The sequence below is a fragment of the Telopea speciosissima genome, chromosome 5 (genome assembly GCF_018873765.1).
Source record: "Telopea speciosissima isolate NSW1024214 ecotype Mountain lineage chromosome 5, Tspe_v1, whole genome shotgun sequence".
NCBI lineage: Eukaryota > Viridiplantae > Streptophyta > Magnoliopsida > Proteales > Proteaceae > Telopea > Telopea speciosissima.
The window spans coordinates 45342002-45402949 of record NC_057920.1 but is presented as its reverse complement, the minus strand read 5'-3'; the positions used below and the strand labels follow the sequence as shown (position 1 = coordinate 45402949).

Genomic DNA, 60948 nt, shown 5'->3' with positions numbered 1-60948 from the left:
TGCTTCATGTATGGTTTCCTAACCATGCCTTTGTTTGGTCTTTTTCATGTGTGTAGGTTGACCATGACACCAAGAAGAGGTGCAAGGAATCAACCTCCCCCTCAGGTCTATGATGCCCACTGGTTTCAATTCGAGGAATGCTAGGATTTGTGGGACTATTTTAAGGATGCCAAGGTCATAACGGAAAAGCGGGTTGTTACCGATGAATTCCAATCTTTCCGTGTAGCACAACAATTCGCTTGACTTAGGTGGTCGAAAGTTCTTGAGCTCGAACACGAGTACTACTCACTATTGGTGCGATACTTTTACGCCAATTTCCACATGTTGGACTATGATGATGTGGGGTGCCAAGTCACTACACAGTTCAATGGGGGTGAATATAGCTTTTACCATCGCCGACCTTGTGGAGATCCTTGAGATTCCTCCAGAAGGTTCTACTAAATATGGTCCCCCAAAGATAGAGTACACTAACATCATGTCTCTTGAGCAGTATGCTACTGGATCCTTTTGCGCCTGGTTCAGCTGAATGTGCTACCTATCAGTGGGCACAAGGATCAGGTAAACTTTTAAGCCTTCAAGTTTCCATGTATTTATACTTTGCTTTGAGTAGTACTAAAATACATGATTCCTAATGTTTGATTATTTCCTTTACAACTGTTGAACATACAAAGTTATTGCGCCTACTGTCTTACACCAAGTGCCCTTTGTGTCTTCCCAACATCATTATCTAGACTATGGTGTACTGGGTGGATCACCCCTGAGGAGGGAAATCTGCCCTATGCCAAACTGATCACCAAGTTGCTGCTTCACTTTTAAGTGCCATTGGATGATGGGTGGAGAAGAACACGTGACACCCTCTTTGACAAGTCAACACTAAGAAAAATGAAAATGACTGGATGAGAGGATAGTCTAAAGCTTCCACTTGACAGAGTACCAGTAGTTAGAAAGGCTGATGAGAAGGTGGGGAAACAATCTGGAGATGACGGAGGCCATGATGGTGATCCTGGAGGGGAGGAAGGTTCGAATGATGATGACAACCATGGGAATGCAAGAGATGGTGGAATGATGGCATAGCTATTGTCCCACCTACTGCTACTACTACTACTACTACTACTACTACCTCACCTACTCAGAGTATCCGACAGAGGACTGCTCCTTCTACCTTACAGGCGACCGGTGCTTCTACTGCGCATGCAGTTGGGACTTTACTGCTACAGTAAGGCTTACCCGCTTCACCACCTCGAGAGGATCCTCAGTCGAGTCCATCCAGATGAGATTATATGATGAAACGTCTCTCCATCATGGAACAAAGAATGGAAGAACACTACACAGTCTTGAAGACTCAAATAGATGAGTACTTCGTTATCCTGCATTCGATTGTTGATTCAGAATTTGCTGAGATTGAGGAGAGAATGGACGGTATAGAAGATCATCTTATTATAGAAAGTATTCGATGAGGATTAAGGTCTCGAACCATGGAGAAGGGCAATGAAAAGAAGAAACAAACGATTTTTATTTTATTTTCTTTGTATGTTATGCTCTTTTTAATCATTGGGTTAGTTTCTAGTTGTATGACAACAAGAAGTAAGGAAAAAATCAAGACGCACTTTTTCTTTCATTATTATATGAATATAAGGGTTTTATTATCAATGAAAAATAGCACCTTCCTATCTATCACACATCCCTACTTGTCTCTATTATTATCGTATGTTATTAGGCGATACCTATTATTGATTAAATTATGGTGAGTCAGATCATCAGTGAACTTGGCAAAGCAAAAATCACTCTGATACCATATTATCACACCTCATTCCCTACACTTAGGGACGTGTGACTGGAATACCCCTTGTATTCCTCACCAACACCAGGATCTACACTTTGTAGTGCCATGAAGACTGACCCAATAATATAACCTTAATCAGAGTATCAACGGAAGCATAATAACATAAACATAAATATCAGAGTATGGAAGCTAATAGGGTGATATCATATAAGTAGGTTGAATCTTATTCCAACATCACAAAGTTTGTCAAACTGTACTAAATAGATATAACTGCAGATCCATCAAAGGATATAAGTGCAATTAATTATAACCCAAAAATCAAAATAATGTCCAAAGTTCAATGGGCTTCAAGCCCTAATCTCTACGGTGCTCCGTAGGCATAGGCATCACAAGTGCAGTCCGAGTTATGCCCCTCCTTGTTGGGAGCAACCAAAACATCTAATCCATCATTGTACTAGTAAACGAGTCTACCTCAACTAGGTCCACGAAACCTGCATCCACATCTAAAAAGAGAGGATCTTCGACGAATGAGCTTTACCAAGCCCAATGAACAATTAGATCATGCAAGCATACATAGATAATCATGAATGCACAATCTACCAGGATGCAAACAAAAATGATAGATGAATCCCACAACGTCCTATACCACCAGGACAATTCGTGCATCAAATCCAGTTTACAGTCATGCAAAGAATGTATAAAGAGTTCATTTTAGTATTCTCCATCTAACAATCAAAATGCATATCCTTGGGGTAAAGTTCTACTATAATACCCTTGGTTGTACCTCCGGTATAACCCCCGGGTTATCCGTAATCCTCCGATATAACCTTAGCTCTCACCCGATTTTAGTACCTACTCAGGGCTCTCCAGACACTGATTTATTGAGAATGGCACCCTAATCCATCGAAAGTTACCACCGGTTAACCAACACCTTACCTTATGTTGTTAAGGGATGTAGCACTAGAGAAGTATGATTCGAACCATATTGTCAGGATCCATTCTTGGAACCACATGTTCCAACGCTTGGTCCAGAGGGTTTGGGTTATGCTCCTCGGTTAGAAAGAGAAGGAATGCGTCTTCTTAAAGGTTATGATTAATCAAGGGATGGGGTCATACAATCAAGTGAAATGGAATCGCCACCTAGGATTAGGGCCTAGGACCCATTGGTGTAGCCCTGTGAAGGGCTACAGGACTTTGTTTGGTCTGGTCAGAGATTCGGGGTAAGTAGTCAGGTTATGAGGAAGGTGTTAGTTACCCACCTCGCCCTGAAAAACCAGTCTTTCTACTAGGAGCTGATTTTTGAATATTCTCCCTTTATAAATGTCTTATTCCCGCATGTATAACTAAAATGATATATAAACTGCTTAAAGTTAAACTAATTTAAATTAACTATTGTACGCTACACAAGAGTAATTTAAAAGTCTACATTGTTACGAAATTAAAATGCAATGAAAGAGATGTGTACCTGTATACTTTAAAACAATATAATTATACGGGATGGATCGCATCCCCCAGCTCAGGTGGAGGCAAAAGACTGACTTTGCCCTTCGTCGAACAGAGTAACGGCTTACGGATGTCGGGTAATAGGACTTAGGATAGAGTAATGGCATCGAAAAATCTTTGGAAAGTAATCACCCAGATGTCGGGAAGAGTAACGACTCACAAGTATCGGGCACTAGAACCTCGGATAGAGTAACAATGTCGAAAAGCTTTGGAAAGTAATCTCCCGGAATTTGGGCAAAGTAACGGCTCATAAGTGATGGGCACTAGGACCTCGGACAGAATAACGACATCGCAAAGCTTCAAAAACTAGGCATTAGGATGTCAGATAGGGTAACTAGGTCATGGGAGACTTTGGGGGTTTGGGCAGAAATGGGTTAGGGAAGGCGGATTCTAGGGACCCAGACTTTGGATAGAGGGATGAGGCTCGAAGGCTTGAAATCGGACTGGGAAAATGCCCCGAAATAAGGAAACTAGGAAAAAAGGAAAAACTGGAGCTCTGGGGGTGCCCCCTCTCCCAACACTTGGACTTGTTGAAATGAGGAGTGAAGGGGGTAGTTATAGGCAAAAATCACATTAGGTGGCGCCGCAGTGAAATCTGCGGCACCGTCGAACAAAAAATTCATAATTTGGGATCCCCGCAGCGCTACCGTGCAAGGCACGACACCGCAAGGTCATTTTCCCTGCAAGGTGTGGTGCCACGGACGCATGCAGCATTACCGTGCGGGGCCACAATGTAGGGCCGCAGTTTCACGTAGGGTTAAGGTTTCATGAGGGGCTGCCGTGTGAGGCCGCGGCTTCGAGTGGGGTCGCACTAGGCTTGTTAGGCATTTTTGGGCCGCGGTTTCACGTGGGGCTATGGTTTCATGCGAGGCCGCGGCTTCGGGCTAGGCCGCACCAGGCTTGTTAGGCATTTTTGGGCCGTGCGTGCCTTCGAGGTGGAACAGGGGTTGTTGGGTTACTCTGAAGAAAAATGGGTTTAGAGGGCATTGCCAGTCTTTCACGTCCGGTTATCGTCATCGTTGAGGGGTGACGATATCAACGTCTACACATATGCATTTAAATAAATAAATGAAAGTGCATGCATACGAATAGGCTAGAGGTCGAGTCCATAGTACCGAAATAACGGTCAGCCCGGCTATCCTCTCGTCCCCTCTAGTTTACACAAACACATACAAGGGTACGATGGATGTGATACAGAATAAGGTCAAACCAGTCACAAATACGTTGATTAACTCATAGCGAGCCCATGTCCGACGCCCACTCACGACACTTGGATCTCAACTCTAACATTCATCTCATAAACATCGCATATCCAACACATAACCATCATTCACATCCACAATTCATTGCATAATCATCATAACATCGCATCTCATATTCATGTCTCAACACATAACCAATGTCCACATTCACGATAACAGTTCAAGTATAATTGTAAATCCCTAAGCAACTAGCATTCAACATGGTAGATGTCTTAGCATGTCTCACCTGTTTTGGCATTCAATAAGAAATAAAAGCCATCTAACATTCATAGTGAAGATAGTATCTAAACATGTAAAACATGGAATATGCATAAATGACATCCACAAACAATGAAAGAAACACTCTAAAATTAAGTTCAGGTATCTAATCCACTCACCTTATTTTTCAAACCAGTGATTCTAACCAAAATCCAACTCCTATGTGTTCTTGTATGACCTCTCCAAACGGTTGTAGTTGCCTATTTAATATGTTTAGAAGGTGTTACTAGCTATAGAAAATCCTCATTAAATAATTTATAACCCCTACTTAATTATCCTCAAAGTAGGCAAGGCCACCGGAGTAAATTCAGTTCCACTAAAGCTATCAATGCACAACAACCAGATTTGGATCCACTTTTGAGAGTCTTCCCCTATGATTAGATCAAATGTTTCTTCATAGAAAATGTATCCCTTTAAGTCTTGTTTACAACGTATTTTGATCACATCATTTTCTTATGTATCGATCGAGTTATGGTCGAAACAGTGGGCAGAGGTCAAACCCTAAAACAATAGCATTTGTCCCTGTAGACTGTGTCTGCGGATGATGGACCCATCATCCGCAGGCATCGACTGTAGTAGCTAGTTTTGCTATTTTTCAGCAAAACTCAAGGGTTGTCGGTGGTATAAATGCTTGGGAGCTTCAAGGCTTCAATTGGACGTATATCCTAGCCTTCTAGGGTCACTAATTAGTATAGGAACCCAACCCAATCAGGGTATAATCATTGATTGAAGTTTCCAATAAAAAATCCCCAAATTTCAAGGTGCTTTGATGGGGCTTTATGGTGGATAGGTCAAGGGGTTGGGGATCAATCAATTGTGGTCAATAATTGGTGCTTCTACCATCCAATTGAAGGCCTATAATTAGTAGATTAAGAAGCCCATGATTTGAACATTAATTGAGTAACTACCATCTAAGATCTATAAGTAATTGAATGGAATTCAAGAAGATTGGGTAGCTTACAACGGAAACTAGCTAGAACAGCAAGAGAGGTGATTTCTAAGCTAGAAATGGATCAATTTACTCCTCTCCCACGAGCTCCAAGGTAGAGGATGAGCTCTCAATCAGATGGAATGGAGAATGAGCTCAAGAAGGGTAGCAATGGAGGTCTGAACAAGAAGAGGTGAGTTCTCTTCTTCCTTTCTTGCTCTCCACGTTTTCCCCTTCTCTCAGGTGTTGGAAATGGCAGATATGAGGAGGAGGCTGGGGTTTCACCTAATTTGGCTAAGGATTCAAGGGCTTGTTTGGTTGGGGCTTGGTTTAAGGCTTGGAAGGTGACTAAAACACTTTAGAGTCTAAATAGGTCTTGGGTCAATCATCCTAGAGGTTAGGTTAGATTAATTAGGTCATAAGCAACCTAAAATAACTTGGGGTTGAGCCCTAGGCTTGAGCATGAGTGAATCAAGAGCAGAATTATAATTCTGGGCTAAATTACCCTCTGTGGACGATGCTTGCGGATGATGTACTGCATCGTCCATAGGTTGCCCAGGCATCATCTGCTGATTTGAACTCCAAATGCAGTGGGGTTTTCTTCAGGATCTTTGTACATGCAAGGGAACTTTGCCTAGATGGTTTATATGACCCAATTACACATGTTGAAAAGTATAACTCATTCAAATAAATTATGGACAGATTCACCCTTTAGACTCTATACTGTGGTACCTTGTGGTGTAAAGTTGCAGTAAAAGTCCTTGGATATGCTAGGCCAAAATCGACTTCTCCTGAGAAGAAGGCTGTTGTGGAGGAGACCTGTCGCCGTTGGAATATCTGTCAGTAAAAGCCGTCCGAGTATAAGGATTCTTCAAACTTTCCTCAACATGATACTCCACTTAAACTACCTACTATAAACTACTTACTCTCATAGTAGGTAGTTTACTGGCTTGGCACATGCCTCACTGTGAAGGTCTTCCCAATGAATCATGCTTGGCCTAGATCAGCTGTTCTTAAGGTCTGCGTCTAACAGTTAAAGTCAAATTTTACCGCTTTGAATGCAATTATGAACATTCGGTGTACACAGTAAGAGGCTTCACATTGAGTTTGAATCGTGTTTTTCCAATATCGCGTGTCCATAGAGCTTCTGCCTTTAGGGCGATGCCACGTAACCCACTTCCTAGGGAACCGAAGAGACCTCTTGGGAACGAAGGGTTACCTGATCTCATGCATCCATTTGGAACAGATCTTGACCATTGATTTCCCTTTATAAGGGGTATGCCTTCTCCATTTTAATTGCTAACTGTTGTTGCATAGTCATCATTCTGCTTTGTTTTTTAATCTGGAGGTCATGCTTCTCTGGAGAGACCTTTCTTCTCTTCTTCTTGACCCAACTTCGAACTTGGAGTCTTGCCCATGCAGCCTTACTGCTACAACTTGATGCTGGTGTGGTTGACATCCCAAGGGTTATCTCCCTTTTGGTGCAAATTTTAAGAGCATTCTTTGAACAAAGGTGTTATCACAGGGGGCAATCTTCGAACAACGTATCACCTCGTTGATTGCAAATTGCTCCATGACCCTTCTCCCCAAGTGGCAGTCGCATGGCCAAGGTGATACATGCGTTTTGAAGGTGATATTTGCATCTTTGAGCCACCTTACTGGATCACGAAGGAGGACCAGATGAGTATAGAGGTTGGCTCCTTTTTCTTCTCGTGGCCATTCTTATCAGCTTCAAGTAGAGTAGGAATCTTTGTTTGACCTGAGGGTGACTCTGATGGGTTGCAAGATGCTCAAAGGATTCCTTAATCCTATAGACCAAATTCTATGACCTAGGGTTTGGTCTTTTATGGCTCTTTTCCCAATGATGGTCAAATAAGCCTCTCATTCGGCTCTCTTTATTACGGTGGATGGTTTCTACAGCCAACAGACCTCATGAACAGCTGAAGTCGCTTCCCATCACCTGTCTTCCAACAAATTGGAGGCTCATCTCTTATGGCCTTTCTAGGGTTAGGGATCTGCAAAATCCGTTATGCAATTTGTTCTATAATGGGCGCTTTGTTGGTTGATGCTCCCTACTCCGAGGTGCTAGACTACACCACTATCACTCGCCAAGCCTTTGTTGTGAGGAAGTGGATCTACAAAATCTGTTATGATGGTAAGTTTAGGAGATGTTGAAACTTTGTTCTTTTATCTTCCTTCTGTAATGATGGGTTTATCCTTTACTATAATAAAAGACATGGTTGACGTAATAGATTGGATTTTGCTGCTTCACTTCTTCTATCATACCCCTATCCCAAAAAAGATAAAATACAATAAAATGGTATGACTAAGATGACACGTGTCATCCTCTAACACTACCAAGATCACAATGCAGTGTCCCAAATCACAGTCTAAACTAATATAAGCATCAACATATGTATATTAGAATGCGGAAGGTAAAGAAATATTACATTTTTCTAGAATGAGTCCAACGTTGTGGAAGCGTCTAATAGTGGTTACAGCATGTTCAATTGGCTAGGTGATACATAATAAAGTTTAAAACAATTTATTCGACTGAGCTTAACATAACTACTCAAAAAAATATATGTGCAACAGTGAAATGTTTATACAAAGGCACAAGGCCCTAAGAGAAACAAAAAGGGATCAAGTCCCAACTCAGGGTGCCCCGTAGGCACAGTCATTCTTATCACAGCCTCCAATTCCTCAGTTTCAATAGAAACATAGTCCGAAGGATGAACCTTAAGACTCGCAAAATAACCATCATCTGCATTAACATCTAAAACGAGTGTATACAAGGGGGTAAGCTCCACTGAGCCCAATGAGTCACTAAGCATATACTATTGTAACAACTCGGGAGACATCATGGGTCACTTAAATTATCACCATTGTGAAACCTCAATTGTTACCATGGGGCCCGCGCCAGCCATAGCCCCATACCACCCAGAGGCAGACCCCAATGACCAGTGGTCATCCCTGATCTGGCCTCACTCTCCCACAGGCAATAGGGAGCCCTAATCACCCAACACCTAAACCCCTGTTGGTAAGGATAGTAGCATAAGCAACGAAAACCTAACCGCAATAATACTACACGAATCCTATCGTGTCGAGAGGTATTCTGGGTGCATCAATGTCTCATTCCATCTAGTACCCGGATACCAACACGACGCGATGCATACAGACCAATATGACATGCATTAGCAATTTAAATCATGGGATCCCAATGCTAGTGTGACCCGACACCAAACCCAGCATAAATAATAGATTCTAAAATCACATCACATAATCATCACAATTCAATAAGCAATTTATCAGATGCAAGCATGCAGCATGCATATTAGATGATGTAATTATACATTATAATATACATATATGGGGCGCTGTTCTCTGTGCCACAGTGCAGGCTGCGCCCAGACACATGGGAGTGGGGAAATGACCACCCTGCCCCCTGAGTGGCAGGCCCATATGCCTGGGCGCAGTCTGTGCTGTGGCACAGAAAACATTCTCCCTATATATATTTATACAAACCCAAGAATCAACCCAAACCCACTCACCAATAGTTCGCGTATCATTTGTAGTGTTCGTTATCGATCGATGTATTACACGTTCCCCGTAGTAGGTTTGTAGCCTAAAAGTGCGTGAACAATAGTGTTAGGAAGTATAGGAAGGATCTATGAAGGGTCCCCAAGGTTTAAGTTCATAAAACAGTAAAAGAGTATGAACGGATTTTAGAACGTAACTCACTCATGTGGGTCCGTTGGTAAATCCGTTCTCAGTAAAACAACATAGTGTCGAACGGATTCTTGAATGTAACTCACTCATATGGGTCCATTGGTAAATCCGTTCTCAGTAAAACAACACAGTGTCGAACGGATTCTCAAACGTAACTCAATCCTGTGGGTCCGTTGGTAAATCTGTTCAGGCAAAAACTTTAAAAAGTGACATTTTGTACTGAATGGATCCTCGAACAGACTCCCGATAACTGGGTCTGGTCGTGAATCCGTTCGGAGCAAAATAGAGGTTTTTACAAGTCTTTACCTGCCTAACCCATTCTTTATAGATTTTATAGTTTTAGGGCTTAGGGGAGGGTACCTTAAGGTCTCCTAGGGCCACATTATTAACATCAACTCATTGGTCTTAGGGGGCTCAAGGGATTGAATTCCCCATGATCAAAATTTTAGTTTTTTTTTGGATAATGAACCCTATGACAGCAATGAGGTTGCAAGGGGGTTTCTTGAGGTTTTAAATAGAAATCACAACCATAATATTGGGTCCAACATCCTACCAAGGTCATACCTTGGGTTCCAAGTGGAACCCTAGGTTTGAGGTCACCACGGTAAACAGATTCAATTCTAACCTTTGCTGTCAAAACGCAATTGGAGGACCTTCCACTCAAATTTGGTCAGGGTTTCTTCATATGAAATGAATCCCTAGAAGTCTAGTTTACAATGCAACTTGAATTGTATTGATACGATGTGTAGAGACCAAGTTATGGTCAAAATAGTGAGCAAAGGTCAAGCAGTCAGTAACAAATGGATCTACGAATGGATCCACTTAAGTGGGTTTGGTTGTGAGTCCGTTCGCAGACTGATCACGGGTTTTCAGCCCATAATTCATCCAAATCGATCCCCAAGGCCATTAATGGCTCCAAGGGCTTCTAGGAGTAGTTTTTAAGGTTCATTAAGGTCCTATTAACCCTAATGGCATAATGGATTAAGGCACCTATGGTCCATACTCGATCACCCAACCCAAACTTGAGTTTTTCCCCATTACTCCTAGGTTCCTAAGTTAAGGTCTCATCGATGGGGTTGGGTCTTGAATGAGGGATAAAATGGAGTTATCACAGGCTTTAGCTACCTCTAAATGGCAGCATTTAAGCCATTAAACCATGGTCTCTTACCTAGGTAGATGGAATATTATGATCGTAGGTAGAAATCCTAAAAAACAAAACAAAGTAAGAAAATGGAGAGGGAGAGATGAGGTTGGATGAGAGGCTATGTATTCTCATCATCAAGGTATCAAGGTTAGCCATTAATCGTCCCAACATAGGTAGCTGGAGCAATCAATACATGCTCAGCCGATCCATTCCTAAGTCAAACAAAAATGGAAAAAAGAGAGAGAAAGAGAGGTGGGAGAAGAATACTCACCAGGTAAGAGTGAATGGAGCTGATGCAGTCTCTCCTCTTCACTTCTCCTTCTTCTTCTTCTCTTCTTCTTCTCTCCTTCTTCTCCTTCTCCTTCCCTTCTTCTTCTTTTCTTCTTCACGATTTGGTTTGGATGATAAATTAAAAGGACCAAAGAGCTCACCCTTTTTATAATTAAAAAGGGCCTTAGGGCCTGTTTGGCTAAGGTTTTCAAATGTCCAAAATACTTTAAATTTTATTTTAAACATGGTTTAGGCCTTGTGGGCCCACCAACTTGACTAAACAAGGTGAGGGAAAGATGGGGGTAAGGTCCACCACGCCCGGGAACACCCACACAATGTTTGAGATGCGGGATAAGTGGGTCCCATAAGGTTTCCTTCATAAAAGGACTTAACAGCATGAATGGACTTTCTAACGGACTCATCAGCAGTAGTCGTAAATCCATTCCTGTTGAAAGTGCTAAACAAGAACAGTAAAGTCTCCGGGCCTTGACCCACAATTTAAGGATTTCAAGGGGGTATGTATACATAACTTTTAGGGTTAAAAGTTTACCTTTGAGTGGTCTCATTGCTCACCAAAATGGGGTTCCCATCCTTTAGTTTGAACTTTCCCCTTGACTGTCACGGCCCAAGGTCATAGGTGTTGACAGTTGGTAGAGTCGCAATGCCAACCAATGAAAATTCAATTTAGCCAAAAAATTAGGGTGTATTTTGGGCACGGGTATAACATCTTCTCTTACTAGGGCTGCACTGACTGTGGCCGAGGATGGGGCCAAATAGACCTGTAGCTCTTCATTTAGCTCAGGTCGGACCAGAAGAGTTGGGTTCTCGAGATATGTCTTTAATGCTTCGAACATTTTTTGGAACTCCTCAGTCTAGGCAAAGTCTTTTGGTCTTCTCACGTTGTTGAGGGTCTTGTAGAAAGGTAAGCATTTGTCACTAGCTCGAGACACAAGTCGGCTCAACACAACTATTCTCCCAGACAACTGTTGCACTTCCCTTATGGTTTGGGGTGGCTCTATTTCTTGGATCATCGTAATCTTCGAGGGGTTGGCCTCAATGCCTCGCTTTGAAACCATGAATCCTAAAAACTTTCCCGAGATTATGTGGAACACACATTTTTCAGGGTTCAGCTTCATCTGATTTCTCTCAATACTTGAAAGGCTTCGTACAGGTCAGCAACATGGCGTTTAGCTCGGGTGCTCTTGACGAGCATGTCGTCAATGTATACCTCCATATTTCCCCTAATCTGATCTATAAACATCCGGTTTACCACCCTTTGGTACATGGCTCCAACACTTTTCAGACTAAATGGCATGACCTTGTAGCAATACTTCCCCTAATCTGTGCGGAACGTTGTGCTCACCTCATTCTCTGCTTTCATTTTAATCTAATTGTAGCCAGAGTAAGCGTCCATGAAGCTCAGCATCTTGTAGATTGTGGTTGCATCTACGAGGAGGTCGATTCGAGGTAGGGGTAGCTATCTTTGGGACATATCTTGTTCAGGTCAGTATAATCCACACACATGCGCCATCTCCCAATCGACTTAGGAACCATCACCACGTTGGCAAGCCAGGTCGAAAAGTCAACCTCTCTTATAAAGTTTGATTGCTTCAACTTTTCTACCTCTTCATTGATTGCAACATACCTTTTAGGGGCAAAGTTCCTCTTCTTCTATTGAACTAGCTTTTGGGTTGGATCTACGCACAACTTGTTGCACCCGTACCCAAAATACACCCTAATTTTCTAGGTCAAATTGAACTTTTACTGATGGGTGATGCCGCGATGTCAATGGTCAATACCTGTGACCTTAGACTATAACAGTCAAAGGGGAAAGCTCGAACACAAGGATGGTGTTCACACCTTGATGGGCGATTGGACCACACCATGGGTAAGCCTTGAACCCTAAATTTTGGTATTGCATATCCCCTTCGAAGTCCTGGAAGTGTGGGTCAAAGCCCCACAACTTTCTTTGTGTTGTTAGCTCTTATAGCAGCAATGGAGTCACAAACGACTCACAAGACTGGTTCTGTTTGTGGATCCGTTCGTGCTATTTCTTGCCCTTTTATTGTTTTCTCAGGTGGGACCCATGACGTAGTGTCCCGAACACAATGACTAGGCTTTTGAATGAGATAGACCCCTACCCTTACCCTCACTTGAATTGTTGGGCCATGAAAGTGGGCCCATAAGACTTAACTAAAATAAATAATGGTTTCTTTTATTTAGTTGAGCCAAACAAGCCCTAAACTAAAATACATTTTTTTAGGACCTTAGGCTAAGCCAAACATATCCTAACTAACTGGACCTAAAGGGGGCTTGGGACCTTAGCCAAACAGGCCCTAAGGCCCAACTTGAATTAAAGGGATTATTAGCCTTGGGGGACCTAGGCAAACAAGCCCTAAGGCCCATTTCTTTTATAAAAGGAGGGCTTAGCTCTAGATTTCCCATTTCTCCCCCTCCAAGCCAAATCATGGAGGAGAAGAAGAAAGGAAGAGGAATGGGAGGGGGAAGGAAGAAAAGGAAGGGGAAGCAAGAGGGGTCTTGCTGTCCTACCTCCACTCCTCTTGCTGTCCGGACAAAGATAGAAGAAAAGAAGAAAAAGGGAGGAAGAGAAGGTAGATCTTCAAGGTTGGTTGGAGCTGGGGTTTGGACTCCACCTACCTAGGTAAGCCTCCATCCTATTACACCTCCCCCTTCTCCATTTATTCTTGGGTTTAGGTAGGTTTTACTAAGGAAGAGTTAACCTAGGGTTCCGTTTGGGACTCAAGGTGGAGCTTAGCCCTTAATTGGGTTCCATTAATGAAGACCTACCCTTAATGTTAACTCCACTCAGCCCACCCATAGCCCTTGCTGCTGTTCTATGGTTTTCCAAACCCTAAGTCTTACATTTGGACCAAAGGAGTTGAATCCTTGTGTGACCTTGGACCCATGAGGTGGGACTAGGTTCTGGTGGCCCTAGAAAGGCCAATAACTCCCCTCCCTGACCTTGAGGGCCATGTGAACTCCAGATTCCAAGATGGAGAAGGAAATCCTTAAAAATCTTGGAAAGAACCTCGACGAATACACGAATGGATCCAGCGTCGTGGTTCTGTCTGTGAATCCGTCCAATGCATTTTGGTGACTAGTTCGAGCGGAGCCAAGAACGGATTCACCTACTTGTTTCGTCCGTGGTTCCATTTCCTCTCGAGAATGTCTCAGGGATTGAACTGATGCACAAACAGATTCATGAGGAGGTTCTGTCCGTGAATCCGTCCCTCTCATTTTTACCTTTTGGCCTGAATAGAGCCAGGGATAGACTCACCCTGTTGCTTCCATACGTGAGTCCATCCGTGCTGTCTTGTTTAAAACCCAACTTTAACCTCGGGGCATAGGAACCCTCTACACATCTTTTAACACTTGCTCTCGCATCTTTAGGCCACTCAACTCATAGGAGAGAGCGCGTATCGAGGAGATCCATATCAACTACATTGGACAATACCCGATTATATGAGTGGGTCTTGGGTGATTATTGGGTGTGCTTATTATTAAATATTCATTTTCATACTATTTATATGATTATAAGCATATTGCATATTCGCATTATTTATCTTGATTGTGAACTAATTCGAATGTGGATATGTGAATTGCTTCATCATTGTATCGGGTTATGGTGCTAGGTGTACCGGTACCAGAACCCCAAAAATGTTTATGAACTCATATTGATTGTCATATTGTGCTGTATGTGTCGTGCCATGCTGGTACTCGGGTACTAGATGGAATGGGAAGTTGATGCATCCAGAATACCTCTAGGGACGATAGGAATTACAAGTAGTATATCTGTGGTTAGGATTCTTGTTCCTTTATGCTACGACCCTTACCAACAGGGGTTCATGTGTTGGGTAGTCAGAGCACCTGTTGTTTGTGGGGGAGAGAGGCCAGGTCAGGGATAGTAATGGTTATCAGGGGCTGCCACTAGGTGGTCTTAGTGGCTTCGACCGGCGTAGGCTCCCTTGTGATAATTGAGGCTTCATTGTGACGATAAGTTAAGTGACCCATAGTGTTTTTCGAGTTATCATAGTAGCATATACCTGACTTAGAATTGTGTGTTAGGTGAAAAATGAATTTAACATGTGCATGCATCATGAACTGTTTGAAATTGTATGTTTCTGTGTATGTGCATTCCTCTTTGCTCTCTCACTAGCTTGTGAAGCTAACCCCGTTACGCAACCTCTTTTAGTTGATATGCAGGTAATCTTGTGATGTGCTCTTTTGATGTGAATCGAGTGGAGCTAGTGGCTGGACTTGGATGTTGATATACATTCAAGGGTGGTGCCCTTGGGGCATAATCTTACTCTTTATTTTATGTTTATCATTAGTCATGTACAAACTCTGTGCATACTTTTGGAGAAATTACTTGATGGTTATAGGAAAGTTGTAATTACTGTATACACTATCATTAGCCAATGAACACCTTGTAATTATTCAATTTTAAATTGATTTATGCTTCAGCTGACTTCGATCTATTTTGGAATGAACTATTCTGTTGGTTTACGCACTCTGATATTATCATGTTTTTTATATTGGGTATAGACTGTAGTTTGGGACATTGTATCTGTGATCCTAGTAGATTTTGGGATGACACTTGTCGTCCCAGTCACTCCTTTTCTTATAATATATCCTTTATTGGGATGGGGGCATGACAGAACTTGTGTTCGACAACTTGACGAGGGATACCTGGCATGTCAGCAACAGACCAGTTGAAAAAATTGGCATTGGCTGTGAGAAATGTTGTAATTTCTTCTTTATGTTTTTCGTTTAAAAGTGCTCCAAGTTGTACCATTCGGTCGGATCACATTCATCGAATAGTAACTTTATCAGATCTTCCACTAGTTTTCCTCTTAGCTCCTTAAGTTCATCTCGGTGATCAGTGATCTCGACACCGAGTGCCATCCCTCAGCAGTTCCCCTTGGTTTACTTCATGAAAGCCATATAACATTCTTTAGATTTCTTCTTGTTGGACCTACATTCTCCAATGTTGTTCTCCGTTGGAAACCTCATTTTCAAATACTTTGTGGAGACATTTGCACCCATCTTGCTCAGCCTGGGTTGGCCCAGTATGGCAGTGAAAGTTGTTAAGACCTTCACTACCATGAAGTTAACCATGATTGTGGCAGCACGAGGAGATTCTCCCACTATAATAGGAAATTCTATTGGCCTTTCCATGCTGGAGGTCGAACCCAAAAATCCATAGAGAGACAATCTGTCAAGCTTCAGTTGGCTATCTCTGAACCCAAATAGTTTATATGCGTCGTAGGATAACAAATCGACCAATATGCCTGTGTCTGTCAATACCTGATGCATAGGTCGGTTTGCGACCATCTGGATTACCATAGCATCCTCATGCAGCCAACTTACTCCTTCCAGGTCTTCCTCAGAGAATGAGATCACTAGGTCTTTCTTCATGACCTTGTTTGGCGATTTAGCTTAGTAGACAAACCGTTCATGAGCTTTTGCCTTCCTGACGGATTCTTGGCCTGGTCCTCCAAGGATGGTAAGGATTGGGGCACCAATGGTTCAACTCATACCTAGGTCGCCACACCTCTCTTCCGGGTGTTTGTCTTCTACTCTGATACTCTCTCTATCTGTTCTCCGATCCTCTCTTCTCGGTTCCTCGCATCTTCAATCTTATCCTCCATCTCTGCGGTCGGGTCGGGTAGGGTCGATCATCTCATCGACCATTTTTCACATATCGGGAGAGGTGTCCATCATTGATCAGACTTTCAATCTCCCTTTTCAATTTTTGGCATTCATCAGTGTCATGCCCTATGTCTTTGTGGAATTTGCAATATTTGTTCGGGTTTCTTTCTTTAAGTTTAAAGTGCATCGGCTCAGGCCAACCGAGAAGCCCTCGATCATGGATCTGCATCAAGATTTTCGACCTTGTCGTAGTTAGGGGAGTATATTCTGGACTAGGTGCTCTCTCTTGGCAGCAATCCAACCTCTGTCACTCCTGGTTATCTTTGTCTTGACCCGTCCTCTTCTTTTCCTGGGTCTTTCCGCCGTCTGCCTTTCGAGTTGCCAAAACCTCAGTCATGTTGGCATATTTGTGGCACCGCTGCAACTAGGGGTGTCAACAAGTTGGGCTCGATCGAGTTCAGTTGGGCCTAGCTGGGCCTCACGATGCTTAAAGCCTGCACCATGACCACCCATTTAAGTCTTCGGGTCGAGCTTGGTCGGGCTAGGTCAGGTTTCGGGCTATAATCGGGCTAGTGTAATCTGTCCTTTATTGGGCCTTAACTGAGCTGTGGGCATGTTTAACTCTAACCAGGCCTTAATAGATTAAAAGTAATAGAATATATTAATTATTCAATGTGGAGCCTAGCTACTTTGTCTCTTTTTATTAGATATCCTATTGAATATTACTCACAGTTCTTAAGGAGCACTAATAAGATAGAACCAAAGTGGGGGTGGGGTCATGAATAATTTATAAATATTTAGTTCACAAGGTTTCAAAATCATCAAATAGGGTCGGGCTAGGCTCGGTCGAGCTAGGTTGGGCGAGCTTTCGGCCGGTTCGGTCGGGAGCCCGACATGTTTAGTAATCGGGCCGGGCTGGGCTGGGCATTAGTCGAGCGGGCTCAATTGGTTTTACCGGGCCAGGCTTGGAATTGATATCCCTAACTGCAACAGTTCTGCCCAAGGTTCAAAATCTAGGAATCGGACTCAGTATCGATCATGGCCAAAACCTTTCCGGATCGGGATCAGATCGGTCAAAAAACCCCCCCAAAATCGTTTTTTTATTGATCGGGTCATGTATCGACTAGAGTTGGTGGGTGTTGTGATCTTGGGATTGGATTAGATGATATTATCCAGATCAGATCAGTCAATATCGGTTGGTATCAGTCAATAGCGGTCAAGAAAATTAAAAAAAAAAAAACTTAAAACTTTGAAAAAATCTAAAAAATTTGATTCGGATCAGATAGGCCGATCTAGGGAAGGATCCAGTCAAATCTTAGGATGAGCCTCAACCAATATCGATTTGATCTGGGTGATCTGATCCAAGATTATGAACCATGGTTCTGCCATACCTTTCGGAGGGTTTTTGGCCAAGGACTTGATGAGTTCTTCTTCGATAATTCCCCCGTGGAGGGCATTGAGAGCTATTCCTTCGTCTAGATCTTTAATATCTAAGGATTCCTGAGTAAACTGAGTGATAAAGTCACGGATTACCTCATGCGACATTACAAAAGACATAACCTAAACACTCCCAGTGGTACATATTTTCATTACACTTTTACCCTATACTACCAACATTTGTAATGGACTTACCAACCATGGAATAAAATCGTTGTCATGTAAATAAATCCATTACAATCAATTATAGGATTGTCATGAGCAACGATTGGACCCAAAACATTTGAAAATACTTTTCAAATAATTTAATGTAATAATAAAATAAAAGTACTTTTATACAAACTCTTTACAAAACAAATAACAGACCCTAGATTTTGCCTTAAACGGTCAGTGGAAACCTTTTTAAGTATCACCCCATCACCATTCAATCGTGTACGTCGAGCGACCGGTGTGTAGTCAGTCTTGTTGTTAGACATCAACCATTGGCTCACCACAAACTCACAAAATATAAATGTAATAGTAAGTGCCTCTCAGGTACAGGAAATAGAAACCATAAGAAATTCTTGTTGCCAAACGCAATTGGCAGTGAGCCATTAAGAATTTCAAATGGATTTGTTCAACGCATTTAAGTGCCTGTATTTGTATTTCTAGTCAATCCTCATTGGGAAAATATACAATACGGCAATCTTAGAATAGATTGTCCAAGTCAGTCCATAGTTGAGAACAAGTAACGATACTATTGGGCAATTGCATAAAATATAACAAGCATATAATAAAAGCATAATTAATTAATTTAAGCAAATTAAATTGGGTATGGTGGACACACATCAAATGTCAAAATATCCAACACCTGTATAGATCTAAATGTCATAAAGTTCCTTGGCATAAGATTGTCTTACTCAGGTCCAATATTCTTAGACATAATTTTATTGTGTGACAAGCTCTATTTTCTCTCTCCCTACTCATGAGTTCCTCCAAAAGAAAAATCTATCCATCCATAATTGTTGTCGTTGCAAGAACCTCTTTTTCAGATCTGTTTGGAAAGGTATTCAAAGAAAGTGTTGGTTCCATTGTAGAATTATTCTTTCCTTTCAGAGAGAATGAAGGTGGATCTTAAAAAATTTTAATGGTAAGTCAACTTGTGACCATATCGGGAAACTTGCCTTTGATATCGTGATTCATTATATTTGGTAAGAAAGAAATGAAATAAGATGGACCTCCTTGGCATGTACTATTGAGTAGATTTGAAAAACCATCAATTTTATAAAAACGCTAACAAGATTTGTCCCGCCTCACTCCCAACTCCATCACCCTCAACTCCCCCTACCATATTGCAAATGCACTTCACCTGCGAGTTGCACTGCAACAAATGTTGAAGCACTTTTCATGGAGTTCTCCCTAGCCAGTGCACGAGTCTCCCATAGCTGTGAAGTCTAGGGAGGTGCATATGTACGCATCTTTGCGCCCACTTTTTATGAAGAGGTTGTTTCCTTGTTCGAACCTACAACTATAACTAGAATATATTTGTATAAAATATTTTCAATGGACCACACAATTTTGGAGGACCTAGCTTATATATCAATGGCCCATTTATGATTTATATCAATACCCATCAATTTCATGGACCAGCCTGAGCCTGGCCCGAGGCCTGTAATGAACTAGCTGGTCCCAGCCCAAAATATTGATTGCTAAGCTAGACCTAACCTTGTTGGACCCGTTTGCATTCCTACCCATAAGAACTGACCCATCCAGTCCGGACCAGACCAGACCTATCAATTTCTAGCACTACAAACTACCCTCTCAAAGGCAAAGTAGACCCATCGTTGAGATGTCAATGTCAATTAGGTTAAGGTGTTAAAAGCAAGGCACATCTATATTCCAGATGAAATGGAATTATATTACCAAACATATATTGATTTTCATGAATGCCTACACTTAGTATGGTACCGATTTTTAAAATGGTTTGGGAACTACTTATAAATTTCATGAGAGAATTCAAATTTTTTTTAAGGTCACCTTTTCCAATTTCCATAGTGAACATTTCTTCACCTTCAATTCGTTATTGGGTGGGGTCCTCAGTCTTCTCACCCACTAACAAGTTTAGGAAACTTAAGGTGTCAGACATCTCAACCACTATTGATATTTGATTTTGAGTTAAAAAGTATAAATAATCCAACTGCCAAACTGCTTTGTCAAATGAAACTCACTATCATCATATCATGTCTTACTTTCTTCATTCCCCCACTAAAAAAATGATTTTGATAATTTGATGGAAAATTATCACCTTAATTTGCCTGTTCGTCAATTTCCTCAATTCCCTCTAATAGAGGGAGATGGACCTCACTAGGGAAGTATGTTCGGGCAGGGGGCAGGGTGGTCATTTCTATCCCCCTATTAGATGGAATTGAGAAATTTGAGGGACAGGCAAATTGATGGGATAAACATCCTAATTTGACATTAATGATTGAAGAGGATATAATGCTTGCCTATTTTTGTGTATTATATAATGGTGTCAAAATGAAAACGAAATCATTTTATTGAAATCGAATTGAGCCATTTACATTGGAATCGTGAAATCATTTTTAATAAATGATTGGATTTTGGTTTAAAGAATGAGACTGAGACTGTTTAAATCAATTAAAATCGGTTAAATTTTGATTTATATATTAAATAAACAATATCCTCCTAAATCTTTCATATCCCCACAGCCCCATCTCAACATTGATGAAATTGTTTTTTTTATATTTTTATTGTTGTGTTTGGTATGCATTCTTGAAATGCATTCTAGGTTAATAAATCATTCTTGGATCATAAAAACAATTGTTTTTATCATCTTAGAATGTATTATTGACCTATGGAATAGGTTTATATTAAATAATTGTTTGTTTTTTTCTATGTTTTTTGTTGCAACATTTTTTATGAAACTGTTTAAGAACCATATAACCGTTTCAGTTTGGTTTTAGTTTCATTACATGGGACCGTTTAATAAATGATTCGATTTTAGTTTCTTCTTTTGACATCGTGAACTAAACCAAACCATACCATACCATTTAACCGAAACCACATCGATTAACACCCTTATTAGTACAAGGTAGGTCCCTACTCAAACCCATTATTCAGATATATATATCCGGTCCAACCAGTTGACCAGGACCAAATTTTGATTCTATTTCAAATCAAAGATGATCATGGCTGGTTGGTTGGTGGTTCAATGGAGACAGAAGTTCGAAGTACCATTTGTACAAATAAGAATCCCCTTCGTTACATGATTTCTTCTTCATATTAGATAAATATAGGATCTATGGGGCAATTACTTAGAAGTACATTTTGGGCAACAACCCTTCCTATCTGATAGAAAAGGATCCCATGATCCTGAACCGATCTTATTTGGGATCACAAATCCCAAGTTTGTCTATGAAGAGCGGATCTAATTGTATTAGTATCTATACTGTTGAAATAAAGCTATCCATTGTTATTTGATTTGATACATTGCAGTCCGTAACGTGAAGTGAATTGGGTGAAAGCGGAAAGAGTGGGATTCGAACCCTCGGTAAACAAAAGCCTACATAGCAGTTCCAATGCTATGCCTTGAACCACTCGGCCATCTCTCCTGCATAATAATTATGACCCAGAAACCGAGTGAATAGCGAGTCATTCCTTTGGCCCTTGTTTCTTATTTCAGCAGAAGCATATTGATTTCCGCCTATTCTTATATCGTATACCCTTTCATGGGTGAATTCCGCATATTTTCACACCTAGAATTTTCATAAATGTACAAGAATTCTTGGAATTCCTTGGGAATTCCTGATTGACACCGAGCTAACCATAGAGCGCAATCGGATCTCTTTGGCTAATAAGATTCAAAAGGTTTATCGATCCCAAGGAGGGTCTGGCATTATTATTACTGATTGGTAAGATCCATATCTGTAGACAAGAAAGAAATATAGGAAAAGAATTCTTTATATGGTAAAAAAAGTCATTTTTCTCAATTATTTCACAAGAAAAAGAACAAAAAAAGAAGAATCATTAGGATTCGTTTCCAATAGAATCTTTTGCAGTCACAGTAGCTCATATTCATGATTGTTTGGTGGTTCAACCATATATCTAAGCCAAGTCAGTTCTTGTAGCTATGCAAGCAAACCACTACCCTATCTCCAGCAAGTGTACCATCCAACTTACCCAAAGAAGCAACCTCAAATAGAAAGAAAATTAAAGTCAAACATATATAGTTTTCCTTAATTAATTTTCAGAGTTAATTTATACCTTAAAGCCCATAGATTTATTAGTTGATGAACCAACCAACCCCCAATGTGATAATTGCAGATATGCAATCATACTAGCTTAACAACCATTAAAACAACAATTTTTTTTTTCACTCCAAACCTTAATTAGAGATTTTATATGATTAGGATCTCTCATCTTCACGTAAAGAAAAAATCAAAATTCAAAAGCGACACAAAGGGCAATAAATAAGCATCCAAATTAAACCACTTGACCATGATTTGAAAACTTAACATCGGATTGACAGCGGCTATTGTTGAGGTTCTACGCAAAAGTACATCAGATGTTAGTAGCAGGATGTATAAGTTTTATGAGGATTTGGACATCATTTCCTTAATGGTTAACATTTAAGAGTGTGTTTTATCATAGTTCCAACAACCATTTGAAACTGTATAGTTTTGAAAGAATAATAAATTATTTTATTAAAATATAAGGAAAGAGAACGCTACCTGGTCATGTGCAGCGCGTGGCACTTGCACCCTAACATTTAGCACAAAATAACCGTCGCATCCTCAAGGATTTTCATCATTTCATGGGGTGCGACAGTCTTTCACGAAGCCTAGCTTGTGTCTGGGCGCAAAGACTGCATGCCACCCGCGACCAGGTATCGTTCTTTCTCCTTAAAATATAATATAGGGAGAAAGTTCTCTGTCCGGGAGTGTGGCCTATGCTAGCACTCCCATGAGTCTATCTCTCTCCTCTCCATTTGAAAAGACACCTCTACCCCCTTGTTTTGAGGAGGAGAGAGATAGACGCATGGGAGTGCTGGCGTAGGCCACACTCCCAGACAGAAAACTACTTCCCTGTAATATAATATAAACAATTATTTACTTCTTGGATAATATTTTCTGAAAAAAAAAAAAGGGGTGACATCCACATGATACAACCCATAAGTAGCTTTCAAATCCTTCACATTTCTGAGAACAACTTAATCAAACAAGTCAAACTAGATTTTGCTTCATTCTTCCCTCTCCCATGGTGCTGTGCTTGAGCAAATAATCAAATGTAACCTTCAAATTAGGGTGTCAATTTGGAACCAAAACGGCCGTTATAAACTGTACTAAATCAAATCAGAATCGGTACAATTTTAATATCATGAAAACAAATCTTATTCAGTATGGTACAATTTCAGTATCTAAAGGCAAAACCGTTTGGTACACACCATGCCATAATGAAGTACCTATTCTCGAACTGAACTGAGTAAACACATGTATAGTAATTATAAATTATGTATTTTAGTAAATATTATATACATATCTTATATATTATATATAAGATATGCTTTATGAAACTGTATAAAAAATCATACCGAAATCAGATAAGAAATCGTTTATGAAACCGAATAAAAAAAAGCACTGAAACCAAATCGACTCGATACGGTTTCGGTATTGAAAATGCATTCAAATTCTCAGTACAGTATGGTTTTGATGTCTCCTTTCTCTATCATGCATCGAACCAAAATCATACTGATTGACACCCTCACTTCAAGGTTTGGGTTGGGGTAATGTAAGGTTAACCAAGTGAGATGACCAAATCTAATCCATATTCCATAAACAACCTGAAATCCACAAATACTTTGAAACCATAGTTTAATTAAAAAAACTTTTAAATAAGTGTGTAATCATTGACGTGGCTGTAATCAATGGGTCAGTTTTTATCTGGCATTTCTGAAACCAGATCTTCCTAAACATGAAAAACAAGGTAAATTTGATTTTTTCTGCCTAAAGATCAGCCATTTGTTTTTTTTTTTATTTTATATTAGATAGAGTGTAAAATGGTGATATTCATATGAAGAAAGACAAAAATAAATCAAAAATACATAAAGGATCTCCTAAAACCCCATCACCTTCGGCATGATTATCAGCAGCTGGGGAGAAGGAGAAACCAGCCCAACTTATAGAACCTCCTTTGGCATGGCCATCAAAGAAACTACAAGAAAGACAAGAGGACTGCACTAAAAAAATTCCTTAAATTTGTATCTTGACTGACCATTAGCATCCCAGGCAATGTCTTTCGTATTGCTAGGGGGGAAATCTTCAAACCCACAAAGCAGTGATACAGAACAAAATATTTTACCAAATAATCAGCAACAGAATAACCCTATCTAAAACAGTGGGTGATATCTCACTAAATAGAGGAGAGGAAATCTGAGAGAGCCTGCCAATGTTGAGCAAGCTGCCAGGGAAGAGAGCCTTCACGAACAACTTGAACCACAGACAAAGAATCACTTTCAACCTAGAAAAGACTAATGGTTTTGAACGAGCAATCTCTAATCCTACAGGCACAAGTGAAAGTTCTACATTGAAATTTGATGAAATGCCAATGTAGGAAAAAGAAGCCCCATAACATTGTACCATGGTGATCTCAAACAAGACCCCCCGAGCCTACATGCCCTGGATTCCTAAATGAACATCCATCAACATTTAATTTAAGCCAAGGGATGAAAGTGCATTTCCAAATCTCATCAGGAATCTTAGGATGATGTTGGGGAAAAAAGTAAATTTGATTATTTCAAACTGAACACAATTCAATCCAAAGAAACCCATTAGTGCTTCTAAACCCAATTCCACTCCCAGTCCAAATGCAAACCAAATTGAACTGGGAAGGTGTTGGATTTGTCCATCAAATCCAGTTCAATTCGGTTTACTTTGTATTAAACCTTTTATTCATTTTGGTTTAATATTATCACATGTTATATAATTTTTTTGAGCATTATGTGTCCATAAGTTATACTTAAAATGGTAGTTATGACTAGGGTTTGGGCTGGGCACCCTTATCATATGGTCGTCTCATTGGGTATGCCTAAACATGTGATATCAGGGTACGAATGCGAGTACTCACATGTTTGATGTGTATATTGGCGAAGAATCTACTTTGTCGATTCCCTCATGTATTACTGCCAGATATAGGAAGGGATAGACATGTGTCATCGAGACCCTGTACCTGAGAAGACCCTCTCACTGCAAAATGTGACCACATTCTTTGGTTCATCAATGACTGAGACTCAAGCGAGTCAAAGCCGGTGTTCTGAAAATGTGCAAACATTTTGTGAGTGAAGAAGTTACTCAACATGGTCTCCACTACCCGATTGGGGAACACCAAGATTGAGGTTGTTTATGAATGGTCGGATCGAAATTTTGATCCAGTGTCGTTTTGAAAATGGTTTTTACAAAATCCATTTTACATAAAATGATAGATTATATGTAGTTTTTTAATTAAAATGTTTTATCGAGTTTTGCGGGACCCGATCATATACACAGACACTCTTATATGGACATGTTATATGGAATGAGGTTTGACAGTACTAGTGTACATACCCTAGATTCCATAACGATGATGTTGATTAGTAGAGGGTTAGTACATGATGATTTATTATCATGTAGGGGTTTATTTAAAATTTACTAAAATAATTGGTTATTTATTTAATTAATAGATATGGTGTTAATAGTAATTATTCATAAATTAAAATAATTAATTAATTATACTATTCTCTATTAGATTATGCTTCTTCACCGATTAGAAGTACTTCAGGATTAAACAGGATCAAGCCAATAAGGAGAGAAAGTGTCTGACTCTCATTGGGACTTTTCAATCAGGGTTTTAGAAACTCTGTCTTTATAAACACCCAAAAACGCAAAAGGGTGACTGCTCCACGATTTTGGCTCTCCCCCTCTCTCTCTTGTGATCTCTTGTCTTTCCTTCTTCTTGCTCTCTAGTATTTGAGAGTTAGGGTTTTGGAAACCCAGATTTGTACTTGAAGAGCTGAAAAGACTCTTGGATTGGCTTGGAGAACCTTGGTTGCACCATTGGAGGTTCAGATCTGTTTACTTGGTATGCTCGTTGGAGGAACAACACTTAAGGCTCATCAGATTAGCAAATTTCTATTAATTCCTCTTGTTTTAATTATGTGATTATTTATGGGATGTGAAATAAACCCCAATCGATCTCTTTTCGTTGCGCATTCGGGTATGGGATGGATTCCTCTTTCCATGGGATGGAAAAGAGATGAAATTTCTCTCTCTTGGAGATCCCATAATTTTATAGGACAAGAAAGAGAAAGATTTGGTAAAGAATTTTATACCAAATATCATTAGGGTACCCATGAGAGACCATGGGAATCCCTAAAAATTAAATAGGGTGCCCTGGGGACAACCCTAGAGATCCCAAGAGTTGGGAACTCAAATAAAACATATGTCATTAGTTTCCATGGCAAACATGGATAATCCCATGGACCGTAGTATGACCTAAAGAAGGAAGAAATATGTTGGGCCCCCCACCCACCATATGTTGGGTCCAGGGTTTCTGTTCACAGTATCGAAACAGGTATCGACTAGTTCCGAAACTGATATCATATATAATATATCGATCTGTATCAACTGTATCAGACAATTTTATTCTCAATGATATCAATATTGTACTATATATTGATCACTTTACCCTCTATTCGTATAGTATCACCGACCTGACCGAATCGGTCGATACTGATCTGACATCGATTCTTAAAAGCCTGGTTGGGTCAGCAATGCTGATCAAACTCTTGGTTTTTTTTAATTGTTCTCTTCAACAAATGAGACCTCTCACTAACTCTGTTTTTTTTTTTTTTTTTTTTCATTGAAGAATTGTTTAATCAATTGCCAAAAAGAAAAATTTTGTTTAATCATGAAACATGGAACAATGCCTTGTACTCAATTAAACAAATAATTATGCCACCCCATTCATACTCATTATTAATCTTAAGATGCTTCTTCTTATTTATTGTATTTTTATACTATACTCACTCTCTTTCCACAACTCTTCAATGTAAACACCACCTCCAAATGAACTAGAAAAGTTATAAATAGCGGCAATCAAATAAGGAAATTGTATCTTGCGGGCAAAATGTTTTTTTTTTTTTTTTAGTTATGAAACCGCGTCAGTTTCTAAGAAATTAATTCTAAAAAAAAAAAATCATATTTTTCTTTTCTACTGTCCCCCTCTTTTATTTTTTTTATATGGTAGAACTCCTGTCTCCCTCTAAAGGAAAGAAAATTGAAAAAAAATTCATACAACGCCAAATTATATTTTTAAACAGAATATATTATTACACTATCTAAATCTAAATGTGAAAAAGGTCCTCATCATATTATTTTAATGGCAAAATGAGCCCTTTAATAAGGACAATTTGAAGACCCCTCACAGCTCTACAGGGTAAGTTGTATCTTGCAGATAACCTATCCATTTGTATATAGCTGTGGAATCCTCTCACTTTCTAAGAAATACCTTAAAATTCTCTCCCTCCTTAAAATCTTTTAGGACAAGAGATCATTGCATGGTCGTGTGGCCCCTACATCACCGTAAGGCCAATGAGAGTATGCGTAAGAGCATTAATCTGAATGAAATTATTTTATTCCACAAGGGGTGGATGGTAATTTTGTACACTCCTGTGTTTGGGCACAGAATCCACGCAATTAGGTATCATTCTTTTTCCCAATCTTTTATTTCCATTTTCAAATATAAAAGGTCTTCATCATATTGCCCTTAATGACAAGAGGAGGACTTTAGAATGAATAATCCAAGGGAAAAGGTTCTTTGAGCTGTTGGGTAGGGTGCGTTAGGGGTGTAAATTGGTTCAGAATCAAGTATTCAGTTCGGTCTAATTTCAATCCGGTTCCAAGGAGTGTTGGTGTGATCCAAACCAAACTGAGTCTCATTTCTGTTCTGAAATTTGGAACTCAAACCGAATATATTCGGTTGATTCTAATTCCTATATATATGGGAAATTGTTCTCTGTCTGGGAGCATAACGCTATGCCAACGCTCCCTGTGTCTATCCCTCTCCTCCCCAAAACAAGGGCCACAACTATCTTTTCATATGGAGAGGAGAAATATAGACACATGGGAGCACTAGCGTAGGCCACTATCTCAGACAGAGTTCGATTCAATTTATTCTGACCGAATCCGGTTTCGATTTTCGATTTCAGTTTTAATTTGACACATTTAGACTACATATCTTTTTGTCACACCTCATTGGTGCGATCTCCTATACCACTTACTCAAACCCCTCCTCCTAAAATCTAATTAGCCCAATCGATTGCATGTAATTTAAAAAATGGGATAAAGTTCTCTGCACTGGGGCACAGGGTGATACGCCCATACACATGGGGGTGGGCAAAATGACCGACCTACCCTCTGGATGACCCAAACCCCACCCTATGTGTCTGGGCGCAGCCTACGCCTAGATGCGTTCTCGGACAGAGAACATGCGCCCTTAAAAAAATATATCACCATTGATATACGTTTTGGTATGTATAATAGGGATTTTTTCCTACTTATTCAATAAATGTCAAATATTCTCATTAAATGCATTGTTGGCATTAATATATATCATAGCCTCATGGGGAAAATTATCCTCTCAGGTTCCCTTCCTTGTACAGTTCCCTAATGCCTCTAATAAGAAGGGGGTAGACCCCACCCGGGCAGTGTGTTCAGGCAGGGAATAAAGTGGTCATTTCTAGCCCCTATGTAGAAAACCTAAGAGGATAAAGATCCTAACCTCACGGCCTTCCAAGTTCCACCCTCCCACCCCCCCCCCCCCCTCCACTAGAAGCATTCCTAAACTATCCTATTTTCTTCACAATCCTTATCCCCTTCTTCCCTTATTTACACAATTCAAACTTCCATATAATACCATGGAATGTCAACTTAACGTATGATACACTCTAAATTTGATTTCGTAGGCCATGTTTTCAATTCCCTAATCCATTCCAGTCCACTTTCTTATAATTAAGGTTTGTTGTTAAAAAGGAGACCTGCTTGATATTTTTACCTAGAAATATATATTTATGGAACCAGGAAGGTAGAGGTTTTCAAGTTGGCTATTGGGATTTATGATGATAACGACTCTTGAAGCGTCCTCAACTGAACCATTCATAATTACTTCAAGAAGATTTTTTGTTTTTTGTTTTTTTAAAGTATAGAAATGGGGAGACAAAAGGTTATCTGAGCTAGTAGGGCTAGTGGGGCTAGTGGGGCAGGATATACTACCATGAAATGACCTCGCTGCCTCTAATGTGCAATATCGTCGTGGCACCTCATTGGTGCACTCTTCTATGCTGCTTGTTCGGAGAACCTCTCCCACAAATGATATATTCTTTTGTGTGCTCTCAATGAGTTAAATTTTTATTGCACCAAGAAAAAAAAAGGAATTTTCTTATTCACACCTCTCAAAATGTTAAATAATTTGTAATGTCACATTTTTACCCTTTAGTATGATACACAATTTTATTTTATTTTTTTGTAATGAAAATAATAGTACACATGTATACTCAAAAAATATGCATGATAATGACACTTTGTGATAATCACATAATGATATGTCACTTTTAAATTATTTTTGAAAACCTGTTTACATCGATATGTTAAAGATCTTTTGGGAATAAGATAAAAGACAATTAAAAGAAGTTGTTAAGTTCTAAATACACTTGTGGAGGTGTCATTTAGACACTTCCTAAACCCCCATACTAACAATGCTACAGTCTAAAATGTATTTACAAATTTGTCCTCAAGATGCTTTTTCTTCACTCTCCCATCCATACTTGGAAAACCAAGTTTTGACTTGGGTGAGTCATTCAAGTCGAGTAAAAAAAAACATGGAACCTAATCAAAAGTCATGAAGACATGTACATGTTCAAGAACTGACCAGACCAGGTTTGAGTCACTCCAAGTCACATGAACCTTAGCCTATTTTTCTTCAAACTTGTGAAACAATCATAACCTCAATCCCTTCGCTCCTAACTTAGAAAAGGAGAAGAAGGAAGATATTAACAAAGGGAAAAAGAAGGTTGTTAGGTCACGTGGTCCCTACACTAGTATGGGGGTCAATGGAAACGTATGCACATGCATATAGTAGGGGTGGGCTCACGGGGGTGGGGGTCATTTCACACTTCCTATGTCTAGGTGTAGGGGCCATGCAATCTGGCAGTGATCCCTCGCCTATTAGTAAAATAAAATTTAATAAACATGACTCATTCTAACTAGGTTTGACTCGTCCAATTCATTAAGTTTTGAAAATGACAAGTCATGTTTTATCATGTATTTAAAAAAAAATAAAAAAGCGCTTTAACATTGAAAATTTTCAAAAAAAAATTTCCGAATCCATAAAGGTATGCAAAGTAAAAATCTCATTTTTTTGGGGGGGGGGGGGGATGGGTAAGGGTTCTTTGAGAGCCTACGGCACACCCTACATCAAGAGGTATTACCATATTTAATTTATGGGAGAAAGAATGTTGCTTGGTCACGCTCCCTATGCTTTTTCACATGGACAAATAAAAAGACCATCCCACCCCATGCATGTCCTGCCATTGGCCCAGCCATTATTAGCAGAGTGGCCACGCGACCAAACTGTGTTCTTTTTCCCTTAATTTATTTCTTTAAGAGAGAGAAAATATTATTACGCCATTAAACAATGGTGTAGAAAACCCCTTAGGCTGAGAGATGCTAAAACGCCTTACGCCAGAAACACTAACCCTTTCCAATTTCCAATGTAATGGGGTTAAAATGGAAAACAAAGATGATGGATCCTTTTGCATTGGTCACATTCCCAATTTTCCTATTTATATATGGATGCATGGACCACCATCACCAATTGTCAGATATTTTTTCTATCAATCACATAAATTTTGAACTTTCTTTTTTTCTATCTTTATTAAATCCCATTATTAAACAATTAATTTAAACTAGAGCCTTCTACCAAGCAAAAAAAAACACAAAACTTAAACTAGAGCTTAGATTCTTTAACCCTCTAAATAATCCTCTTCTCTTCGTTAGGCCATACATAGCCCATAGGTGTTTTGGTGTATCACCTCTATGCCCTCCTAAGCAAACTGAAAAGTGTAGAAAGTGTAAGTTGGAAGTTAAAACCAAATTGTCGGGTCGGGTCAGGTCAGATCAGGTCGGATCGACAGGAAATGGTTTTTTTTTTTTTCTGTTTTTTCGTTTTTCCGGTTTTCAATGCGCTATGGTTAAGACATCGTTATCCTGTGGGGACAAAGTTAGCGGCGGTGTGGGGGTGTGCACGAGAAAAAGGAAGAAATAGTATGAAATACCTAAAACGCCCCTCTCTTGCAGACATTATTTCAATGTACAACCCAAACTGCTTCGTTTTCGATATTGCCATTAATGAAATCGACAAATTGATCACAGATTGGGAATTGGGGGAACTCACCGTTGAGAATGGTTTTTAATTGGTCTACTGTGCATAGGATTTACCAAATTACTAATTCTAACCTTTCTTCTCTAAAATGACGAAAAAATCCTTTATTTATTTCAGGGAAAAAGAAAATTTGTTTGGTCACATGGTTCGTGTGCATAGACAAGAGCGCATGAAATACTTGTTCAGCACTTAGTGAAATAAAAAATCTCATATAGAGGTGTTCTTATGTACGCTCTCATTGGCCCCATGTGCTGGTTTAGGAGCTACATGACCCAAGTAGTGATCTATCGCCCTTATTCTTATTTAGTTTCAATTTGTCTCAACATGAAATCGATAGTAATGATAAAAAGAAACTGTAGAGGGTTGGACACGCCACTAGCTTTCCTGGAGCTAGCGGTTGTGCCCAATAGAGAGGTGAGAAGTGGAGGGCAGGGGTCATTTCCATAGAGGTGGGAGAGAGACTCACGCTAGGCACAAAGGCAACATACCCAACCTTTACCCAAAAGAAATGTAGCGAAAATTTTTTATTGATAGGCAGGGTAGGGGTATTAAAATCCTCTGCAATACCGACGGGGTGGCAATGCACATCCGACGGCACAGCAAAGGTCATGTGTGCCATGTGTGCCACCTGGCCTCTGCTGTGCCGTCGGATGTGCACTGCCGGCCCGCCGGTACTGCAGAGGATCCTGGTCCCAGGGTAAGGTGGCTCAACTAGTTATGTCATATAGACGGGTGATGTTGCAATTATGGTTGTTGAATGGCTAGTGAATCATCTTGATCGGCATGTGTCAAATTTCATACTCAAATTTGAATCATGGAAAAAGGAACGTTATCCGGTCATGTGGCCCCTGCGCCCAGACACAGCATCGTGTAAAATTATTGTTACACCCCCGTGAAATAAAGAATCTCCTTCTTGTTGATGCCCATGTGTGTGCTTTCATTGGCCCTCACACTGGTGTAGGGGCCATGCGATTGGCAATTAATGATCTCTTGCTCTTGAATTATATACCTTCTGATGCATTTTTCTATGCACCTTTTTGACAATCTAAACATTGTTGTGCATTTATTTGGACTAAAACTCGAATAAGGAAGTGTTAAACTCTACTTATCCACAAAATTTCCGTCGCATTTAATCTACCTATGGCACAAGGAGGTCAGTGAAAATATTAGATTATGCAATTTAATTTGAATTGGACAGTTTAATTGGTTAGTTTGATTTAAGACCTTGACCTATGCCTAAATCATTTTAGAACCTTCCTGTGAATTGATCACCTAGCTGATTAAATTTGATTATTAGTTAAGATGTTGTAGTTGGCTTGTGCCAACCTTCAAATTGGATGAAGTTGGGTTAACAATCCCTTCAATAAGGGATTACTATACATGGTTTAGACATTGTGAAGAGGTTTTCTAGAAAAATTATTAACATTTGAGGTTTTCTTGTTCCAGGGAATTCTTGACCCACAAAGCTTCAAGATTCCAATACAATTGAACCTTTATGCATCATAAGGTGGAAAAAAAAAATCATCTAAAAATATTTTTTACACACATTTGTAATGTTGAGTTTTTGTTAACATTATCTTTTGAAATTTGTATAACTAAAATAAGTTCTTAGAGTTGGTCCTTTTTTCCCTTCTTTTTCTTGTAGTTTTTGAGTAACTTCCCCTATTTTAATTTGTGAGATACAAAATTCATAAAGAAAAAGCTAATATGCCAAAGTCTTGGATAGTTAAAGTTTATGATTATTCCGATCATTTTTGATATATTTGATGTGAAAATCCTACCTAAAAAAATAATAGGGATAATTAAAAAAATAATCAAGTAACCTACAAAAATAGATCATTCAAAAAATAATTTTAAAGTATATTCTTATTTTTAATATAGTTAGCTCGAACTAAAATGAAAATATTAAATAATAAAAAATTACTACCAAACTAAGTACAATATGAGAAAACTTAACTAGATAATATAAATGATAAAAGGAAATCATTTCTCACTTTAAACATAAGAAAATGACAAAACCAAAGAGTTATATTTCAAATTTTGAAATGAGAAGGAAAAAAAACAGAAGAAGCTCTTTTCCTATTCTGATTAAGCAACTTATGGAACATAGGGTGAGCTCCTCCTTGAAAGATTGTCAATTTAGTTCATTACTATAAAGATATATTAAATAATGGTGTAGATTTTAGTATCAGTTACACTAATAAGGAGTCTAATAAATTTTTTCATCAATTAGCTAAGTTTGGTGTTACATGTATTTTAATTAACATGTGTTTTCTTATTCAATTGTCAATTGTGTTGTACATGTTGTCTTAGATGAAAAGACCTTTTGTATCTATACAAGTGAATGATCAATAAATGAAATTTCGCTTTTTTAAGAAAAAAAAAATTCAAATATAATAAAAGCCCAAATACTGTTTTTTTTGTTGTTGGTAAAAAACCAATTACCGAATCGTTAAAAAAAAGAAGAAGAAAATTTAGCTAATGTTTGTTTATCTTTTACTGGAATCCTTAATCTCTCTTTAAAGGATGACTGGAGAGGAATCTATCAAAAAAAAGCCATTTTTTCCTTACAAATTTTGTATTTCTTTGAGAGGTTTGGGGGACCATTACACTCCAAGGCTTCACAAAATCGCAATCGAATGTTCTCCCAATGTTAGATATACTTCGAAAAAGAAAATAAATTTCATTATAAGTGCATACTTTGTGTTAATTCATTCAAATTTATTATATTATTAACTTTTTTTATATTTAGGTTCTTCTTCTTTTTTAATATATGAATTTCAATGGAATTGTATCACTTGGTAGTTGACTTTGTTAAGTTCATAGCAATTTAGTCATCAATTTTATTTGACCACTTATGATTTAAAGTCAAACAATTTCAAGTCGATGAATCCATTTAGTTATATAAAAAAAGGAAAGGGCTCCCCACGTCACCAATGCAGAGAAAATCTCCCACACCACACCTATGATGTTACAGGAAACAAGAGCATTAACATGAGAACCAAACTGTAAGAAGAGAAAAGAAAAAGAAAAAAATGTGAGAGGGTCTACATGAAAAAATTTTCAGATAGAAAAATTAAAACAAACCATGTTAATAGAGATTTGATATTGCATCTTTTTATGTCATTGTCTACTTATCCATACCAGGGAAAATATCCCTTTTTCATGAACTACCTGTTAATCACATCACCCAAGAATTAGGGCAATAATAAAGAAAAAGGCCCTTTGATTGCCTTAAACCACATATTCTATCATCCCCTTCAAGATCCTAACCTAACCCTCATGGAAGAATAATAGTATGAGGGGTGGTGGGGGAGGGAAAGCACCCTAAATATTCACTAAGACTTTAATTTTGAAGTAGAATCCTCTTATGACAAACCTCTCATAATAGGGATGTGATGCCTTGCTCATTATATGGGATTGAGTGCAACAAACTCAATCCAGTCCAACTGTTGTTGAGTTGGGTAGGGTTCCTTTGGTGAGACAATTTAAAACAGTTCTTCAAGATTTTTATTTGCTTTTTCTCCTTCAAGATCTAAAGGAAAACAACTTTTTATGAAGATTAGGTAACATAACAGACAAGGCATTGTTGGAAATGTCATTTCTATCATCTCCAAGGGCATTTTGGTCTTAAAAGAGTAAAGAACATGTCTTGCCATTTTTAAATGTAACGGTGGACAAATTAACCAGAGTCAATGACAAGAAAGTATTATAGATAAGTAGATTTTTAGATCCAGCAATCCAGCAAGGAAATGTTTTTTTTCTAGTGCAAATCCAGCAAGGATCAAAACAGCTTCCATTTATAAAACAAAAAAAAGAAGTGGCAGTTTAGATATTACAAACCAAATCAATGGTCTCTTTGGTCATTCGACTGAGAGAAAGGGTAGAAAACTGGAGAGTCAGGGATGGTGGAAGGTGTGTTTTCACCTTTCCTCTAAATCTCTTCCTTCATTTTTTCCCCTCAGAGAATTATATATTCTCTCTCTAAAATTCCCCTTCACCTGTTTGGAGTCTTTTGTTAGAGGGACAATCAAGTTGGAATCGTTCTTCTCTCTCTTTCTCTCACTCTCCAGTAGATGCGATGGAGTCTACCTGCAGAACTAGTGTTCTCTTGGCTCCCCTTTTGAGTTGCTATGTCGCCAAATCTTCTGATTAGAATTTCAAGGACTTTTACAGGTGGGCTAAATCTCTCTCATTTTTGGGTTATTCCCTTTGTTCTTCTTCAATCTATCTCTCTATGTCAGTTTCTTTAAGTTGATTATTAGAGTTCTGAATCTAGATGTAGGGTTTCTGATCTTTATCATTTGGGTAGTTTTTATTAAAATGAGAATGTGGGTTTCATGGGCTTGTTTGGTTTGCCGATTTGGGATTTGGTTATTTTGGATTCTATATGTTGGAAATAAAAGTTCTCGGGTAAATGTTTACTAAGATGGAGGGTTGTCTCAGATACTGTTAATCTGGTTGTTTGGTAAATAGTTTGAATCTAGGTATGGTTTCTTTTTCGTGATTTGGGGTCTGGGTTTTTTGGGTTTTCTGATTCCAATGCTAGAAATGGTACGATTTACTGTAATTCTCTTAGTTGATAGGGTTTTCGATCTTTCTCATTTTGTTTACTTCCTTATGAAAGTTGGTGGTGTTGTTCCGTGATTTTTGGGGGGGGGGGGGGTTTGGGTTGTTGGCTCTGGGTCATGGATGTGTGAAATGGTGGTTTCTGTGAAATGTTGTACTTGGAAGTTTTTGATCTTAACCCCATTTTGGCTTTTTGCTAGAATGGGTTCGTTGAAATGTTTTTCTTCTGAGATTTGGAGTTTGAATTACTGGTTTTAGATTCCAGTTGTACTAAATTTTTGAATCTTAGGTTTGCTCAAAGTAGAGTTTTAAGTTCTCATACTCTCCTTGGTTCCTCTGTTGATGGGATCTAGGTTCCAATTCTTTTCGTCATTTAAAGTTAATATTTTGTGTTTCCTATTTCTTGTGGCATATTCTACTCTCTCTGCAAATTAGGACAGTGTCTAGAACAAAGACAATGACCCAGATTCAGTTTTGGGCTGTCTGATCCCAGCTGATTAAAATGGTAGCTTTGAAAATTGAGTTAGTTTTCTTTGAACATCCGGTTGCTATTGCTGGACTGGGGTATTAGGTGGTTTTTTTGCATTGTTGGAATTTGCGTTTCTGGTCTGTCTTCAAATTTTGGATATTCTCTGCTCATCCATCTGTCTTGTGTGAGATGTTATTTTTCTTTATTTTGCATAATTTGCAAACATTTTGATGCTAATGGGGATAACCCCTCCTTCTTCCCTTATTAAACGTTCTGATGTAAACAATTGGTTCTTGTCAAATGGGCTTATTTTCTCTTCTATACATTGATCCGGGTTGTAGACTTCTCCATTTGTACACAGATCCTCTTTTTCCCAGTTGATGTTGTGGTATTCTTACAGTTATGAACAGTTTTTGTTCTTTGCCCTTTCCACAGTGTTAGGATCTCCTGGCCCTGGTTTTCCTGCTTTGTTTATTTTATCGTTTCTGATGTTAAAATGGGCTAGGGATTCAGGTCCTTGGATTTGGTAGCATGGTCTATCTTTATTTAGATTTTCATGTATTCTATCTGTTTGCAGTGCTATTGTAGATATTTTTTTTATGTTTTTTCTTGGTATGGAATTGACCATGCTTTTGATGGAGTGCATTTTTTTATTCTCAGAAGGCCTTTGAGTACTGCGTCAGGATACTGTGATCTCATTCCACTGTCATTCCCCTTATGCTAATACAGTCCAAGATGCATAAGTTACACTGATCCTGCAGAGCCTGTTCTTTGGGTTAATTTGGAATCACATTGTTGTAGCTTCTTGTGACATTTGGTGTGAACAGTTTCTTGTGGAAAAATCAAAGTGAGCCTGATGGGTTCCAGATTCCCATCCCATCAGCTTAGTAATGGCCTCTATGTATCAGGCCGGCCTGAGCAGCCGAAGGAGAGGCCTCCAACAATGAGTTCCACAGCCATGCCTTACACTGGTGGTGACATCAAGAAGTCTGGGGAACTTGGGAAAATGTTTGATATCCCTGTGGAAGGCTCCAAGTCAAGGAAGTCTGGACCTATTACTGGTGCTCCTTCAAGGACTGGGTCATTTGGGGGTGCAGCTTCGCATTCCGGGCCAATCATGCCTAATGCTGCTGGTCGAGTAAGTTATTCTACGTCAGGTCCTGTATCTTCTGCAGGAGTCTCAGGTTCGGCTACAATGGTGACGGGGGGATTAAATAGGCAGAAGTCCAACTCTGGACCACTTAATAAACATGGGGATCCAGTTAAGAAGTCTTCTGGTCCTCAATCTGGTGGTGTGACCCCAGTTGGACGTCAAAACTCTGGCCCTCTTCCCCCAGTACTCCCCGCGACAGGTCTCATTACATCTGGTCCAATTTCTTCAGGTCCACTTAATTCATCTGGGGCCCCTCGGAAAGTATCTGGTCCTTTGGACTCTATGGGTTCTGTCAAATTACACAGTGCCTCGATTGCCCACAACCAGGCTGTTACTAATCTTAGCCAAGAAGATGATTATTCCTTTAAGAGAAGCTTCCCAAAACCAATATTGTGGTCAGTTGTTTTGTTGTTTGTGATGGGATTCATTGCCGGTGGCTTTATCCTTGGGGCTGTCCACAACCCCATTCTTCTCATTGTTGTTGTGGTTCTTTTTGGTGCTGTTGCTGCACTTTTCACTTGGAATAATTGTTGGGGAAGACGAGCTATCACAGGTTTCATTTCTCGTTATCCTGATGCCGAGCTTAGAACTGCAAAAAATGGGCAATATGTCAAAGTCTCTGGGGTATGTAACTTCTTGAGGAATGCTGATATAATTTTTTAATCTTTACTACTCATGGGTTGGCTATTAACCAATTTTTTTTTTCTCACAATTTCTGTTTTCTTATTGCCTACCTAAATTCTAATTTATATTCCAAAATGCGTCGATATATTAAAAATTTTAATTAAAAAAAATGTTGAAAAGTCATCTCATGTGTAAGCTCCCTAACAATCTAGTTTCAGGTTATCATTCTCATGAAATTGGACAGTTTGGTCAGTCCATAACTCAATATAGATTTTTCAAGAACATTCATGCTTTGTGTCTCCAAGTCCTTGAGAAAAGGAAAACAGGTACAAGGAGCTCTGAGTTCTTGTGGGTGAAATAATTTATGGCAGAATAAGGTTCAGAATTTGTCTGTAGAACTGTAGGTTTTGCTTCAAGATAAGTTAACTTAGGGTGATGATATCTGACCCTTGAACAGGGTTTCATGGAAACTGTAGTTTGTTTTTGCAATATGGAAATATCTCTTTATTTCTAATTCTACTTTTCTTGTTCTTAGAATGTTTATTGTGCCTTGAAATTACTTTCCTAATTCTTTCCCTTCTCACTACATGTACTTTCTTATTACATGTTTTCTTACTTGTGTATATACATTGCAATTTCCTGTAGGTAGTCACCTGTGGAAATGTACCCCTAGAGTCCACCTTTCAGAAGGTATCTAGATGTGTCTACACATCTACAAGTTTATATGAATACCGGGGATGGGATTCAAAGGCTGCTAACCCTACGCATCGCCGTTTTACGTGGGGCCTCCGATCACTAGAGGTGGATTCAGAAACATTAACTTTTATTTTTATTTTTTTTAACTTTTTGAGAGGGGTGAGAATATTGCATTCCAGTAAATTTATATTTGTACTTTATGATGAGCTTTGCCTGCCATTAGTTTAAAAATCTGCCAGCTGTTCTTTTCTAATGATTCCATTTAGCATTTTCCATGTGGTGTTTCGTTTTTCACTATTTCCTTATTTTTTTTGTAATGACATTATTTCCCAGGGTCATCTCTTACGTTATTCTTTGTTAGACTATCTGGTTGCTTTGCTGTTTCTCAAAGCATTGCAGAGAACTTCTTAGTCCTCTTGCTTTAGTGTGGAGGATTGGGTGTTCTGTAATCATGGCATGTTCAAAAAAAGCCCTCAACCGGAGGTGGGGTAAGGCTCCTGTGTTCAAATGGTGACCACCTTGGAAGGTGGTGAATTGTCAAATTTGGCATATTTTTGAGATTATTAACTTCCATTGTATTTGCTTTTTCTTAGAATTTTGTGCTTCACTCGTGCTATTTTCATTTCTGCCTCTTTTGACCCAATGTTTTTGGACAAGGACCAATTTGAGTTGCCTGACCCATATCGCTCTCAGTTACGTAGTTGTCAAGGAGTCGCCTAGGTGACTGCCTTGGCATTTAGGTGCCTTGGTCACCTAGGCGGGCATTTTGGTTGCCTTGTTGGTGTCTCCTTGCGTCCAGACACCCTTCAACACCTTGGGTCGCATAGATGCTGTGACAACTATGCTCAGTTGTCACTTTGTTGCCACAGATATGTTGGTGCCAATGAAAGCTGTAATAAATGCTTCCAGATGCTGCTTGGTTTCCATGCCTTGATTGGAATGTTCTATCTATTGCAGAGGCATGTTGTGGACTTCTACATCTCTGATTTCCAGTCAGGATTACGGGCTTTGGTTAAGACTGGATATGGTGCAAGGGTGACTCCATATGTTGATGAGTCTGTCGTTGTTGACATCAACCCCTCCAATAGAGATCTATCGCCTGAATTTATCAGGTGGTTGGCTGAAAGGAACCTTTCAAGTGATGATCGGATAATGCGTTTGAAAGAAGGGTGAGAATTCAAGCCCTCTAAATTGATGTTTGTTGTGTACTTTCAGGTTTGGTGGAATGGTTTCCATATAAAGAGTTGAAAGCCATCTTTCAACCCCACCCCCCCCCCCCCCCCAAAAAAATCCACTTCCTTCATTTTAATAATATGTGAAGCTGGCATGGTTGGTTTAAACTCTCTCTATAAGATGCATTCTTAGACATGCTGAAACTCCACCTTTTATCTTTTTTGTGTCTTGATAGGTACATCAAGGAAGGCAGCACTGTTAGCGTAATGGGAGTCGTTCAGAGGAATGACAATGTGCTCATGATTGTTCCTCCTCCCGAACCTTTTTCTACAGGATGTCAGTGGTTCAAGTGTATCCTTCCTGCAAGTCTCGAGGGTGTTGTCCTGAGATGTGAAGATACGTCAAAGATTGATGTAATTCCAGTATAGTATCTAGGAAGAGGGGGTTGGTTGCAAATTTGTTTAGATAATATGCTGCTTTTAGAATTATATTGTTGGTGCTGCTGCTGCTGCTGATGGTTACGTGATGCTTAGGACAACGGTGGTGTTTTTCCTTTTAACTTGGTGTATAGTTCTCTGCGATTTCTTTTCTTTTAGGCTTGAAAGCTTTGTAATGAAGATGGCTTGATTATTATATGGAGGGCAACTTGATTTGTTTGAATAGGAGATTTGAGGTTGGCTTTTATGTTGAGTAATGTTTTTGAGGTATTGAGTAAAAATTGGGTTTGGCTCAAAACCTGTTGATCTTTACTCACCAGTCTTTTCTCCCTGTCCTGCCTCCATCTCTTGAGAAAATAAATGCAATTGGGAAGGCATTCAACCTAACAAGAAACAGTTGATGGTATTTGACTTGGTACAATAATGTCAATAATGATCCCCTGCAAGATGTAAACTTCTGGAGTAGATATAGATAAGAACACAAATATTGTTGTTTTGCATCTTTGAGAAGTGTGAGTTGGCCTGGCCATTCAGGGGTCTATATAGAAGTGCTTTTATCTGTAAGGGATCACCTTCAGGCTGAAGACACCTTGTACTTAATGCCTTGTGATGGAGATCAATGAGATATCCATCTTCTTTGATTCTGGTTGAAAATAAAAGATTTATTTCCCCTTAAAGAGGGGTTGATTTGATATTCTTTGCTGTGTGGTTGTGCTTGTTTGATAAGTAACTTATCTTTTTCTCTCTTGGCTTTTTATATCCTGCAATGAGCTCTTGTTGGTGCTGGCCTGGCTTGGCTTGGCTTGGCTTGTGTGTTAAATGTAACATTCCACATTATAGCTAGCTAGCTATGTAAATGTAAGCCTTGATACGATTAAAAGCAATCCAACAACCCTCAAATTCCTTTTCACGTTAGAAAGCTTTCTCAACAACCTGAAACCGTTACTCTCACGCCAAAGGTGTACTCGTCGGTGGTTGCATCTCAATGATCGCTTTCTCCCTGCAATGGGTTGATTGATTTCAATCCTTTACCTACCTCCAAAAGTACATTAATTTACTTCCATTTAATCAAAGCTTATTATTATGAAAGCCTTCAAGAGATGTTTTTCTCTGTTTTAAATTTGGGTTGTCATATCATCCGTATAAATTTCCATCTATGCCACATTTTGTGAAATAATGTAATCATAGGTCGGCATAGAATTTTCCAAAACCAGAAGGCATAAGTTTGGACCAGGGTTTTAGTAATCGGTGTCGGCCGATACCGATTGGATCGGTCTGGATTTGATAGATTTACACCCGTTTCCCTTAAAAAAATGGAAATTTTTTTTCTTACATTTTTACTTACCCCTGTCCGTTCCGATCTATCGATACATGATTGGTCAAGAATTGATCGATACCAATACGAATCGGCCGATCTGATACCGATTCCTCAAACCATGATTTGGACCGAGTTTTCCTTCATCCATGGTCAAGGGAGTGGTTTGGATGAAATGCAGTGGGTATCGTATCGAGAACAATGAGGGTATTATCGACTTTGTATAATATTAGTATAGAGCAATTATGAGCTTAGACCAAGTGGTCATGGGGTTTGAGTCTCTGAAAACAACCTCTCTGTGTAGCAGAAGTAGGGGTAAGACTGCATACATTATGACCCTCCCCAGACCCTACAATGACAGGAACCTCGTGCTTAGATAGGTGTACTTTTCCTTCATCCACGGTGGAGGAAAAATTTATCCCATAACTTTATAGCAAAAAGTACCCTAAGATGTTGCAAAGATGTATTCTGTCATAGTGCCCCACCATTCGGGTAGATGAGGCAAACACCAACCCCATGTAAGACTTGTCGACAATCCATATGGACCAAGAAAGCCCAAGGCTCGTGACAACCATATGTAGGGGTCCCAATGGTAGATAATTTAATAGATGGAAATTGTCTTTTGGGCTTACTTTGTTCAGATCACTAAAATTAATGCATATTCTGACCCTTCCATCATTCTCTTGAAACAATTAAAAATCATGCATTTTATAGTTTGACAACTTTATTGTTAGGATCGATTTAGCAATCAACCGCAAATCGACCAAGTTTCTCTCTCTCCCCCCCGCCCCCCCATCCGCCAAGTGAAGAGAGAATCTCTATTCTTTGATTGGAGAAAGGTATTTCGAACTTAGAACAATAAGAGGTGGATATTATTAATGATGAATCCAAACTCAAATTGTAGCATCACATCGGCGATTTTTTTCACCCTTGGAGAAGAAAACTTAATCCATTAAAATGAAAAGAGAATGAAGACAACCCAAGTTATAGGAAAAGGGTTCAACCACTATCCTAGGGTCTTTAAACATTCCCATAATTATGAATGCCCACTGTTGCACGATGAACATTGTTGACGACTCCTTTTCTCAGCTGCTACAGAGAATGCATTAGAGTTTCTACCTTCGGTCGAAAGTATGCCAGCTCAAGAGCTTATGAAGCAAGGGAAGATGACCAATTTATAGACAGCTCTTGGGACGATCGAAGCATGTCCTGATGTCCCCTCAACCTTCAAATCCTGTCTTCAATGATTGCAAGATATGGTTCCATTGATGACCGATAGACTTCTTGCTTATTTTGAGATTTTAGACCAAGCCACAGTAGCCATCAATCGATAGAAACAACTTTCAGAGAATGTGAAAAAGTCTCGATTGGTCATTGATGAATGTCGTGAGACTGAGATTTCCTTTGATGCTCAACTGGCCATCTTGGATGATGAGATAAATAACTTGATGGAGAAGAAAAGGGCAATAAAAACAACGAAAGCAACCAACTCCATTGTGATGTCAGAAGCTTACAAAGAAGCTTATGAAAGTGGATTTGTTTTACACGAGATGTTTCCTTCCTCTCTTAATTGGGCAAACAAAATTAGGCAGGCCAAAGTAGAGCCAGCCGAAATTGAAAAGAGAGGTTTTGGTTATCTCTTCATCCTGAGTGAATATTTGATAATACCCTAACTTTTACGGTTTCTTTTACTATGTAACAATCACGGTCTCAGTGGTAACTTTTGTCAGGTTGCTCGTATTTCTATAATGAAATAATCTCATCGTTCGATCATAATAAACATGTCAGAAAATGTGACACTCTTATAATCATTTATGCAAGATAATTCCTTCATTGATCAAAATGAAAGAACATACAACTATTTCTTGGTCAACACAAACTCTAGCCTCTTTTCGCCATATGTTAGCAACAAAGTGAATACATGACTAAATGGGTCGGGCTGACCTGGTGGCCAAGCTATGCCCAAATCTTCCGACTATGCCGCCCCTTGACCAGGTCAAAAACTATTTATTCTTTCATTCGTACCTTTCCTAAAGCGCCCCTGACTTTGATGGAGATTCGCCTTAGGGCTCGTCCTTCGGTCTATCTTTTGCTTTGCCCTTCTAGGAGAATTCGGCTGATGAATCCTTGATATATCTGCCATAATCATTAACAGGTAAATTATGCTCTTCAAAATCTTCCTTATCGTCATCAGGTAAGGGCAGGAGGATGGCTGCCTCCAAAGTAACTGTTGTAGGATTGTGCCCCTCGCTCAACACTTCAACGCCGACATGATTTCTCCTATCGTAGCCTTCTTTGATGAATAATGTCTTGATCCGCCCATCATCAAGCATGACAAAGGCATTCTTTGGTTCTTTGTCATCACTTATGAGAATTCCTTTCCCTTTGTTCTGGTTCTTGAACTGGCTTTGTCCCATTTTCTTTGTCATAGCGGTCACCTCTGTGACGCGCTCAGCGGCCATCCGGTCTACAGGCCGAGAAGATCCTATATGTAAATTAGGATATGGTGTCCCTAGAATACTTTCTTTTCCTTTTTCGCCAACAACCTGTCCAAGATAGGGCATGGCACTGGGTACTTCATGACGGGCTTCCATTGGAGATGGGCGCGACCCAACTTTAGGTTGCACTAGAGCCACCATTTGCTCCAATTGATTATTCCAGGCTTCGTTGGAGGCAACTAATGCAGCCGTCAACTGATACGTGCTATTAATCATAGGCTGCATTATTATGCATCATAGTAGCTACTTGCTCGGGGCGTATACCGGCATATGCTCTAATCTGAGTCTCAAGCTATGACCCTACATCTGAGTCTTGCAAGGGAACTCGTCTTGCCCCTCGCTTACCTGCTCGTTGAATACCCTTCTTCACCATAGTATCTCAATTAGAGGGTCTCACTGGGCGTGCCAAAATTTTTTTGGCTCTTTTTCCTGATCGCTCAAACCATCGGTCAACCGTTGGATCGGTTTCCCATGACAAACAGTATTAACGGAGAGCGCGGGCATGCCAGAGTCTTCAAGACTCAATATGAGAGAAGTTTACACTTCTGACTTCTATCAAGCTATGCGGGTCACCCTCTTGCCCTGATTGCTCCAAGGACTTTAAAGCAAAGACCAAATTGCAATGTTTAACAACAAAGGGTAATCACAGAATAGTTGATGGTGAGATGAGAAATCGAGAACTTCTATTGATTCCTGATATGGGTACATACAAAGGAAGTACCACTGTTACAAGAAATTACAGAAGAAATTGATAGGGAGAGAGAGAGAGAGAGAGAATGATCACAAGGATCAGGAGGGAGAAGAGAGTTACACTAAGAAAATAAAAGATAAATTGCAGGTTTTGTTGATTGATTGAGAGATCTCTTCCTCTTCCACGATTTTTGGCTTTTATACTTGTGAGGATAGAGTCTGCATTACGTGTTCCTTAACTGCAACTGCTCTGACGGTTTTAGAACTGTTTGGGAATCACGCCCTCTTGGAGTGACTACCACTTCGGAAGTGGATAAGTTGTGGGTGCTTCACAGTTGTAACTGCTCTGGCTTTACCCATGTTCTTCCTTTGTGGAAGATCTTCTCTGCTTACTAACCCTCTAGGGTTCAAATGTGATCGACCTTCTTTTATCAGTCAATCGGCGATTTTTAGGGTGTAAACAGTGGGGCGGTAAAATGCTTATGTAGCACTTCAAAATCCCACCCCACCCTTGTTTGGTTAATTTGGGGTGGTGAACTTACAAAAGCTCAGAGGACATCATTAATTGCTTTGCCTGTTGATGTGGCACTTCAAAATCCCACCGCTATGTTGGTGGGACTTTGGTTACTGTTAGTGGGAAAAGTAACTTTACCTCAACATTTCCATCCCAATTAAACCCCACCAACATGTGGGTCTCATCTTCTCCCCAACAATCCCACCCCACCTTCTCCTCTAAACAAACGGGGCCTTATTAGATTTTTGCTTTGCTTTGTTTTTTGTCTTTTGTTTTTCTCCTTTTGGGAATTTGCTATCAAGCCCTCCGACCCCCTAAAGATATGTTTTTTTTAAAGATTTTTTGTTTGTTTTATTCTATTATACAAATCGAAAATAGTTAAGTGGTTGGATCCATGTGGCGCCTTCCCACTGCCTGAAACAGAATCAAAATTCTACCAAACTAGGGGTGCATTCCAAAGGTTGTAATTTTCAAACCATTAGTCGGAAATCGATGCGCAATGTATCATCGAAAAACTCATTCTGAGCACTTCTCAATGATGCGACACACAAGCACAACCTTAGCTGGGGACTTTGCCGCAAACATGCCACAAGTAGGTGCATTGGCCATACAATGTAAATGGGAATTGAGAGTCAATTTGCGCCGCTCTCGTACTAAAGTGTAGTGTCCGATCTGAAGGATAGATGACACTAATCTGCAATGTCGAAAACATTTTTCTTTAAATTTTATGTGGGTAATTTGGTCAATTCCAAAACCCAAAATTTGCATTTTACCTAAGTCTAAAACTATAGATGCCGAATCTTCTTATGTCATCATCGCTAGGGGGTGATAAATTAGGTGTATACACTGTGCAACATTTCCATTGTAATAGTAATAAATGTGTAAAAATCCATCCTGCAATAGTTGAACAATTAGGCAAATCTTATAATAGAAAATTCCCAAATTAAAATAAAGACACCAACTAATATTCAGACATTTGCTCATTTTATTCCAAATTTTGTTATTATAAATCAAGAGAATGTGAGATGAAAGAAGTCATAAATCTAAAAGTGTTAATGCATGTTGAGGAAAAGACCTCATAAATAAACTCCAAGTCATCTATCATGATGATATAAAGGTTTTGATGATAACAAATAAAACCACCATATTATACTAACTCTTATTTAAGATGTTTAGGTAAGAGCTTAGCACCAAGTGAGGGGGAGATCACACTCAATTCAAGTGTCTGATGATCAAAGCTACTTTCAAAGACATAAAATGAAGAAATAAGCTTTGAAGATAAAGACCAAGTCAAGATTGAAGTTTTTACATTGAAGACTTTCAAGTTTCAATCTTGAAGATTTCAAGTTGTAATATTTTGTAAAATCTTTTGTTAAAATCAAAATTAACGTAATGCACATACACACATGCATACATTCATATAGAATGACTTTAGGAGGTTAAAATAACCCCAATTCATGTGATCAAATTCATTTGGAACCCCCAAAGTAGTCCATCAAAGGACTTAGCTCATTTCAGCAGAAAATAGCTAATCTAGCATACCGGATCATTAAACGGTATACCGGATCAGTTTGGATCTCAGGAAATAGCCTACAGGAGCTTTCCAGCGCACGCTGGATTGTGATCCAGCATACCGGATCAAAGGTTGGCTATGTTCTACCCTGAACCAGCATTCCGGATTATGATCCAACATATTGGATCAAATATTACTGTTGAAGTTTGACCGTTATACCTTAGATCATTTAAGAAAATTTGGTGAACCGGCATACCGGATTAGGAATCGGTATACCAGATTATTACTGTCGAATCCATTCCTATCGTAAGATAGTTTCTAAATTTATTAGAGCTACCTAAACTATAAATAGGCTCTTGTTTAAGGCTCTAATCACTACTACTAATCAACATTATTAAGAGCCATCACTACAAGCTTTCATCAAGTGAGCCTTCATTGAAGTTAAGCATCAATTCATCACAAAGCTTACACACTCAAGCTCATCTACCTCATCTAGCTTTAAGCTCCAAGGGTGGAAGATAGCTTGCACATTTACTAAGGTTGAGGTAATCCTTTTCTTAGTAATTTTTTTTATTATATGTGTTAATTGAGCCCTCTTGCTCAGAATCAAGATTGGTTGAGTCCTCTTGCTCGAAATCAAGATTTGTACGAGTTCTCTTGTTCATTCTGAAGATTCTTTTTAATGGAATTCTCTCTAAGGTGAGAGGAGTGGACGTAGGCAAGTTTTGGCCGAACCACTATAAATCTCTGTGTTATCTTTGCAATTTAATTATCTTTTATTGATAACATTTTTTAATTTCGCATAAGTTTTTATTTTCCACTACCTTCACCTATTCACCCCCCCTCTAAGTGAATTCTCATTTGGTATCAGAGCGGGAGCTCAAGACTTTGATTGTTTTAATCTTATTAAGAGTTAAAGACTATAGGATCCTCTGCCAATCGAAAGATTGAAGGATACAACATTAGCCGACCACCCTTCTTTGAAGGAGAAGGATTTTCCTGTTAGAAAAATTGCTTCAAAAATTTTGTTTGTGCCAATAATATTGATGTTTGGGAAGTTATTGAAAATGAACCAAATACTATAGAGACAAACCCAAAGAAGAATGGACTACCACTGATAAAGCAAAAGTCCAACTTAACTATATAGCAATAAGTTATATTCAATGTGCTTTGGGAGAAAAAGAGTACAATAAAACTTGTATGTGTGACTCAGCTAAGAAAATGTTTGATAAACTCATGGTAACCTATGAAGGTACATTGGAGGTCAAACAATACAAAATAGATATGCTTGTTAATGCATATGAATTGTTTAAAATAAAAAATGATGAGGATATCTATGCTATGTTTACTCATTTTACTAACATTGTGAACAAGTTAAAAGGTTTAGGTAAGATCTACTCAAACAGAGAAAATGTAAGAAAGATCTTGAGATCTTTTTTCAGGGAATGGAGATCCAAAATAACGACCATCAAAGAATCAAAAGATATTGACAAACTGAGCCAAGATGAGCTATTGGGATCACTCTAAACCCATGAAATGAAACTCAAACTAGACACCAAGGAAGATGAACCAAAAGAATCTAAAAAGAAGGTCGTGGCTTTCAAATTATGCTACGAAATCAGTGATGATGAAGATGAACTTTTTGATGACAAGATTACCTACCTCTCCAAGAAGTTTTCAAGATTCCTGAGAATAAGGGCAAAATCTCATTCAATAAGAGGAGATTCTCTAAGGATCAGAAAGGTAAGAGTATTTTCAAAGCTAATACTGATTCCTCTTCAAAAGATATTTTTTATTTTGAGTGTAAGAAACCAGGACATTATAAGGGAGACTGTCCGAAAATGAAGAAATACAAAAAAGCATACAAAGCCGAACACTCATTTGATTCAAGCGATGAAGAAGAGGAAGACGAAGAATCTCAAGAAAAAGAGCAAACCAACCTTGCACTCATGGCTCTTGAAGATGAAGAAAACCAAAATGAGTTAACCCCCACATCTCCATCTCATAAGGATAAAGATTTCTTAGAATTAGAAGAAGCATTGAAGACCTTTATCAAAATAGCATGAAATTGGCTACCACAAAAATGAATCTCTTAAAAGAGATCAATATCCTTATAGACCAAAACATGACTTTAACTTCTCAAGTTAATGATTTGGAAGAAGAAAAAGAAAAGTTGTGTAAAGCCTTAGAATCTATTACTAATGGTAAAAAGAATCTTGATATTTTACTTTGATCTTCATCCAAAACACCTTTCAACAAAGAAGGGTTAGGCTATGATGTGAACAAAAGTTCCAATCAAACCACAGAGCCAAGTACAAGTAAAATGGCAAGTAAGAAAGTGAAGAAGAACAAATACTGTAACTATTGTAGGAAGAAGGGATATTCTCTTGAAGAATGCTATTCCAAGAAGAAAAGTTCTCAAGTTAAGAACTCCAATCCCAAAGGAAAAACTCTAAATACAAATACTCATCAAATTGTTGTATGCAATAACTGCAACAAAAATGGACATACAATTTGAGAATGCTATCATATGAATCAGCATTCTATTATCCTAGAATATCTTATAATGGTCAAAATAGAAGAAGTCCTCCAAAAATGTAAAGACCAACTAGAACTACACCAAAGGTGCAAAGATCACTTAAGAACCAAGGATCATATAGAGTACCCCAAAACCAAAGACCTTGGAACCCCTAATCATACAAAAATTGGTATGACAACCAAAAGATAAATGAGAACCAAATGGTTTGGAGAGCAAGAGGAATGTATGATACTAACAATGACGGACCCAACACACAATGGGGACCAAAATTTTATTAAATGTTATTGTTTTGTAGGTGCACAAGAGCAACATAGAATGGTACATCGATAGTGGTTGCTCAAAGCACATGACATCCAATCCAAAGCTGTTTTTCGAGTTCAAGAAGTAAAAAGGAGGATGAGTATCCTTTGGAGACAACAACAAAGGAAGAATCATTGAAAATGGATCAATCAAATTTGGAGGTACAATAATCTCTAATGTTAGCTTAGTTGATAACCTAAAGTATAATCTACTTAGTGTAAGTCAATTATGCAACAATGGATATTTTGTGAATTTCAATGCCTCTAAATGTATAATTAAAGATTCTGATGATAATGTGATTCTTGAAGGATGTAGAAGAAATAATGTTTATACCTACATATTTAGTGTAAACTCACATGATGCTTGTCTCATTTCAAAATTTGATGATGCTATCTTATGGCATAGGAAATTGAGACATATAAATACTAAAATAATTATATCCCCATCCTCAAAGAATTTGGTGAGAAATCTACCAAAGTTGAACTTTGATAAGCAACACACTTGTGGAACATGTCAAAGAAGTAAACTAACAAAGGTTTCTCATAAGGCCATTAACTCTGTTGCTACTTCTAGACCTTTGCAACTACTCCACCTTGACTTATTTAGACCTATCCAAACCATAAGCCTAGGAGAAAAGAAATATACCTTTGTTATAGTAGATGACTACTCTAGACTCACTTGGACCCTCTTTCTCAAGCATAAAAATGATGCATTTGAGGAATTTGTATCTCTTTGTAAGAGAATACAAAATCAGAAGGGTTACTTGATCACTTCTATCAAAAGTGACCATGATGGTGAATTTGACAACATAAATGAATTTAGAGATTTTTGTAGAAAACAAGGTATAACTCATAACTTTTCGGCTCTTAGAACACCACAATCAAATGGTGTGGTTGAAAGAAAAAATAGAACAATCCAAGAAACTGCAAGGACAATGCTCAATGAGTATTATTTGCCAAAATATTTTTGGGCTGAAGCCGTTCATACGGCATGTTATGTGTTGAACCGAGTTTTGATAAGACCTATTCTTTTGAAAACTCCTTATGAACTTTTTCATAATAAATTTTTTAAAGTTGATTATTTTAAAATTTTTGGTTGTGCATGTTTCATTCTTAACATAAAGGGCAACTTAAAAAAGTTTAAAGAAAAGACTGATGATGATATATTTCTAAGCTACTCCACAAATAGTAGAGTTTATAGAGTATTTAACAAAAGAACACTAGTTGTGGAAGAGTCTATGAATGTCAAATTTGATGAATCTATAGCCAAGGATAAATATAAAGACTTAGAAGAAGAAGATGAAGATGAAGTACTTGAAATTAGGAAACGAGTTGAAAATGTCTCTTTAGAAAGAACCTAATGATCATGTACATCAACTTCCAAAGGAAATAAGGATTGTTAAAGATCACCCTCTTGACCTTGTCATTGGAAACCTAAAGAAAGGCATTCAAACTAGAAGTAAAATTCAAAATGTGTGTTCTAATGTAGCCTTAATCTCTACTATTGAACTTAAGAATATAAAAGAAGCCCTTTTGGATAGTAATTGATAATTGCTATGCAAGAAGAGTTTAATCAGTTTGAAAGAAATCAAGTTTGGGACTTAGTGCCAAAACCTACGAACAACAAAATTATTGGAACTAGATGGGTATCTAGAAACAAACTTGATGAAGATAAACATAACTAGAAACAAGGCTAGATTGGTTGCTCAAGGCTACAACCAACAAGAAGGCATTGACTTTGATGAAACATATGCACTTGTAGCTAGACTTGAATCTATTAGAATTTTACTTGCATTTGCATGTCATAAGAATTTCAAGTTACATAAAATTAATGTGAAAAGTGCATTTTTAAATGGTTTCATTAATGAAGAAGTACATGTTATCCAACCCCCTGGATTTGAAGACTCCAAGTACCCTAACCATGTCTACAAACTGAAGAAGGCCCTGGATGGCTTGAAACAAGCCCCAAGAGCTTGGTATGACAGGTTAAGTAAATTTTTTGTTGATAATGGTTTTTCAATGGGTAAGATTGATACTAATTTATTTGTTAAGCATGAGAAAGATGATTTAATTATTGTTCAAATTTATGTTGATGATATTATTTTTTGTTCAACTAATGAATCACTTTGTCTTGAATTTAGTAAAACCATGAGTAGTGAGTTTGAAATGAGTCTAATGGGAGAATTAAACTTCTTTCTATGACTTCAAATAAAACAAACACCTAATGGGATTTTCATCAGTCAAACTAAATACCTTAAGGAACTCTTGAAGAAGTTTGACATCAATGGACAAAAGTCCTCTAGTACTCCAATGAGTACATCTGTAACCTTGTCCAAAGATGAAGATGGAACTCCTGTTGACCTTGCAAAATATAGAGGCATGATAGGTAGTTTACTTTACTTAACGGCTAGTAAATTGGATATAATGTTTAGTGTCTATGGTTGTGCTAGGTTTCAAGCCCAACCTATGCAATCCCATTTGAGTACTGTAAAGAGAATCTTTAAGTACTTGAAAGGAACTGCAAGCATTGGCCTCTGGTACCCTATGAACAATGACTTTGACCTAATTAGCTTCTCCGATGTCGACTTTGCCGGGTGTCATGTTGATTGAAAAAGTACAAGTGGATCTTGTCACTTCCTAGGATCATGTTTGCTTTCGTGGTTTAGTAAGAAGCAAAATTCTGTTGCTTTATCTACCACTGAGGCTAAATACATCGCAGCCGGACGGTGTTGCGCACAAGTGTTATGGATGAGGCAAACTCTCCAAGACTATGGAATCAAGTTTGACACTTACTCTATCCTGTGTGATAACACAAGTGCTATAAACCTAAGTAAGAACCCAATTTTACACTCAAGAGCTAAATACATTGATATTCGTCATCACTTCCTACGTGATACAGCTCAAAGAGGTGAAATCCGACTTAACTTTATGGAGACCAAGAAGCAACTCGCGGATATCTTCACAAAACCCTTAAGTGAAGAAAGGTTTTGCTCACTTAGAAGAGACTTGGGTTTGTGTGACCCTTTTTGAGTAGGTGAATATGCTGTAAAAATTGGTTTATCTTGCTGTTTCTGCTGAAACGGTATACCAGATTACCAAAGGGTATGCCGGTTCAGCAAATATAGTTGTGTAGTGACCGTTGGACTAGAAACGCTATACCAAATTGGTCTTTTTGACCGTTTTCTAGTTGTTTGAACACATAATTAAGCCTATATAAACCCCTCTTTTTGTCAGTTTCTACATCACTATTCACTCTATTTTTCTCTTAACTCAAAATACAATTGCAAAACCATATTTCTCTCTTTCTTTTCATCTCTCTTTCTCCATTCTCTCTCACTATGAGTCGAAGAGGCAAGGAGGCTATGGTTGAAAGACAACAACCACCTAAAAGAGGAAGAACGGGAGGAAGATTGGTTTCCATTAGAGGTGGCACCTCAAGGCAACCTTATTCAGAAGGTGAAGACCGACTCTTTCGCTCACTCGAATGTCGTGAAAATTGGCCTCTTTACCTTACCCAAAAAATTGAAGAAGGACGTGACGTTGACATTTTTTCGTTCAATAGTATTCGCCTTGAAGAAAGATTTAAGGACATTGGATGGGAACCTCTTCTTGATATGTTGGAGCCATGCTATCCCAATTTCGTAAAGTACTTCTATGCTAATCTCTACTTTAGTGGGTCGGAACGAGGTTTGATGCTCCACTCTTATGTGAAAAGTGTTCACATAGATCTCTCTATCGACGACCTTGCCCGACTCCTTCAAATATCAAGTGATGGACCTTGTATCTTTTGGACTCCGAAGAACCCCAACTTTGGAGATCTTATCAACCATAAAGAAGTCTATTCTTCTATCCTCAAGCAATTTGATCCAAATGTAGCAACCGTTGTCACCAGAAGACTCAAGCTTATCCCTCATGATATCTCATACATCATCCAACACAATTTCATCCCTAGGGGAGGAGATAGAAGTAAGTGTCTAACACCCTAAGACTATCTCACCTTTTTTGTTTACACAAACATCCCTACTTGCCTTCCATACTTCATCATGAGGTACATGGAATCGTGTGCTCACCCTCGCAAGCACATCAATCTTCCCTATGGCCGTCTTCTCACTCACCTTTGTTGGGCCTTTGATATTGATATTGATCGTGAAGAGACATCTACATTGTCTTTTCAACATATCACCTGAAATAACTTTCATACCATTGCCATCCCTCCTCCATTTGATGTCTTTGTCGAGATCCAGCATACCGGATCAAAGGCTGGCTATGTTCTACTCTGAACCGACATACCGGATTATGATCTAGCATACCGGATCAAATATTACTGTTGGAATTTGACCGTTATACCTTAGATCATTTAAGAAAATTTGGTGAACCGGCATACCGGATTAGGAATCGGTATACCGGATTATTACTGTCTAATCCAATCTGATCTTAAGATAGTTTCTAAATTTATTAGAGATACTTAGCCTATAAATAGGCTCTTGTTTAAGGCTCTAATCACTACTACTAATCAACATTATTAAGAGCCATCATTATAAGCTTTCATCAAGTGAGCCTTCATTGAAGTTACGCATCAATTCATCACAAAGCTCACACACTTAAGCTCCTCTACCTCATCTAACTTCAAGCTCCAAGGGTGGAAGGTAGCTTACACATGTACTAAGGTTGAGGTAATCCTTTTCTTAGTAATTTTTTTTATTATATGTGTTAATTGAGTCCTCTTGCTTGGAATCAAGATTGGTTGAGTCCTTTTGCTCGAAATCAAGAGTAATGTTGAGTCCTCTTGCTCTCAATCAAGATTTGTACGAGTTCTCTTGCTCATTCTCAAGATTCTTTTTAATAGAATTCTCTCTAAGGTGAGAGGAGTGGACGTAGGCAAGTTTTGGCCGAGCCACTATAAATCTCTGTGTTATCTTTGCAATTTAATTATCTTGTATTGATAACATTTTTTAATCCCGCATAAGTTTTTATTTTTTACTACTTTCACCTATTCACTCTAGGTGAATTCTCAATGCATTGATTTATTGAAAGCAAAATCAGCTCTTGTATAGAATTTCTAATAATAAGAAATAAAACAAAAAAGAATCAATTTAATTTCTAAAATAATTTGATTTAAAAGAAAACCAAAGAGATTAGGAAAACAATCAAGACTAAATCCATTCCTTCATCCATAGTAAAAATACTAGGTTTCAACTATCATGTTAGTAACTCAAATTCAATACCCTCATAAGTAGTAACAACATAAACTACCAAGAACGTACAAAGGTTTCAACTGTCATGTAAGTAGCAACATAAATTCTTATATAATTGAAAAGTATCCAACCAAAATTCATCAACTGTCATGTTAATTAGCAGTGTTACTGTTGTATTGAAAAGTAACTCAGATTCAATACAACAACAACAACAACAAATTAGCAATGTTAATTACCAACTAACAACACCAGCAACCGACAAGCTTGAACACCATAAATCAAACCTAATCAAATATCTCATTGTTTACAAACAATGAGGAATGCAGTTGGTAGGGAGGGTTTCAACTCAATAGAGCCTAAACACTACAGATATTTCAACCCTAATCCCCAGATTTCAATAAACCCCCTGATACACCATATTTTATCCACCTAGTCTTAGGGTGACACCTGGATGCTTGAAGCCCAAGAAACACATTCTGTCCAAGATTCGCATATCACGTGCAGGGCGGTTAAACCAGTATAACCACGTCAGCAGGGACGGTTAAGGAAAATCCTAAAGGCATTATGAATGGTAATCGTAATCCACGTATGGAAAGATTCCTAACCGAGAACAACTCAATCTCTTGATGAGGAAGGAAACCTATCAGGAAGATCATTGTGAAGGGAACTGGGGTGAAACTTGTATAAGTAGAGGCCATTGAGCCCAGATTAAGAGAGATCAATCAATTAAGAAATCAAGAAAGCTTCAAGAGAGTTCTACGTTTCCAATACTAGTTTCAGTGTTGCAAAGAGGGAAACCTCACAGCTAAGTAAGCATCTTTCTTTGTGCAACATTTTTGGTGCGGTCTATGGGAACGAAGAGCGAGAAACCTACGAAAACCCCACGATGACCAACACTCACAACCAGTCAAAGATTTTGAAGGCCGCTGCCACTACCATTGTGGCCACCGCTTGTGCCGCTTATCAAGAAGAGCCACCGGAGGGACCCTCTGGCCCACACGCTGGACAAGATGATGTAATTATAGAAGAGGACGATTCCCAAAAGGAAGATTCTCAACCAAGACTCCTTGGAGATCCACAGCGGTTTGTGACGGTGTAACAATTCGAAGTAATGCAAACTCAATGGCAGGACCAAATGATGGAAATGTAGCATAATATCCTATAAGGAATTCCACCGCAACCTCCGTACCCATTTCAAGCGAAGGAGAGAACCCATTCCCCAGAACACAGTGAAAATTGCAGCGATGCAAACAATGTTCGAGGAAAGGGTAAAGAAGCCCTGGGAGATAACAGGAGACAAGAATCTCAGATGACCAAGGTGGAACAGGCCTTGAATGACAAGGTGATGGATTTGCAGGAGCAGATCCAAGAAGTTCTGAAGGGAAAGAATCATGCTCCAAGCCACGACTTCCAATTCATCACCGATCTCGCCTTCATAGACGAGATCAGAGCGGAGCGCTTACCTAAGGGTTTCAAGATGCCAACCATTAAGCAGTATAGCAGCATGGCGGATCCAGAGGACCATCTTGAAAGTTTTAAATCTTTGATGTTCTTTCAAGGGGCATCAGACGCTATTATGTGTCGGGCATTCCCCTCTACCTTGAAGGGTTCGGCAAGACAGTGGTTCGTGCGCCTGAAACCACGATCACTCTCTAGCTTCGTGGAGCTCGAACGGGCCTTTCTTGCAACCTTCATGAGTAGTAGAGTCCATAAGAAGATAGTGGCCAATCTTTTGGCCATTAAGCAATGCTCTGATGAAGCGATCAAAGACTTTCTTATAAGGTTCAACAATGAGGCGCTGGAAGTACGAAATTTGAACCCCATTGTGAAGTTCCAAGCCCTGCACAGTGGCATCAGGGATGTAGAACTGAAGAAGTCCCTGATCATGGATGAGCCAGCTAATATGTATGAACTCTTCTCGTGTTGCAAAAAACACATCGATCTTATAGAAGTTCTTGCAACCCAGCAAGAGAAAGAGACAAATCCCAAGAAGAAAAGTCTGGAGAAGAAAGATTCCCAATCTGGGGCAAATGGCCAGAAAGATGGCAAAGACCAAAAAGATGGGAAGAGGAAGAGAGATGATTGGGCGAGGGTTCCTAAAAGTGATCCAAAGCCAAAGCCTACATACATTGCTCTCACACACAACCGGGCATACATCCTTAATGAGATTAAGGACCAGGTAACCTTGCACAGGCCAACAAAGATGATAAAGCCTCCACATGAGCGCAATAAGAATAAATACTGTAGATCCCACCAAGATCGTGGCCATGACACAGAGGATTGTAGACAGTTGAAGGATAAAATAGAAGCCCTCATCCAAAGGGGCCGCCTGAGCAGATTCGTAAAAAAGGAGGGTGGCGACAAAAGACAGGGGAACCGAACTTGAGAACCTGAGGAGAGATCAAAGTCCCCTGCTCGGTTGGGCGACAATGAAGACAGGGCGGATCCAGCTGGGCGCAGGCGCCATACTGAGAATGCACCCCTCAGAGAGATAGCTACAATCTTTGGAGGCCCAGGTATGGGGAGAGAGTCCTCAAATTCTCGAAAACATCATGCTCGGTGAATGTTCCAAGCTAAAATGCCAGATAAGAAAAGAAGAACCGAGCATAAAATAACCTTTTCGGACGAAGATCTCTCTGATATACAATCGCCTCATGATGATGCCTTGGTGACCATCAGCAATTGGTTGGTGGCCAAGATACTCATTGATAATGGAAGCTCGGTGGATGTACTCTATGATGATGCATTTGATAAAATGCAACCAAAACCCAAGATGCTGAAAAGGGTGGATTCCCCACTCTACGGATTTAATCGAGCCCCTGTGCATGTAGAAGGCTCTATTGAGCTATTGGTGACTGTGGGAACTGAACATTTTGATGATGAACTTTCTGGTGGTGAAGGTTAATTCCACCTTTAATGGAATTCTCGGCAGACTAAGCCTCAATGCCCTACATGCCATAGTCTCTGCTCCCCACCTCGTAATAAAATTCCCCACTGAGGGAGGAGTAGGAGAGTATCGTGGAAGCCAGATAACCTCAAGAAAATGCTATGAGGGCTATCTGAGAGGAAAAGGGAAGGAGCCACAGATGCTCCAAGTTACACTCGAAGATGCTCGTGATGATACCGAGCATGAAAGATCAAAGCCAGATAAGGACCTAGTTTCGGTGGAAATTATTAAAGGGGATGATTACCGCATCGTTTAAGTAGGCGCAGGCCTGACGAGAGAGCGAAAGAAGCACATGGTGGAGTGTCGGAGGGCCAATCCAAATGTCTTCGCATGGTCAACCACTAATATATCGGGATTGACCGAGAATTAGTCGAGCACAGGCTGAACATTCATCCAACGTCGTAGCCAGTCTTCCAGAAGAAGAGGACCTTTATACCCGAGCACCAGGGAAAAGTGGTGGAAGAAGTTGTCAAGCTACTGGAGGTAGGATTTATTGAGGTGGCCATTTATCCTGAATGGCTCTCTAATGTAGTAATGGTGCTTAAGCCTAATGGCAAGTGGCATATGTGTGTTGATTTTACTGATTTGAATAAAGCATGCCCTAAAGACTACTATCCTTTGCCTCGTATTGATTTATTGATAGATACCACAGTAGGCCATGAATTGTTAAGTTTCATGGATGCCTACTCCGGGTATAATCAAATCAAAATGTATGAACTAGACACACTAAAAACCTCCTTTATAGCGGGCAGAGACATATACTGCTACAAAGTAATGCCTTTTAGGTTGAAAAAAGCAGGCGCCACCTATCAGCGGTTTGTTAACAAGAGTTTTCAAAAATAGATATGGCGCAACGTAGAAGTCTACGTGGATGACATGCTCGAGAAAAATCATAAGGCATCTGACCACATAACCGACCTCGAAGAAATATTTCAAGTTTTAAGGAAAAGCAAAATGAAGCTCAATCCTACCAAATGTGCGTTCGGGGTAACTTCTGGTAAATTCCTTGGCTTCATGATGTCACAAAGAGGGATAGAAGCACATCTGGCCAAGATCAAGGCCATCTTAAATATGGTGCCACCTGGATGAATCAAAGAAGTGTAAGAGTTAAAAGGAAGAGTAGCTGCACTAGGAATATTCATTTCAACTTCTGGTGATCGGTGTCTTCCATTCTTTAAAGCACTAAAAAACCGAGTAGCTACAAGGTAGACCAACGAGGTAAAGCTAATGTTTGAATGGATGGAAGAAAGTCAAAAGGCAATCACATATCTGAAGAAATACTTGGCCAACCCACCATTGTTGATGAAACCTGACCCTGGGGATGTGCTCCAGCTCTACCTAGCAGTCACTACGGTAGCTATAAGTGCAGTATTGGTAAAAGGTGATGGATGATGAGCACATTTATGTGTGAAATTATTCCATTTAATTCTGCATTTTTATGTGCTTAGAATGGAGCTACCTTGGGTATTGTCTGTTATTTTCAGGTTTAGGTCATTTTATGCGATTTCATGCTATTCTAGACTATCGGGAGTCGTATCTTCAAATTTACACTTAAAGTGGTCTAGTTTCTTTTCATGGTTGCATAGAAGATTGAATTTTGAACAAGATGGATGTGTTGCATTAAAAGTACGCATTAGTTTCGGAGTCCATTTATGCGATTTTTCTTTTTGGGCCAGAAAAGAATAATGGGTCAGAAAATGAGTTGAAATGCAAGCCCAAGCCCAGAACCAAGGAAGATTGACTAGCATTATACAAGTGGGCCCCTCCCTCATTACTGGACGAATTTTCTCTCCTATTTTCTCTCTTCCATATATTTTATTTATTTATTTATTTATTTTCTCTCTCTCATCCCACTCACATCTCCCATCCACTTTCCCCTTTTTTTTACTATTTTATTTTTCTCAAACCCACATGATCCTCTTTAATCCCATTCCTCCTAAGATATCTCTCTTCCATCTCCTAAACTAATTCCCATCATTCCTCCATCTCTCTTTCTCCTCTCCATTTCACACAGTTCTTTCCTACATCTCTCCCATCTCCTAATTCCTCTCCACCATCTCCCCTCTCTCTCACACATGCTGCCCACATCTCTTTCCCATCTCTCCCACATCTTTCAATCCCTCTCTCCTAATATTTCTCTCTTCTCTCACATGCTACCCACGGTTTCACTTCCTAAAAGCCTCCCTCTTTCCTAATATCACCAAAGTCTCCTCTAACTCCATCCACTAATCTCTCTCCCTTCTCTTCACAAAAATATAATATATAAAAAAAAAAAAAAAATTCCAACTCCTCTCTAACTCTCTCAATCCTCCATGTTTTCTCTCCCAAAAATCTCCTAAACCCTCTACAACTCTATCTCTCTCCCATCTTTTGTTCTCTCCCTCTAACCCCTCTGCGATATAAAAAAAAGGACTCTCTAATACCCACAAGATATACATTCCTCCTTAACCGTGCTCTCTTTCTCTCGCTTCTTCTCTCTATTTTCCTTTTTGTTCTTTTATTTTTGTTTTGGATCTTGGGTTCGGCATGGAGACGAGGGAGTGATTACCGTTCCAGCAGCTTCATCACCATGGAAGATCGTCGTCACCATTGCTGCCCCCTGTCTCTTAGCACCACGATCGGCTAAGTTCTTTCTATCTTTAGGTGTAAATGAACTAATAGTGTTTGTTATTTAAAATTCTGGTTTGCATTCTTGATTGCTTGATGTTGAGACCCCATCCCTATTTGGATAATTTTAATAGATATATTTAGTTGGAAAATTCTATTTCTGAGATTCATTATTTTTCATTCAAGCAATGGTATTCTGTTCTTATGTGGTTATACCGATGATGGATTATAGCTAAACGAACTAAGTGTGCCA

At 39.1% G+C, this 60948-nt stretch overlaps 1 protein-coding gene and 1 non-coding gene across 2 annotated transcripts; one reads left to right on the top strand and one right to left on the bottom strand.

The window, feature by feature from the left end:
- Positions 1-21511: 21511 nt before the first annotated feature.
- Positions 21512-21598, bottom strand: TRNAS-GGA. The gene has a single exon. It is a non-coding gene; the product is annotated as a tRNA-Ser (tRNA).
- A 15538-nt stretch (positions 21599-37136) lies between these two features.
- Positions 37137-40801, top strand: LOC122661564 (uncharacterized membrane protein At1g16860-like). The gene is made up of 4 exons (XM_043857002.1): positions 37137-38272; positions 38918-39073; positions 39926-40137; positions 40377-40801. Exons 1-4 carry the CDS (start codon positions 37352-37354, stop codon positions 40567-40569), a joined length of 1482 nt encoding a protein of 493 aa, XP_043712937.1. The 5' UTR covers positions 37137-37351; the 3' UTR covers positions 40570-40801.
- Positions 40802-60948: the final 20147 nt, after the last annotated feature.

What these genes read in the sequence shown, in the direction of transcription:
- LOC122661564 (XM_043857002.1), top strand. Translation starts at nt 37,352, where the DNA reads ATGGGTTCCAGATTCCCATCCCATCAGCTTAGTAATGGCCTCTATGTA. An exon ending in AATATGTCAAAGTCTCTGGG is followed by an intron (nt 38,273 to 38,917) that starts GTATGTAACTTC and finishes AATTTCCTGTAG; the next exon opens with GTAGTCACCTGTGGAAATGT. An exon ending in ATAATGCGTTTGAAAGAAGG is followed by an intron (nt 40,138 to 40,376) that starts GTGAGAATTCAA and finishes GTGTCTTGATAG; the next exon opens with GTACATCAAGGAAGGCAGCA.